Source organism: Gossypium hirsutum, chromosome A11 (genome assembly GCF_007990345.1).
Source record: "Gossypium hirsutum isolate 1008001.06 chromosome A11, Gossypium_hirsutum_v2.1, whole genome shotgun sequence".
Lineage (NCBI taxonomy): Eukaryota > Viridiplantae > Streptophyta > Magnoliopsida > Malvales > Malvaceae > Gossypium > Gossypium hirsutum.
Window position 1 is genome coordinate 4,229,926 of NC_053434.1, and position 72,089 is coordinate 4,302,014.

The window sequence follows — 72,089 nt, forward strand, 5'->3', positions numbered from 1 at the left end:
AGATAAATTAAAGGAATACTCAATGGTTTTATTATTAATATAGATTGAAATATAGTCACAAGGAATTTTCAACTCCGTCGAAAGAAGTTTGAGAGATATATTTTATAAGGAGTGAATAAAATTCTCAAAAGTATGATGTTCAACGCTATCACACTTCAAAAAGTAATGAATTTGTAGAGTAAATCAATAAGTTGAAAAAAGAAATTGACTTCAATATTTTAATTAAAATAAGTAAATATATTAGTTGAATAATATTATGTAAAATAATTAAATTAGATTAATTTACAATATAAATTTTAAATTTTAAATTTAAATATTGTAGATAAACTATAACCTAAAATAATTTATGTATAACATAATCATCTTTTGTTTGATTTAATAAAAAGTTTGAATTAAAAAAAATTTAAATTAAATAAAATATAATTGATACAATCAAATTATCTGTTGACAGGAGGTGAAACAAACTAGTTAAAATAATTAACAGCGGGTACTTAATCAATTAATCGGGGTTTATTTATCCATTTAAGGGGTAAAGATTGAAAAATATTCAGGAATATGGTTCCCATTTTCTCCGCTCAACCACCACTATATATATATATATATATTTCAAATAAAAATCTCATCAAACTTGTCAATACAGATAATGGAATCCCCTAAATAGAGAAGTAATAGTAATAAATGAGACGAAGTCAAACATTTTCTTTAATAATTAATTTCCCTGTCGACGTGATCCTTAGACTGATTCTGTACCTATTCATAGCCTAACAGTTCATCAAGTCAAATTTACTATTTTTTTTCATATATAGAAAGAGAGTAGTGTACATCAATAGATCATTAACAGATTTTTGGCCAGCTATATACAGTATATATTTTTCTTATAAATAAACTCCTTAATTAACATGGCTCAACAACTTGGAAAACGCAATAAAACATATTAAAATTAAATTTCAAGTATATTAATTATCGAAATCTGGATGTTATGCTGATAATGTAAGTTTTAATATGGGAAAAAGATGTATGAAATATAGATATTATCTCATTTTGTATCTTTTATCAATTATTTAACGTTATTTTATTATTATTTTATGTTATTGAGACATCATTTTAATGTTTTTTTAACTTAAACCTTGGATCTTAAACCCTAAACCTTGAACTCTAGACTATGAACCCTAAATCCTGATCTTGACACCTATGTCCACGGTTCATGACGTCTCTATTTCATACAATTATTTCTCTTTTGAGAGAAAAGATTATATTAAAAAAAAGAATATTATCTATTTCCAATAGTTTAATGCGATATCAATAATCTCATCTTGAATTTCAGGATTCTCATTTGAATTTGATTTTTTCAAAATAAAAATCGTGAAATTTCTAATGAAAATACTGATGTGACATTAAATTATTAGAAATATATATAAATGACATGGGGTTATTGTATCATATAATCTTTTCCCAATCATCTCATTGTTTTTGTTTTAAATATATTTTATGGGTGAAATATCGACCCTTTGTCTAATATTGGAGTAAGGGTAAGGGAGGCGTGGCTAATTAATATTTGGTGATACTTGAATGCCATGTCAGCAGAATTAGAGATAAATGATGAAGTTGGTGTTAGTTGGGAACTGGGGTTAGGTGAGTGAAGTATATGTTAATTAAGTTTTTTCTAACAAGACATATCTAGCTTTTCTATTTGTCTTCCTCCCCGAGGAAACACAACTGGGACTTTCTGTTTGTTTGTTTTTATCTGATCAGGCCCTGGTGCAAACGGGTTAGGTGAATTCTATTTTTTTCCAATATAATTAATACGTCTTTGTAAAAGAAAATTCTGACTTATGATATGTATTAGATGTCATATTTTGAAAAAGTATATTTATTTTTATGAATCAATGGAATCACGTTGAACTAATACATTATGACTGGGTTCATATAAGCCTTCCAAATATATATATTTTTTCCTTTGAAATTTGACTTTCCACAGAGCCAAAACAAGAAAAAGGGTGAGCTACGTGTAGGACGTTTGTTGTAAAAATGAAGATGAGGAAGTAAGAGAACTTTGTGACGTAGAGAACAAACAATCTTTGTTTGTCTCTAATACAAAGCAAATTAGATACAATTTGCATTGGGTTGCATGTTTATGTACCAAATAATAACACTTCTAAAAAAAGTGTGAATTAACTATAAATATGTGTTCTTTCTTCTTCTTTTTTTAATAATTTGTTTATTTATATCTTTTAAAAGTATTTTCATTTCGGTCAATTATGAAAAATATTATTATAATTTCGTCGCTACTTTTAGAAAATTTTATCATTTTAGTCACCTTTGATGATGAAGATGAGCACATGATGGTGATGATGTTGGCTAAAATGATAAACTTCTTTAATAGTAATGATGAAATTATAAGGATTTTTTTATGTAATTAAAATAAAAGTATCTTAAAAATTAGACGATTAACTAGATAGTTTATCCAAATCGAAAAGAATGCAAATTAATTTGCCAAATAAACTTTACGTGAAACCAATAAGTAATTCAAGATTTTCGTCTGTGACTTTTGATCAAGAATCATTAAATTGGGTTGAAACAATGGGATTGGACGACCAATTCTTTGGATAATAGCGCTAGTGGCACAGGAAGAATTATAGTGCCATTTGGAGGAAAAAAGAATCATAAATCATACAAACGGATAATGATTGTGATAAAAATAAAAATAAAAACAGCTTCAAGTGTAAAGCATCCCTCGTTGAGTTATTTAAAACCCTAATTTAGACATCAAAATTGCCAATTTTCAGGGACTGATGAGACCAATGACCAATCTATGGTTTCTCTGTAGCTTGCTTGATCTAATTAATTGGCTACATTTTCCCCGCAGGGATTCCACCAACTAAGTCCAACAAATAAAATATATATTAATTTTATAAGAAGAAAAAAAAAGTGAAAATTATTGAGAATGGTAAGCCATTAACATCAACAATTTCAAATACTATTAACTCATTTTAAGAATATTATCATGCTTGAAGGAGACATCATCGTTTGTGTTGATCTTGAAATGCTTACTATTCCTTGATAACGACAGGTTTTTGACGCTCAAAGTATTCATCTGTAGGCCTACATTACTTGGCAGGCAGATCACAACCAAATTGGTTGTAAGAAAATTCAATAAATAAAGACTTTCAATGGATACTCGAAAAAATATATAAATCCCATTTTAACTAAATTCTAGAGGGTTTTATTTGTATAAGGGTTCACATCTGTCTATACATATATGTAGTTTTATAGCTCTTACTTCATTCGTACGATATCTGACCTCACCCATAAATGGAATAGTATTGCCTAGCAGTAATTATAGGTATATATCCTGTATGTTTTGACTGCCTAATGCTCCCATCCCCACAAATATTGATTAACCCTTATAACGAGATCAACAGCCAAACATAGATATAAAGGGAAAAGCTTCTGATTCTTTATTTTTTTTTCCAATTTTTTTATATACTTTTTAGGTGTTTATTGTTAAGTTTTTTTTAATCGTTTTTATTTCTATTATTTGAGAAAGTTTAACATTATAACCACGTACATTTGTGAGGTCTCCATTGTTTAAATCTTTTATTTATACCTATAAAGACTATTTGAGATTTTTGAGGTATAAAACCTTAGGTGAATTATAGAAAGTTATAGTTCAATCTTGTAAAAACTAGAAGATTATATTTTAGAGTTTACACCCCTAAACTTAAATCATTGCTTGTCTCGAGCAATGCTAAAAACATGTCGTATAATATAGAATTAAATTCATCCAAGTTGTTATGTAAAAGCAAAAATTTTGGCCTCAAATCAATTTTGCAAGCATATAGTTCATGTACAGTTTATCATCCAATATTTCAAGTAACTAAATGCTAACAAAATCGTGATTTGAATAGTTAATTTTGTGAGTAGAGTTAATTCACTTCCACAAAAGATAATTTTAACTTCCCTAAATCAACTAGCATAATTCCTCAAGAGGAATGTTCTATCTCAACCTTGTGAAAAAAATAGGGATTGTAAAAATTATACCTTGCTCCTAAAATGTATCAATTTAAGTATAATCAATTGAGAAATTTTTGGTTGAGGTATATCAAGATAATGAAAGTAGACAATCGGGCCGAACTACTATAAATCGAATTGTCCAATTTTCTTTTTTCCCTATTATTTAGAAACATTTGTAGAATTTTTTTAAAAATACCAATTCACTCCTCTTAATATTTTCAAGTCTAATATCAATAATTGAAGTGGTTGAAAGACACGGAGATGGGAGGGCATGTATAAGAATTACGCAATCAGGTGGAATGTAACATATTTGAGAAGCTTTTGTTAGGGATTTCTCTATACAGTGCCCTTTCATTTGCTGGAGCTATAATGTATTTAAACTGGGTTGGTAGCCTACGTAATTACATTTCCTGTCGTATTCTTTAGCCATTAAAATTGTTTGAATGATGTTCATTTTGAAATAAGTGTCTGTAACTGACGGCTAGTGATTAAATGTTCAATATTAGCTCATGATTTGAACTAATTATTCCTTGAAACTATACTCTCCTTTCATTAGGTATTAAAAATAAATAAATAAATAGTAGGTTCAAACTTACTTTTAATAAAGGCGGATTTGAATAGGCATTTGGGTACGGTACGGTACAGTGCGTTTAGTTTATTTTTTGTCTCAAGTTATAGTATCGCTACAATATCTAATTTCACTGCCGTCGCTGTTTTTACACTAACTGTAAGTAAACGTACTGCCCATCCCAACTCACCCTAAATTTAATATTTGAATTCTAACATCCTAAGTTAGGTTTTAAAAGTTACAACTTGAAATGTTCACAACACTATACTCATATAAAATGAAGGGTTAATGTTGTTAATTTCTTCATGCTTTAAACTATAGTACTAATTATATGCTAAATTTTTATATGAATTAAATAAAAAAAAGAATATTTAATGGACCACATAAATTTTATATACCATTAATTAATAATAAGACAACACATCATCATTTGTGTAAAACAAAAAATAATGAAAGACTTAACAATAAATATTAATTATATTTTTAAACATAAATAAATACAAAAAAAAATCAAATCCCAACTCAAATATGTAATTCGAAACTCAACTAAAACCAAAACAAAAAAAAATAATTATTATATTTAATAAAATTAATAGTATTTCAAATTATTTAATTTTTTATTTTGCACAAATAATAATATGTTTTTTTATTATTAACTGCTGACACATAAAATTTATAATACAGACCGTACACTAAATATTAATCCATAAAAAAAAGTTAAAAATATCCTAAAATCAAAATAAATAAACAAACAAATAAAAAAAATCCCATCATTTCCAAATAAAAAAATAATGTCGCCTTCACTTCGTTATTGTATTTTTTTTCTGATTGGAATATTAATTTGTTAGCAACCGAAACGTGATTATGATCAAGAAGGATCTTCAAAAAATAAATATTTTTTGTATAAGGGTTTTAAAAAATAAAAAATATTCAATTTGATATCTTTAATAATAATAATAATAATAATAATAATAAAGATAATATACTGAAACTGTATAGCTTAAAGTCTAATTTTTATTGATAGTTATATGTTAAATTTTGAAGCACGTCGTAAGGGGTCATGACAAAATAAAGGTTTTCGAATATACAAATATCCAAAAAGGGTTTATGTTTAGCAAAGGTAAGTACAAAAAAAAAAAAAACCAACCATTTTTAGGAAATTATTTCTACTCGATTAATATCCATATATTAGTTGCCGTCACAAAAACAATGAGATCTAATAATTTCATTCACCTCTCTTAATTATTAAAAATAAAATATCCGATCAAATTTAAATTTAAAAACACATTTATCTAACTTTATTTATCAATATATATTTTGAGACATTTATATTTATATCTCCACGTTCATAAATCAAAAACCTGTTTGTATGTATAAACATTCATTAACAGAAATAACTGTTTTGGATGCAGATTCATGAATACAAATTATTGATCCCATCCCTTAAATTTCGTTTATTTAGTATTTTTTAATTTTTATACAATTTTTACTATTTCATGTAATCTTAATCTAATACTTTTTTTCTAGACCAATACATATGTATGTGTAGCGACCTAAAAATTGGGCACGGGCGCTAGTCGAAGTAATTATTGAAAATTTGAAAACTGAATCTCGATTTTATTTGAAAAAGGAGTCGCCACCGATATTTTTTCTAGGTGTGATCGGACACCTACAAAATTCTCTTTTTAGAAGAAAAATTTATTTTTAAACTTTTCTAAAAAAGAGGTAATTTTAGGTCCACGTAAAAATCCAGAGAAAATTAGGGTCCGGGAGTCGGTTACGCGCGAGGAAGGTATTAGCACCCTCGCAACGCCCAAAATTGGTATCTCGTTAAACGCGTGTTATCTTAATTTTCAAAAATACGAGTTCCATTTAATATTTAGTCGTGATCCGATTGAAATATGAAAACTTTTTTTAAGACACGAGAATTTTGAAGCACGAAAATTTTTTTTTTAAAATGAAAGTTTTTTTTAAAACACGAGAATTTTTAAACACGGAAATTTCAGAAACACGAAAATTTTTAAAACACGACATTTTTTGAAACACGAGAATTTTTAAAACAAGACATTTTTTTGAAACACAATTTTTTTCTTAAAAAAAATTAAAATACGAGAATTTTTAAAAACACGAAAATTTTTAAAACACGAAAATTTTTGAAACACGGAAATTTTTTAGAAAACGATTTTTTTTAAAATCACCGGAGTTTTTGAAAACACGAAAATCTTTGAAACACCGAAATTTTTGAAAACACGGAAATTTTTGAAACACGGTCATTTTTTTTGAAAACACGAAAATTTTTGAAAGACATGATTTTTTTGAAAATACGGAAATTTATAAAACACGAAAATTTTTTCTGAAAACAAGAAAATTTTTGAAACACTAGAATTTTGAAAGCACGAAGATTTTTGAAACATGAGAATTTTTAAAAGCACGAGGATTATAGAAATTACAATTTTTTTGAATATTTTTTTATTTTTAAAAGGGCGTATCGAGTTTAATGCAAACCAGTGATATTCACCCAACATAGCGATGAAATCAACGATTTTATGTTAAATCGATTCGTTGCCTTATTTATTAAAATTATTTAAAATAAAATAAAATAAAAATCAAATTAAATTAAAAATATAAATATAAATATGCATAAAATGCTAATAATATTAAAACGAAATAACATAAAAATACGAGCATTAAAATAAAATAAACGAAATTACCGAAAAGCTACCGAAACACGAGCTTCGTCGAACAGGTTACACGAATTGAACCTTTTTTTTTTCTTTTTTTCCTTCTTTTTTCTTCTCTTTTCCTTCTTTTTCTTTTCTTTTTTTTTCTCTGCTGGGCCAACCCGTTGGACCTGCTTCTGCTGGGCTGGTGCGTGCGGGCCTGGCCTGCTGGTGCTGGCCTGCTAGGCTGCGCTGGGCCTGGGCTTGGGCTGCTGCTGGTCTGCTAAGAAATGGCCTGCTCTTCTTTTTTTTTTGGGGCTTGTTTCTTTTTTTTTTGTTTTTGTTTTTGTTGTTTTTTCTTGGGCTACTGGGTCGGATCGGGTCGTAGGTGGGTCGGGTAGGGTTGACCCGACTGTTATAATATTTTTTATTATTTCTTTTCTTTTTCTTTTTCTTTTTTCTTCTTCCTCTTTTCTTATTCCTTCTTCTTCTTCAAAGTCTAGCCTCCACCGTTGCTTGCTCCGCCGTCGACTGCTGCCGCCAACGCCACGGTGCCGCCGCCGCCGACTCCTCCTCTTCTCTTCTTCCTTTCTTCCTCTCATTTCTCTTTTCTCCTTTTCGAAGCTTTTGCTCTCTCTTTTTGCAAGTTTTTTTTATTTTTTTCGTGGGTGTCCCAAATCACGTAACCTGTCTGAAGGACCAAATCACAAATGCAGCAAAACTTCTGGGGCTAAATGTAATTTTTAGAAAATTTAGGATTAAAATGAAATTTAATGAAAGTTTAGGGGTCTAAGTGAAATTTAAAGAAAGTTTAAGGGTCAAAATGAAATTTAGGAAAAGTTTAGGGGTCAAAATGCAATTTTTTTTTATTTTTTTTTTTTTGAAAATTTGAAAATTAAACACAAATTCTAGTCGGACAAAAATTTAGTGCTTACAACTGCCCCTCTTTGCTCATCATTGTGAAACAAGGATAGTGCAAAGACTTAAAAGCACTAAATTTTGTTCAATTGTCCAATCTTTATTCTTTACTCGGCATGTGATCCTGAGCTCAACTCATTTCTCGCAATATGAATTGACTCTTTAAAACTAGACATTAAAAATAGAAATTGAAAATAGCTCAGCACGTGAGCCAAGGCTCAACTCACTTCTCGCAATATGAGTTGATTTTTGAAAACAGAATTTGCAAAAGGCTCAACTCACCTCTCGCAATATGAGTTGATTTTTTGAAAAATAGAAAAAGGCTCAACTCACCTCTCGCAATATGAGTTGGTTTTTGAAAAATAGAAATTAAAAGGCTCAACTCACCTCTTGCAATATGAGTTGATTTTTGAAAAACAGAAATTGAAAAGTAGAAATTGAAAATACCTCAGCGTGCCCTGAGGCTCAACTCACCTCTTGCAATATGAGTTGATTTTTTTTGAAACACAGAAATTAAAAAAACAGAAATTAAAAACAGAATTTGAAAAGACCTCAGCGTGTGGCCTGAGACTCAACTCACCTCTTGCAACATGAGTTGATTTGAAAAGTAGAATTAGTAAAGCAGAAATTGAAAATACCTCAGCGTGCCTTGAGGCTCAACTCACCTCTCGCAATATAAGTTGATTTTTGAAAAGCATAGATTGAAAAAAACATAAATTGAAAATACCTCAGCATGTGAGCCGAGGCTCAACTCACCTCTTGCAATATGAGTTGATTTTTGAAAAACAAAAATTAAAAGGCTTAACTCACCTCTCGCAATATGAGTCAATTTAAAACATAAACTAAAAATACCTCGGCGTGCCCCGAGGCTCAACTCATTTCTCGCAATATGAGTTGATTTTTGAAAAACAAAAATTAAAAGGCTTAACTCACCTCTCGCAATATGAGTCAATTTAAAACATAAACTAAAAATACCTCGGCGTGCCCCGAGGCTCAACTCACTTCTCGCAATATGAGTTGATTTTTTTTAAAAAATTTAAAAATACCTCAACGTGTCTTGAGGCTCAACTCATTTCTCGCAATATGAGTTGATTTTGAAAAACAAAAATTAAAAGGCTTAACTCACCTCTCGCAATATGAGCCAATTTAAAACATAAACTAAAAATACCTCGGCGTGCCCCGAGGCTCAACTCACTTCTCGCAATATGAGTTGATTTTTAAAAAAATTTAAAAATACCTCAACGTGTCTTGAGGCTCAACTCATTTCTCGCAATATGAGTTGATTTTGAAAAACAAAATTAAAAGGCTTAACTTACCTCTCGCAATATGAGTCAATTTAAAACATAAACTAAAAATACCTCGGCGTGCCCCGAGGCTCAACTCACTTCTCGCAATATGAGTTGATTTTTTTAAAAAATTTAAAAATACCTCAACGTGTCTTGAGGCTCAACTCATTTCTCGCAATATGAGTTGATTTTGAAAAACAAAAATTAAAAGGCTTAACTCACCTCTCGCAATATGAGTCAATTTAAAATATAAACTAAAAATACCTCGGCGTGCCCCGAGGCTCAAATCACTTCTCGCAATATGAGTTGATTTTTTTAAAAAATTTAAAAATACCTCAACGTGTCTTGAGGCTCAACTCATTTCTCGCAATATGAGTTGATTTTGAAAAACAAAAATTAAAAGGCTTAACTCACTGTTGACACCATTTTTTGAATGAAAACAGGGTCGACTTGGATTTTAAAAAAATGAAAACGGGAGTCGCCACCAATCCTTTTTTGACGAGGTGTGATCGGGTCACCTCAAAAAGTGGTTGTTTTTAATAAATGATTTAATTTTATAAAAACAACGATTTTGGTCTACGAAATTCAGAAAAATGAGTTCGGGAGCCGGTTACGCACGAGGAAGGATTAGCACCCTCGATACGCCCAAAATTGGTACCTAGTTGATTAATTAGTGTTTTAGTGTCGAAAATTGAAAATTTGTAGAGTTTTAAAAAATGCGATCCTTAAAAGAAAATCTGATATCGTGAATTGAAACATAAGATTCTCTTGTCCCGAGGGAATATCACATCCAGCACGTTAGGACACGATACTCTAAACCATCGAAACCAAGATCACCTTATAGTTTAATGAAACCATACTTTGAAGCTTTAAGAGGATATTTGGCTATTTAGTCAAACGAGAAATTGAAACCCAGCACGTTAGGGCACGTTTTCTCGAATTCCCAAACGCGAAATATTGCCTTATTTAGAAAAATTTTCCTTTTAGTGTTTAGTGTCAATGCTTGACAAAACAATAACGAATGCGACAAGGTGAGCAAAGTAAAATGAGTAACAACAATGCAATAGGCAAAATGAAATGACGAGGCGATTACATAAACAAAGCATACAAATAAATAAATAGAACTAACATTTTAGAAAAAGCACAAGTGTTCATGGATAAATAAGCAAACACCAAATAACAATGATGACAATAAATACAATTATGTAAAATGTATATATATGCATGTATAATTTAAAACCATAAAATAAGAAATATATATAAATTACAGAATATGAAAACATAGATAAGTATGTACACATATATGAAATCGGTAAATATTATAAAAAATGTAAATGTGTATTTATATATTTACAAATCGTGATAATATAAAATATATGTATGTGAATTATAAAATATGTGAAATATACAAAAAGCATTTTTAAGAGTATAAAATATATAAGTATGTATATGATGTAAAATATACATAAATATATGTAAGTGTATAAAAATTATGAAGTGTGAAAAAATATGTTTAAGTAGGTATAAGTACGTATATCTACATATATATGTAAAAAAAATATAATATTAAAAAAAGGGGTATATATATATGCGTAATATATATAAATACATATATAATATAATGTTAAAATATTCACATAATATACATAATAATAATGTTGAAAACATCTATTAATAATAAATATATACTTATATGTATTAAAGATATATTCATAAATATAAAAACATATACTAATAATCACAATAGTAAAGATAAAAAATGTATACGTAACATAATGCGAAAATATATAAATGTTGTGATATCTAAACATATACATAAAAATGAAAGAAATGTATGACGAATAATGCAAAGATATTTGTATGAGATAATGGGAAATATACGAATAGCACGATATTTACAAGTGTATGCTTAATATAATTATTTAAAAAAATGATATAAATAGATGAATACATGAAAATAATACCATATACACAAAAATACCTATATATATATGTAATGAAATATGTGAACAAATATTAATATTAATGAATATATAATATATGTATATAATAATAGAAACGAAACAAAATATATATATATAGTTAAATATAATACAATAATAATAAAACAACAATGATAATAATATTATATATATAACAATTAATATTTAAAATTGAATTAAACAGCAAAAATATTATGAAATTTAAGGTAAAAAAAATAGATGAAAAAGGGATGAGATTGGATTAAAAACCAAATCTCTGGGGCGAATTTTGAAAGGAATTAAAGGAGAATGGACTTATCAGAACGCGCGTTAAACTATGGGAGATCAAATAAGTAATTTATCCAAACACTTGAAACGACACCGTTGGAAGGGGGACTAAATCGCAAAGTGTAATGGATTTCGGGGTCAATTTATAAACAACGAATAACTTAATTGCGAAATATAAAAATGCGGAAGGGCCAATTGCGCAAATAGCCCTTCCGCTCAAAAACACGCGGATCCTGCCCTGGTGCGGGTCGGGTCGGCCCGCCCCACGTCCGAAACGACGTCGTTTTATCATTAAACAGGGGGGACCAAAACGGTGCGTTTTGGTCCCCTATAAAAGCTAAGTTTTTTTGAAAAATTCATTTGAGACCAGGTGAGGGAAAAAAAAGAAAGAAAGAGGGAGAGGGAGGGCACGGAGCGATTTCCGGCCAAGGGGGGGTCACCGGACGGCCACCGGAGGCTCGCCGGCGCCGGCGCCGGCCACCGCACGCGGTGGCCGGAAAGGTAAAATTTTTTATTTTTTTTTGCTAACTCCTTTTTTATAAACTTATGCTATGTAAAAATATATAATAGATGAGTTTTTGAACAATAAAAAAAACCTTAGATCTGACTGCCTTTTCTGTTTTTGGTCTTTCTTGCTTGAATCTGCTTTTATTCTTGTATTCTTAAGTAGTATTACAATTGAAAAATGAAAGGAAAAAATCCCCCCGTTCCCATGACAGATTTCGGCTTTTAAAGCCAATATATTTGTTTTGTTCCTTTTGTTTATTATTTTCCCCATCATTCGCATGCTTTCTTTGCTGTTGTTTCTGTCTCTGTTGCAGGTGGTGGGCACGGTGGAGCAAGTGGGAGTGTCAGACGCGTGGGGCGTGGTGGACGAGGAGGTGGAGCGGCACACATGCGGCGCTCATGGGCAGTTGGGGCTAGGGTTTGCTGTTGCTGAAAGTTTGTTATGGGCTATTAGGTTTGGGCTTGATTTTGGGTTTGGGCATTTTGGGGTTAATTTTTGTTGTAATGGACTAGAAGTGTTTTACTAGTCTAGTTTGTTTGGGTTGGTTTGCTGGTATGGGCCCGGGCAAAATGGGCTCGTACACTCACCTCTCGCAATATGAGTCAATTTAAAACATAAACTAAAAATACCTCGGCGTGCCCCGAGGCTCAACTCATTTCTCGCAATATGAGTTGATTTTCCTTGGAAAGCATGAATATTAAACATCAAAATACCAAAACCAGTCCTTTGGTAGAACTCGGGTATCTTTTCCTTTGATTCAGTGCGACTCTTATTCAAGATTTCTTGCTTTACTGGATTACCTGTATATGCCATGCATGATGTCATCATGATATGCACATGTTTGTCTTAAATGCCTTTATGCCTACATGATTATGCAGTGCTCCTTAAGCATATTGGTCGTATGTCATTTTCGCCATGATTGTTGAGGATCTGCGTTCATTGCTTTGATTCTCGACCTTCTCTTCAGGCCTCATACCTGTCTTCGAGCTTTACGAGTAATCGACGTTTCTCAGATATCACCCTTTTTGCCCTTGGTTAAACTTTGTTCTTGCTTTGAAGATCTTGCACTTATCAAATTCTTATCCGGGTAATGCTTGACATTTCTTTTGTTTAGAGTATGTCATTTCACTATTTATCATTAAATAAACACATAATGAGATGCATGAAAATGGTCAGGTAGGGACACAAAGGATATCTCATATTCCTTTATTTCAAGTGTGGCAAACAAAGAAAGTTAACCAATGAGAGTAAAAATGTCAAAAAGAAAGAAAAAGTCGTATTCAACGGATACAAATGCTCTAGATATTCAACACATGAACTCTTCCACGTTCCTCAATCAATAATCTTTTCGAGCATGGCTTCTTGCGTAGAAAATTTCGAGCTTTCAGAAGTGCTTCAAATACTGTAGTCTCACTACTTGACCTATCGTTCGACCGCCAGGTTTGTTTCATTAGGACGCCCTCTCAGGTTTTCATCCTAATCTTTTTGTACTAATCAAGACGCCATTTTCGGGTTTTCGCCCTTTTTTTTTAGATGCCCTTTTCGGGTTTTCATCTTAAGCATAATATTTCTTCACCGCATCCGAATTCACCGGATTCGGTAACTCCTTCCCATCCATCTCGGTAAGGATTAAAGCTCCTCCTGAGAATGCCTTTTTTACAACGTATGGTCCTTCCCAATTTGGTGCCCATTTTCCTCGCAGGTCTTTTTGTATTGGGAGAATCTTTCTCAGAACGAGTTCTCCTTCATGGAACTCTCTTGGTCGTACCTTCTTGTCATGGGCTGCGATCATTCTCTTTTGGTACATTTGCCCATGACAAATTGCCCTTAGATATTTTTCTTCAATGAGGTTCAACTGATCATATCGAGCTCGAACCCATTCTGCTTCTTCTAACTTTGATTCCATCAATACTCGCAGAGAGGGGATCTCAACCTCGATAAGTAGCACAGCTTCCATTCCATAGACTAGAGAGAAAGGAGTTGCTCCCGTAGATGTTCGCACAGATGTGCGATATGCAAACAAAGCAAATGGAAGTTTCTCGTGCCAATCTTTATATGTCTCAGTCATTTTCCCAATGATCCTCTTAATGTTCTTGTTAGGTGCTTCAACAGCCCCGTTCATCTTTGGGCGATAGGGCGAGGAATTATGATGCTTTATTTGGAACTGCTCGTACACTTCTTTCATCATCTTATTGTTCAGATTCGTGGCATTATCTGAGATGATTCTTTCAGGCAAACCATATCGACAAATGATTTCCTTTTTCAAAAACTTGCACACTGCAGTCTTCGTCACATTGGCAAACGAAGCGGCTTCAATCCATTTTGTGAAGTAATCGATAACCACAAAAATGAATCGATGTCCATTTGAAGCTTTTGGAGAAATTGGCCCTATGACATCCATGCCCCACATAGAAAAAGGCCACGGAGAAGTCATGACATGAAGGGGTGAAGGGGCTACATGAATTTTATCGCCGTAGATTTGACATTTGTGGCATTTTCTGGCAAAATTGATGCAGTCACTTTCCATTGTCAGCCAATAATAACCGAGTCTCATGATCTTTCTGGCCATATTGAAACCATTGGCATGCGTTCCGCAAATTCCCTCATGGACCTCTTCAAGTATTTTTCTGGTTTCAACATCATCCACACATCTCAAAAGCATCTGATCCTTTCCTCTTTTATACAGAATATCCCCATCAAGAACAAATCCCGCTGCCATTCTTCTAATTCTTCTTTTATCGTTCTCATTCGCTTGTTCGGGATACCTTTGATTCTTGATATATTCTAAGATATCATGGAACCAAGGCCGTCCGTTTACTTCTTTCTCAATGCTACAACAGTGTGCAGGGACCTCGTATATGCTCATTTTGAGGGGCATTATTTCTGCTTCTCTACTTGCTTTGAACATTGAAGCCAAAGTGGCTAGGGCATCAGCCAGTTGGTTCTCTTCTCGTGGGAAGTAATGAAAAGTTATTTCTTTGAATTCCTTGATCAATCCAGCCACTAAATCGCTGTACTTAATCAATTTTGAGTCTCTCACTTCCCATTCTCCACGGATTTGGTAAATCACTAGGGCTGAGTCCCCGTACACCTCCAAGATCTCGATGTTTCGTTCGATAGCTGCACGAAGCCCCATGATACAGGCCTCATATTCTGCGATATTATTGGTACAGAAGAAGTTCAGTCTTGTAGTGAACGGATAATGATTCCCGTCTGGTGATACCAGGATTGCTCCAATTCCATGCCCTAAAGCATTTGACGCACCATCTAAGCACATCTTCTATTACTTCTCTTTTGATGACTCGGATTCTATTTCTGTGATGCACATTAAGTCTTCGTCTGGGAAATCGAATCTTAAAGGCTCATATTCCTCTGTCGTTCGAGTTGCTAAGAAGTCAGCTATTGTGCTCCCTTTTATTGACTTCTGACTTACATAGGCAATGTCATATTCCGAAAGGAGGAGCTGCCATCGTGCCATTCTTCCTGATAGTGCCGGCGATTCCATCATGTATTTTATTGGGTCCAGCTTTGAAATTAGCCATGTCGTGTGATACAACATATATTGTCTGAGTCTCCGAGCTACCCAAACTAGAGCGCAACAATATTTCTCAACGGACGAATATTTTGCCTCATATTCAGTGAACTTTTTGCTGAGGTAGTAGATCGCCTTTTCTTTCTTTCCTGACTCGTCATGTTGTCCCAGTACGCAACCCATTGAACTTTCGAACACTGTCAGATACAAAATTAATGGTCTTCCCGGAGTTGGCGGTACTAGCACTGGAGGACTGGACAAATATTATTTTATCTTATCAAAGGTCACTTGGCATTCCTCATTCCATTCTCCCGGGTTATGTTTTCGAAGAAGCCGAAAGATTGGGTCGCATTGGTTGGTAAGTTGAGCGATAAATCGGGCGATGTAATTTAATCTCCCTAAAAATCCTCTAACTTCCTTTTGCGTGCGCGGAGGTGGTAATTCTTGGATGGCTTTTATTTTATCTGGATCAATTTCGATACCTCTTTCACTGACAATGAAGCCTAGCAATTTTCCCGAGGTAGCCCCGAATGTACATTTGGCTGGATTAAGCTTTAGCTGAAATTTTCTCAGCCTTTCGAACAACTTCTTGAGGTTCATTACATGCTCTTCTTCTCCTCGAGATTTAGCAATCATATCATCGACGTAGACCTCTATTTCTTTATGCATCATGTCATGGAATAACGTCACCATAGCCCTCTGATATGTTGCCCCAGCATTCTTTAACCCGAATGGCATCACCTTGTAGCAGAACGTTCCCCACATTGTTATGAAGGTAGTTTTCTCCATATCCTCAGAAGCCATCTTGATCTGATTATACCCCGAGAATCCATCCATGAAAGAAAATGAATGTTTTGCTGTGTTGTCCACCAACGTGTCAATATGTGGCAAGGGAAAATTATCTTTTGGGTTGCTCGATTCAGGTCACGATAATCCACGTACATTCGTACTTTTCCATCTTTCTTTGGTACCGGGACTTTGTTAGCCACCCATTCTGGATATTTGGAGGCTTGTAGGAAGCCATCGTCAAATTGCTTCTTGACTTCCTCTTTTATTTTCAACAGCATTTCGGGCCTCATCCGTCTTAATTTTTGCTGGATGGGCTTGCATTCTGGCTTTAATGGGAGCTTATGGACCACTAAATCTTCATCTAGCCCTGGCATGTCCTGGTATGACCACGCGAAAACATCTTTGTATTCGCGGAGTAAAGTGATCAAACTACGCCTGGTACTTTCTAAAATAGAAGTCCCAATCTTCACTTCTTGTTTCCTCTCTTCAGTGCCCAAATTTATTGTTTCTACAAATTCTTCATGAGGCAGAACCTGTTTATCCTCTTGTTCCACCATTCTTAACAATTCAGGAGACGAGACATAATCTTCAGCATTTTCTTCGGCTTCAATTTCTCCTAAGCAAACAGCCTTCTCAACATCAATTTCAAGATTCGTAACGAGCTTATTCATGTCGTCAATATCTGAGCACCTGAAAGTTGAATGGAAAAGGAAGCTATCGGGGGACATCCAAGTATTGGAAACAACAAACAAAATGTTATGTCATGGCAATGAGGCAAATGTAAGGATAGGCTATGAAATGAGAAAATGATTATGAAATTAGTGATAATGCGAAAAATCATGACAAAATACATCTTCGTTGAAATTCATTTAAATGATAAAGAGCGAATGCAAACTCTTACAAAAGAACTCTATTATATCTAAGGACACAATAGAAGGTTGATGTTTGACATTACTCTGAAGGCTTATAAACTACAAGAAGCTCCTCAGCAATCCAATTGTTCAACATGAAACCAGGAGGGCAAGGGCGTATCCTCGAGACATCTTTACTTGCACCAGCTTCTTTGTCAATGACATTTATACTAGCATTCTGAAAATCCTTTTCAATTAATCCCAGCATGTTTCGTGGATCCTCTTGTCCAGGGTGTTGACACCATTTTTTTGGATGGAAATGGGGTCGACTTAGATTTTGAAAATAAAACGAAAAATGGGAGTCGCCACCAATCTTTTTTGATGAGGTGTGATCGGGTCACCTCGTAAAACGGTTGTTTTTAATAAACGATTTAGATTTTATTAAAACAACAATTTTGGTCTACGAAATTCAGAAAAATGAGTTCGGGAGTCGGTTACGCACGAGGAAGGATTAGCACCCTCGATACGCCCAAAATTGGTACCTAGTTGATTAATTAGTGTCTTAGTGTCGAAAATTGAAAACTCAAAAAGAATTTAAAATACAATCCCTCCTTATATTGTTATTTTAAAATTACTCAAATAAATCAAAATGGAAAATGCTTCCTTATCTCGAAGTAACAAGATGTCACGTCCAATAAGTTAGGATACAACACATCGTATTTTCGAGAGTAAGCTTGCCTTTAGTTTTTGTTTAAACCTCATTTATTTTAATTTTAAAAAGGATATTCGATTACTTAGAATCAACGAGAAAAATCGAAGCTCAATAAATTAGGGCACGATTTCTCGAATTTTCTAAATACGGAATATTGCCTTTTCTTTCGAAAAATCCTCATATCGAGAAAACCACGTGTCATATCCAATGCGTTAGGACACAACATATTGAAATCCCGATAATGAGTTTTTATTTATGTTTTTATTAAAGAGCATTCTCGAGTATTTAGATTCAACAGAAAATTAGAACCCAGCACGTTAGGGCCCAATTCTCTCGAAGATCCCAAGTATCGAGTATTGCTTTTATTTCCAAAATTTTCCTTTTTTACGAATTTGGGTAAAAATTGATGTGAGGGAAGAACAATTACGATAATGCGAGCAAAAATAATACGAGCAAAAATAACAAAAATAAATATATAAAAAAAATCAATTATATACAATAACAAGTAAATAAACAAATAAAAAAACGAAAACATTTTTTTTTAAAATAATAATGGACACATAAATAAATAAATAAACATAAAGTAAAACAATAATAATAATAAATAAATGAATAAAATTATAAACATTTTAAAAATGTATGTATGAATTTTAAAAAATTTAAAATACAAAAAAAAACTATATAGGTATATATATAATGAAAATATGTATGTCTATACGTATATATATGTGTATGTATAAGAATTATAAAATATAAAAACATAATTACATATATATAAAGAACAATGCGCATGTGTGTATATATATTACATAAAGACAAAAAAAGACATAAATATGTATATTATAAAAAAAAATAACGTAAGTGTGTACATACATTTTTAAGTATATGAATTAAAATATGTAAATATATAAGTATATATATATGCATGTAGAAAATACGAAAAGAAAAATATATATTTAAAATAAATAAAGAATATGTACATGTATATAAATTATAAAAAGAATATGTATGTGCATATATAATGACTTAAATCAAATAATACAAATAAAAAGAAAGATATTAGGTAAATAATAAATATATATATAACTTAAAATAAATAATAGAGGAACTCCCCTTTTCTAAAAAAAATAATTAAATGAACTAAAGGATGAAATTAAAATCAAATCAAAATCCAGGGTCCAAACTGTAAATATATGAAATATGTGGTAAAGGGACTGAAATAAAAGGCGCCAAGGACATGGGGGACCTTTAGGGAGATATTCCCCATCCCAAAACGCAGTGAGAGTCTGCGCATGGTCCAAGGACCAGATTGAAACAGACGCCATATTTGCAGCCCAAGTCTAAAAGAAATAAAGAGTTATATTGCACCTCCACGCAAGATGGAGGGACTAAATGCATAAATTACCCATTTAGAGAAATCATGCGCGCATGAACCAGGTCAAAAAAGCTGTCTGTTCCTTCCCCCAATGCCATTTCCTTTTATTACATATATTAGAATTCAAAACAGTTTATATGTATAAAAAATGGATAATATATTAGTGATTATTTTAAAAGATATATTGAAACGAATAATATGTAACATAATTTCAAATGAAATAAATTGACTAAACGAATGATATATTTATATGAAAATAATAAATGAAAATAACGCATATACAAAGACCAAAGTAATTAACATAAATAAAATATGTAATAAAATCCTCAAAAGAAAACCAAGCTATATACGAATAATTTTAAAGAAAATATATACAATAAATTTAGAAAATATTTACATAAAATAATATGAAAGCAACAATGTACATAGAATAGAGTTAATCATAAATTATATGCCTAATAACATAGATATGAGAACATTTCAATGTAATAACATACAAGAAAAAATGGCTTAATTAGACAGTAGTGCAAGGGAGGGGGACTAAACGCGCAAATTATCCATTTAGAGAAATCATGCGCGCATGAACCAAGTCAAAAAAGCTGTCTGTTCCTTCCCCAATGCCATTTCCTTTTATTAACCATTAAAACCCCTTTTTTTTTAAAAACGTTTTAACCTAAAAAAAAAAAGAAACCCAAAAATGTTTTATGAAATTCCTTATTCTCCCTTACTATCCCTTTTGTCTTCCAGCCGAAGAGGCCACCAATGGTTCACCCAACCGCCGCCGTGACTCCGGTGAGTCTCCCTCTCTCTCAAACGGCGCCGTTTAACTGCTAATGTAAACCAAAGTATTTTTTTACTTCACTTTTTCAGACTTTCTAAAAAACTGAGGGAGCCTCAATTTTTTTTTTACCCTCCCCTACATTTGGCCTAGGGCTTCTCTAAGCCACCGTCGCGCCGCCGCCGCCGTGGCCAACGGCCGACAGCGAAAAAATGGTTTTTTTAGCCTTCCCTTCGCAGGGTACTCGAAGGTTGGCCTCTCTCAACCCATGGGACCGAAAAAGGTCTTTAGTCCCCCAACTTTCGGCTCCGACGATGGCGAAGAGAGCACCGACGCCGGGCTTGCAAGGCGACGAGGTACGCTTCTTCTCTCCCTCTCTTTTTATCTCAATATTTAGTATAAAAACGAAGATAAAAGAAATAAAAATAAAATAAGTACCAGAACCGAAAAAGGTTTTTCCTTTTTGAAATTTTCTCTGTTTTTCTTGCTTTTCTATTTAGATGTTCGTAAAGAGAAGCCCCTTACAAGGAAGAGATTTTCGGCCTTTATAGCCGATCTACACAACTTTTAATTTCTATTTCTTTGTCTTTTTGCTATTTGTTTCTTCTGTTGTTGCGTGCCTTTTGTTGGTTTTGCAGGTACCCGTGGCCGACAGTGGTGGCAGAGGCGTGCGAGTGGAGGCGTGGGCTGGAGGCGTGGCAGACGAGGAGGCCACGTAAGGCATGCGGCAGGTAGCTAGGGTTTGCTGCTGAAAATTTTTTTAAGTTTTGTGGGTTAGGGTTTTCCTAATTTTGGGCCAGATTTTGGGCTTGGGATTTTATTTTGGATTTTATTATTTCAGTTATTTTGTTGGTGTGGGCCCGGGCAAAAATGGGCTTTTACAGCTGCCCCTCTTTGCTCATTTTCGTGTAACGAGAATAGAGCAAAGACATCAAAAGGGCTAATTTTGCCCGGTCTTGTCGAGTCTTGACTTCTTGGTACTCATCTTCTTCAAGTAGCCTTATTCCAGTCTGCTACGTCTTGTTGCTTCGATCCACTCTACTGCAACTTCAGATACGCCTTGTAGCTTCAATCTACTCTGCTACGACTCCATGGGGATGAGATTTGTGTTTTTAGTCTGCTCCACTACTACTTAGGGAGATAAGATCTGTAATCTTCACTCTATTCCACTATTGAATGCAGGGAGGTAAAATCTGCCATTTTCGATCTGCTTCGCTGCCAAATACGGGAAGGCAAGATCTACAATCTTCAATCTATTCCACTGCCAGATACAGGGAGATAGAGTTATCGGCTTCAATGTACTCCACTGTAGTCATGGAGGTAAAATCTGCCATCTTCGATCTGCTTCGCTGCCAAATACAGGAAGGCAAGATCTGCAATCTTCAATCTATTCCACTGCCAGATACAGGGAGATAGAGTTATCGGCTTCAATGTACTCCACTGTAGTCAGGGAGGTAAAATCTGCCATCTTCGATCTTCAATCTATTCCACTGCCAAATACAGGAAGATAGAGTCATCGGCTTCAATGTACTCCACTGTAGTCACATGAAGGTAAAATCTGCCATCTTTGATCTGCTTCGCTGCCAAATACAGGGAGATAGAGTTATCGGCTTCAATGTACTCCATTGTAGTCAGGGAGGTAAAATCTGCCATCTTCGATCTTCAATCTATTCCAATGCCAAATACAGGGAGATAGAGTTATCGGCTTCAATGTACTCCATTGTAGTCAGGGAGGTAAAATCTGCCATCTTCGATCTGCTTCGCTGCCAAATACAGGAAGGCAAGATCTGCAATCTTCAATCTACTTCGCCACCAGTATGGGAAGACAAGACCTGCATCGTCGATCCACTTCCTACCAACATAGGAAGACAGAATCTGCATCGTCGATGCACTTCCTACCAATATAGGAAGACAGGACCTGTTATCTTTGATCTACTTCACGCCAATACATGAAGACAAGATCTGCTTTCTTCGATCTACTTCCTACCAATATAGGAAGACAGAATCTGCATCTTCGATCTACTTCACGCCAATACATGAAGATAAGATCTGCTTTCTTCGATCTACTTCGCCACCAGTATGGGAAGACAAGATCTGCATCGTCGATCCACTTCCTACCAATATAGGAAGACCGAACCTGTTATCTTTGATCTACTTCACGCCAATACATGAAGACAAGATCTGCTTTCTTCGATCTACTTCCTACCAATATAGGAAGACAGAATCTGCATCTTCGATCTACTTCACGCCAATACATGAAGATAAGATCTGCTTTCTTCGATCTACTTCGCCACCAGTATGGGAAGACAAGATCTGCATCGTCGATCCACTTCCTACCAATATAGAAAGACCGGACCTGTTATCTTTGATCTACTTCACGCCAATACATGAAAACAAGATCTGCTTTCTGCGATCTACTTCGCCACCAATATGGGAAGACAAGATCTGTTATCTTTGATCCATTTCCTATCAATATAGGAAGATAGGACCTGCTATCTTCGATCTACTTCACGCCAATACATGAAGACAAGATCTGCTTTCTGCGATCTACTTCGCCACCAATATGGGAAGACAAGATCTGCATCTTCGATCCACTTCCTACCAATATAGGAAGATAGGATCTGCTACCTTCGATCTACTTCACGCCAATACATGAAGACAAGATCTGCTTTCTGCGATCTACTTCGCCACCAATATGGGAAGACAAGATCTGCATCTTCGATCCATTTCCTACCAATATAGGAAGATAGGATCAGCTATCTTCGATCTACTTCACGCCAATACATGAAGACAAGATCTGCTTTCTTCGATCTACTTCGCCACCAATATGGGAAGATAAGATCTGCATCTTCGATCTATTTCCTACCAATATAGGAAGATAGGATCAGCTATCTTCGATCTACTTCTTGCCCCGGGAGATAGAACTATCAGCTTCAATGTACTCCACTGTAATCAGGGAGGTAAAATCCGCCGTCTTCAACCTGCTTTGCTGCCAAATACAGGAAGGCAAGATCTGCAATCTTCAATCTATTCCACTGCCAAATACAGGGAGATAGAGTTATTGGCTTCAATGTACTCCACTGTGGTCAGGGAGGTAAAATCTGCCATATTTGATCTGCTTCGCTGCCAAATACAGGAAGGCAAGATCTGCAATCTTCAATCTATTCCACTGCCAAATACAGGGAGATAGAATTATCGGCTTCAGTGTACTCCACTGTGGTCAGGGAGGTAAAATCTGCCATCTTTTGATCTGCTTCGCTGCTAAATACAGGAAGGCAAGATCTGCAATCTTCGATCCACTTCCTACCAATATAGGAAGATAGGACCTATTTACGCCTAGTGTTTAGGATGACATGATCAGAATGAATCAAATGCTCCTAACTAGATGTGTATGTATTATATTTGTAGAATGTCATGAGAATGATCCATTTTTAATGCTTAGGTTGTCATTCCTCATTGTTCATCAAGGTTCTATCACTGATGCCTTCTTGTTCAGCCAGTTTGACAGAAAACCCAAAGAAATAGACGCTATTTAGACTATCATTTCTCAAATGTTTCCAACCCTTAGGTTTGGTTAGTTCTAAACAATAGTCCTGTTTCAGGTCCTCGTATTATTTAGAAACTTTTAGAGTAATATGCAGAACTCCTTCTGCGTGTGTATTGTCAGTCCATTAATCGTTATTTCAATGAAAAATGCTTGAAAAAGATTATCAAAATGGACAAAATGAAATTTTGTTGAGAGCAAAGCTCTAAACAAACAAATCAATCAAGATAGCAAATTTTGCTGAGATACGAGATGAATAAGATGGAAAATATTATCACAATGGATAAGATGAAAATTTGTTGAGAGCAAAACTCTAAATGAACACATTAATCAGGATAGCAAATTTTGCTAGAATACAAAATGAGAATAAATTAATCAAGATGATGTATTTTGTCAAAAATACAAAAAATGAATAAAATGGGAATAGGTGCCCCAGATATCGTAGCATGAGCTTCTCTGCCCCAAACTTCTTAAGGACCCTTTTGAACTTGATATGTGTTTAGAAGTCCTAGAAGGCTTTGTTGATGCCCCAAGATGTAGCATCTCTCCTTCTTATTAATTCAGAAAGGGTAAGACTACCGCATGCCCCACCTTTGAACAAAATTTGAACTACCCATTCATGGGTTTTCAATTCAAAACCCTTTGGTCTCAAGGCACCCTTTGCGGGTTTTCACCTTGGCCTCTCCTTTTTCTTTTTCTTTTTTCTTTTTTTTTTCATTTTTTCATTTTTCTTTTTGTTTTTTTTTTCAAGTGAAGTATTTATTTCTTGAATCAGAATTCTCGAGATTAGGCAGGTTCTTGCCATCCATCCTGTCAATATCAACGCTTTTTCAGATAAGGCCTTCCACATAAGGTCCTTTCCAGTTTGGCATCCATTTTCTTCTGAAGTCCTTTTGTATGGCAAGAATATTCTTCGACATCAGGTCCCCTTCTTGGAATTCTCTGGGGCGAACTTTTTTTGGTGAGCTCGCGTATTTTATTTTTGGTACTTTTGACCAAGACGGATAACTTTGAATCTTTCCTCTTCAATCAAATTTAACTGATCATATCGGGCTTGGACCTGCTTCATCCAGATTCAGCTCTGACAAGACTTGAAGGGTAGAAATATCAACTTTGATGGGTAAAACTACCTCTATTCCATATACTAGTGAGAACTGAGTTGCTCCAGTAGAGGTTTTTCTTTTATTTGGTTTTTTTTGTTTTTTTTTCTTTTTTTTTTTCTCATTTTTTTTACTTTTTTTTTTTGCCCCCACTGAACTGTTCATTTTGAGGCGATATAGTGTTAATCTTGAACAGACTGCAAACTTCTGATGTCGTGCGGTTGTTCAAATTCAATGCATTGTCTAATATGATCCTTTTTGGCATTCCTCATTCACATATGATTCTTCAAGAAATTTGTCGAGTGTCGACTTTATGATATTGGCATATGAAACAACCTCTACCCACTTGATAAAGTAATCGACGAACACAAAGATGAATCGATAACCGCCAAAAGCTTTTGGTGAGGTCGGCCCAATGACATCCATGCCCCTCATAGAGAAAGTCGATGGAAAAGTCATAACATGAAGAGATAAATGAAGCACATAAATCTTGTCTCTGTAAATTTGGCCCTTGTGGCATTTCTTGGTATAACTGATGCAATCCCCTTCCATTGTGGACCAGCAGTACCCATATTTCATGATTCACTTGGCCATTACAATATCAATGCATGTGTTCCTCAAACACATTTTTTTAGCCTCAACAGTGTCCGCACGTCTTAGTAGCTCAGGCATATCTTGGTATGGTCATGTGAAAACATCATTGAATGACATCTCGCTTTGTCTCCGCGGTGATACAGGCTCTGATAATCAACTTTTTCTCTTCTCTTAAGCTCACAATTTTCACTGATTCTTTGTAAAGCAAGATCTGTTTCTCGACTTGTTCTACCATCCTTAACAATCAGGAGATAAGCTACAGTCTCGATCGTCTTCAAAGTTTTGAGGTACCTCTGGACACATATCTTGCTCAAAAGGAGATTCTGAGTCAATAGCAGTGTCGCTCATATCATTGATATCTAGAGACCTGTTATAGGAACGAAAGAAGACTCAACGAACAAATGAATCCAAGGATAATTATCTGTGTAGTATGAGCATGAATGAAATGGAAGGAACAAAAGGATGTTTGCCAAAACAAGACACAAAGATGCATTTCGTTGAAATAAAGAATAATGGACATGTGCCTTTTTCACAAAAGGATTTTCTATTGCTCCCAGGCTTAGAGCAATAAGAGTGTTCTGAATATTACTCTGAAATGGTCCTAAAAATTACAAAAATCTCCTCCACAGTCCAGTTGTGTAGAACACCTCTAGGGATTTAGAAAATGATAGGTTTTTTCGTTTTTAGTTCTTCTTCAAAGGCACAAACACCTTTCCTTTCCATACCATCGATATCTTCAGAGAATTCCAAATCTTCATCATCTATCTGTCTCTGTACTAGAGTTCTGAACTCAATGCACTTTTGGATTTTAGGAAATTTATTGTATGCAATGAAATGTAATGTTAATGAATGAAAAAAATGCATGCAATAAAATGTAATGCAGATGCATGAATGCAAAAAGAGACGCTGATTCTTGATTCAATTCTATTAGAACAACTTTACTAGAAAACAAATCTCTTTACATAAAATGGATATATACAGTTTTGCCCTCGTAGGCGGAGTCATTCGATCCTCTTCTTCAATCGAGCGTTAAGGTAAGTCTCATGAATTCTTCAAAAGGGACGTCGCTTCTATCTCCATTTTACTTGATTCGGGCCGCGACTCGTTACTCACTCATCCTTGTGATGCTCGTTGGCTTCTCTTTAAAAAGTCTAGCGGTTCTCGAATAATCTTTGTCATCTTAAGTCTTCAGGCAACGAGGCAAAGTCGTATAGTCCTCTACTGAACTATCATCCTTCTTTTGTTCTATCTTCTCGGACCGTATTAGGACAACCGTATCGTCATCCACTTTATCAAGAAACCCATTTTCTTATGACAAGCTCTCTATTTAGCAATTGAACGTGAATCAACACCTCTTTTTATGATGAAAATGCAATGCAATCATGACAAAAAGAAAACATGTTAGTACAAAGCAAAAGCAAGCAAGAATAAATAGAACACCTATTTGGGTGAATACTAGGGATTCGAAGTGGTTCTACCTAGGGTGAGCTCCTAAGGTTCACTACATGAGGTTTGGTTCTAAAGTAAGGGTACCTGAACCAGCAGATTCCTCGATCCTCACCCATTGTAGGCTCATGCGGACCGAGTTCGGTTCAGGGGGATACATTTCTCTATGGCCATGCGGAGATGAAAATCTCACGAAGACATAGGTACGGATGTATCCCGGAAGCGATTCACTATCCCATGCGGAGGTGAAAACCTCACGAAGGCGTAGTTTCTCACTCCCACTTAAAAGGGTATGACCAGCGGTCATGCAATGCAATGTGCAGAGGTATAAAATAAAATACAGAACACGATAAAAAAATAACTCAAAACAGAAGAGATGCAATGAGAGGATCGTAAATTTAAATCGAATTTTCCACTTTCAACAGAAAGACAAGAAATAATCAACACATGGCTTGACTCTCTTATTTTCCCCAGTGGAGTCGCCAAGCTGTTGACACCATTTTTTTGGATGGAAACGGGGTCGACTTAGATTTTGAAAATAAAACGAAAAATGGGAGTCGCCACCAATCTTTTTTGATGAGGTGTGATCGGGTCACCTCGTAAAACGGTTGTTTTTAATAAACGATTTAGATTTTATTAAAACAACAATTTTGGTCTACGAAATTCAGAAAAATGAGTTCGGGAGTCGGTTACGCACGAGGAAGGATTAGCACCCTCGATACGCCCAAAATTGGTACCTAGTTGATTAATTAGTGTCTTAGTGTCGAAAATTGAAAACTCAAAAAGAATTTAAAATACAATCCCTCCTTATATTGTTATTTTAAAATTACTCAAATAAATCAAAATGGAAAATGCTTCCTTATCTCGAAGTAACAAGATGTCACGTCCAATAAGTTAGGATACAACACATCGTATTTTCGAGAGTAAGCTTGCCTTTAGTTTTTGTTTAAACCTCATTTATTTTAATTTTAAAAAGGATATTCGATTACTTAGAATCAACGAGAAAAATCGAAGCTCAATAAATTAGGGCACGATTTCTCGAATTTTCTAAATACGGAATATTGCCTTTTCTTTCGAAAAATCCTCATATCGAGAAAACCACGTGTCATATCCAATGCGTTAGGACACAACATATTGAAATCCCGATAATGAGTTTTTATTTATGTTTTTATTAAAGAGCATTCTCGAGTATTTAGATTCAACAGAAAATTAGAACCCAGCACGTTAGGGCCCAATTCTCTCGAAGATCCCAAGTATCGAGTATTGCTTTTATTTCCAAAATTTTCCTTTTTTACGAATTTGGGTAAAAATTGATGTGAGGGAAGAACAATTACGATAATGCGAGCAAAAATAATACGAGCAAAAATAACAAAAATAAATATATAAAAAAATCAATTATATACAATAACAAGTAAATAAACAAATAAAAAAACGAAAACATTTTTTTTTAAAATAATAATGGACACATAAATAAATAAATAAACATAAAGTAAAACAATAATAATAATAAATAAATGAATAAAATTATAAACATTTTAAAAATGTATGTATGAATTTTAAAAAATTTAAAATACAAAAAAAAACTATATAGGTATATATATAATGAAAATATGTATGTCTATACGTATATATATGTGTATGTATAAGAATTATAAAATATAAAAACATAATTACATATATATAAAGAACAATGCGCATGTGTGTATATATATTACATAAAGACAAAAAAAAGACATAAATATGTATATTATAAAAAAAAAATAACGTAAGTGTGTACATACATTTTTAAGTATATGAATTAAAATATGTAAATATATAAGTATATATATATGCATGTAGAAAATACGAAAAGAAAAATATATATTTAAAATAAATAAAGAATATGTACATGTATATAAATTATAAAAAGAATATGTATGTGCATATATAATGACTTAAATCAAATAATACAAATAAAAAGAAAGATATTAGGTAAATAATAAATATATATATAACTTAAAATAAATAATAGAGGAACTCCCCTTTTCTAAAAAAAAATAATTAAATGAACTAAAGGATGAAATTAAAATCAAATCAAAATCCAGGGTCCAAACTGTAAATATATGAAATATGTGGTAAAGGGACTGAAATAAAAGGCGCCAAGGACATGGGGGACCTTTAGGGAGATATTCCCCATCCCAAAACGCAGTGAGAGTCTGCGCATGGTCCAAGGACCAGATTGAAACAGACGCCATATTTGCAGCCCAAGTCTAAAAGAAATAAAGAGTTATATTGCACCTCCACGCAAGATGGAGGGACTAAATGCATAAATTACCCATTTAGAGAAATCATGCGCGCATGAACCAGGTCAAAAAAGCTGTCTGTTCCTTCCCCCAATGCCATTTCCTTTTATTACATATATTAGAATTCAAAACAGTTTATATGTATAAAAAATGGATAATATATTAGTGATTATTTTAAAAGATATATTGAAACGAATAATATGTAACATAATTTCAAATGAAATAAATTGACTAAACGAATGATATATTTATATGAAAATAATAAATGAAAATAACGCATATACAAAGACCAAAGTAATTAACATAAATAAAATATGTAATAAAATCCTCAAAAGAAAACCAAGCTATATACGAATAATTTTAAAGAAAATATATACAATAAATTTAGAAAATATTTACATAAAATAATATGAAAGCAACAATGTACATAGAATAGAGTTAATCATAAATTATATGCCTAATAACATAGATATGAGAACATTTCAATGTAATAACATACAAGAAAAAATGGCTTAATTAGACAGTAGTGCAAGGGAGGGGGGACTAAACGCGCAAATTATCCATTTAGAGAAATCATGCGCGCATGAACCAAGTCAAAAAAGCTGTCTGTTCCTTCCCCAATGCCATTTCCTTTTATTAACCATTAAAACCCCTTTTTTTTTTAAAAACGTTTTAACCTAAAAAAAAAAAAGAAACCCAAAAATGTTTTATGAAATTCCTTATTCTCCCTTACTATCCCTTTTGTCTTCCAGCCGAAGAGGCCACCAATGGTTCACCCAACCGCCGCCGTGACTCCGGTGAGTCTCCCTCTCTCTCAAACGGCGCCGTTTAACTGCTAATGTAAACCAAAGTATTTTTTTACTTCACTTTTTCAGACTTTCTAAAAAACTGAGGGAGCCTCAATTTTTTTTTTTACCCTCCCCTACATTTGGCCTAGGGCTTCTCTAAGCCACCGTCGCGCCGCCGCCGCCGTGGCCAACGGCCGACAGCGAAAAAATGGTTTTTTTTAGCCTTCCCTTCGCAGGGTACTCGAAGGTTGGCCTCTCTCAACCCATGGGACCGAAAAAGGTCTTTAGTCCCCCAACTTTCGGCTCCGACGATGGCGAAGAGAGCACCGACGCCGGGCTTGCAAGGCGACGAGGTACGCTTCTTCTCTCCCTCTCTTTTTATCTCAATATTTAGTATAAAAACGAAGATAAAAGAAATAAAAATAAAATAAGTACCAGAACCGAAAAAGGTTTTTCCTTTTTGAAATTTTCTCTGTTTTTCTTGCTTTTCTATTTAGATGTTCGTAAAGAGAAGCCCCTTACAAGGAAGAGATTTTCGGCCTTTATAGCCGATCTACACAACTTTTAATTTCTATTTCTTTGTCTTTTTGCTATTTGTTTCTTCTGTTGTTGCGTGCCTTTTGTTGGTTTTGCAGGTACCCGTGGCCGACAGTGGTGGCAGAGGCGTGCGAGTGGAGGCGTGGGCTGGAGGCGTGGCAGACGAGGAGGCCACGTAAGGCATGCGGCAGGTAGCTAGGGTTTGCTGCTGAAAATTTTTTTAAGTTTTGTGGGTTAGGGTTTTCCTAATTTTGGGCCAGATTTTGGGCTTGGGATTTTATTTTGGATTTTATTATTTCAGTTATTTTGTTGGTGTGGGCCCGGGCAAAAATGGGCTTTTACACAGGGTACATCATTCCCGCAGATGTAAATGTTTTTGACAAAGGAGGGTACTCTATTGGTTCCCATTCTGGTTCTCGGCCCAAAGTTCTTGTAATTCTTCTCTCTTGATCCTTCTTTCACTGTCTTCTTCTTTGGCGTATGTCAGGCTGGAACCCCAAACCGTATCGGGCCTTGTGGTGCACTGGCTTTAAAGCCCTCACTATTCCTTGCAGATGTCTCCCTAAACCTCTTCTCGCACGAGCTCCCCTTCCTACGGTCAACTTGACACCCATTCTGGTATTTCTCGACAGTTTTGGCATCGAAATTCTATTTCCCTCAGCGACGAAAGTGGCATTGATGAATTCAAGGGATCAAAAGAAACATTCCACTGCATCCTTGCTTACTTCCATGTATGGCGCATCAGCAGAGATAGATGCGATGATGTCTTCTTCGCCCTCGACTGTGACCAAACAGCCATCCATGATGAATTTCACTTTTTGATGGAGGGATGATGGGACTGCTCCAGCAGAATGAATCCAAGGTCTTCCCAAAAGGTAGTTATAAGAGGGTGTAATGTCCATGACTTGGAATTCGACCTCATAGATGTAGAGGCCCACTTCCAAAAGGATTTCGATCTTTCCCATGACTTCACGCCTCGTCCCGTCGAATGCCCTTACCGTGGAATGACAGGGCTTTAAGTAGGACAAATCTATCGGTATTCTGGAAAGTGTAGCTAATGGCATAACATTTAATGCTGACCCATTATCGATGAGTACGTTCGGTATTATGTAGCCCTTACAGAGGGTCGTAATATGCAGCGCTTTCACCGAACATCTACCATTTAGCGGTATCTCATCATCACTAAAAGAGATGAAGTTGTCCGCATTCAGATTGTTTACCCACCTATCAAGCTTTTCGACAGATATGTTGTTGGCCACGTAAGCTTGATTTAACACCTTCAATAAAGCGTTCCGGTGTGGCTCTGAATTTAACAGTAGAGATAGAACTGAGATTCGTGCTGGCTGCTTGCTCAGTTGTTCCACCACACTATATTCACTGTGCTTAATAAATTTCAAGAATTCTTGAGCTTCTTCCTCATTCACAGACTTTTTAGTTTCTTGCACGGGTGGAATTTCTTGCTCGACTTCGACCTCGTGCATCACTGCTTTCCCTTTTTTGCTTCGAGTCGCTACTTTTCTTTACCGGTTCAACTTCTTTAGAATAGCATCGTCCACTTCGAGTAAAATGACCTATCTCCCCAACATCTTCAATTATGGCTTTGGACTTTTCAACTTCCGGTGTAACGATATTAACATCATATCTCCACGGTACTGTTTTGTTGTCCTTATATGGGAAAGGAGATGGTACTTCAATTACCATCTGTGGTTTCAATGGCTATCAGAGATGCATACTTCTCTTTCGTTGGCATCTTCACTCTTGTTAAGGACCTTGATCTCCTTATTATTCATCCGGTCTTGAAGTAACCTTTTAAAGTCCTCGCACGACTGAATGTCGTGCCCAACAATCCCATGAAAATTGCAAAAACTTTGACCTTCTTCTCCAAAAACTCTATCAAAGTGACAGAGCAATCCTTTCTTAACTAATACCTCCCAGATTTTCTGCAGAGGCATCTTTATTTCTGCCACACATCTTTTGACCTTCCATTCATCCTCTTTTCCCACTGTGCTCACATTCCCTTCGGTATGGTTAGGGAACGGGTTCCCCGTGGCATTACTAGCACTATCGAATCGTAGGATACCCGCGTCAATGAGTCCTTGAACTCTCCTTTTGAAAGCGAGACAGTTCTCAGTAGAGTGCCCTTGGTTCCCTGCGTGGTATGCACAACTAGCGTTTGGATCGTACCACTTTGGGTATGGAGGTTTAAGGGGTGCCATGTAATGGGGAGAAATTAGCTGTTTTTCTAAAAGTTTTGGGTACAATTCCCCATACGACACAGGGATGGGGGTAAATTGCGGTCTCTCAGGATTATGCCTTGATGGTCTTGGTTCGTTTCTGGGTTGGCTTTGGGCGGGTACCGTGTTTTGTGGGAAAGTGGTGACGGGTCTTTGGTTGTTCGTGGCGTATACGGGGCAGGACGGATGTGGTGCTTGGTAGTAAGGGGTTTGAGGGGGATAAAGGAAATTCGAGGGTGGATAATCTCAAGGTCGGGGTTGATTAGGATACGAATTGGGAATGTAACGACTCCCAGTTCCCACCATGAGGGCTTCTGGCTCTTTCTTCCTTAAGGGTGCTGCTTTTCTTGAGCCTTCTGATCCTTCCATTCTACCGCTCTTGACGGCATTCTCTATGAGTTCACTGGATATTACAATATCCGCGAAATCTTTCGTGGCACTTCCCACTAATTTGTCATAAAACGGTGCCTTTAAAGTATTGATAAAGAGAACGGTTATCTCTATTTTTGTTAGTGGGGGTTCCACTTGAGTTGAGACGTCTCTCCATCTCTGCGCATACTGTCTAAAGGTCTCTGATGGCTTTTTCTCCATCATTTGCAAGGTCATACGGTCTGGCACCATATCCGATACATGCTTGTACTGCTCGCAAAATGCTGACGCCAAGTCCTTCCAAGATCGAATCTTTTCTCTACTAAGTTGATTGTACCACCGAAGAGCTGACCCTGTTAGACTATCTTGAAAGCAATGTATGAGTAGTTTTTCCTCGTTCACATAACCGGTCATCTTTCGACAGAACATAATGAGATGTGCTTTTGGGCACCTTGTCCCATCATACTTCTCAAAGTCAGGCACTTTGAACTTCGGAGGCAAAATTAGATCAGGTACCAAACCGAGTTCCTTGGCACCTAGTGCGGAGAAGACTTCAGTGCCTTCTATTGCTTTGAGTCTTTCCTCTAGACTCCTATATTTTGCGTCATGGTTATCCAATTTTAACTTGGCTACCTCTGCTGGGTCATCCAGATCTGGAACTAGTGGATTAGCAGGACTAGCCCCTGGGTTCGACGCTAACATTCCTTGCCCCAAATTAGTGGGTGGAGCAGGTGGCATAGGTCGATGTTCCAAGCCAGTGGGTTCCTCTTGAGTATACCCTCTTTGTATTGTATATGCGGGCGGTGGAGTGAATCCCGGGGGATAGAATGGATCCTGATCATGGTGAATTCTTGACCGAGGTTCCATAACATCGGAGTTCTGCATGGGTCCCTTTCCTTTGACCAAAGTTGTCATCATCTCCATCATTTTAGCCATCTGATCTCTTTGCTCGAGCGATTCCTCTCGAGATCTCACCATTAGGTCTCTCGTCTCTTGTTGCGATTTGGCCAGTTGCTCTTGTAATTCCTTTTGAGCCCTTTCCATCCTTTCAATTCTCTCATTGAATTCATTCTCCATTACTCTAGCTTGTCGGCGCGTTTTATACGGATGACGTGGTTCCAGTCTTGAAGTCTGGCAACTGCGAATTGTGCGTTTTAATCTCAGCGAACGAGTATGGGATATGCAATGAATGAATTGATGCATGAATGAATGCATGAATGTCAAATGAATGTAAGTTATGAATGAAATGCAAGAAATTGGTGTTGATTTCAAGATAGCCACATATTTAGGCATTTCATTTATCAACATAGTCTATTACACAAAGTTCTCATTTTTCCAACAGTTACACAAATTTCCTAGCCACATTGCCTTGTTTCTTCACTTGCTCTAAAAACTCTGATATGCTCGATCTTTGGCTCGGAGGGAATTGGCAACTGAGAACTTCGGCTTCATCTGATAATTGAACAACTTGCATAGTCACTTTACGAATTTCATTGATCAAGAAGTCAAGTTGCATTTCTATTTCTTTGAGAGTTCCTTCATACGCGTGAATGTCCCTATCGTACTGCTCACTCTTTTCTTCTAGAGCCTTCAAGAGGTTATCTAATTGTTGTTGACGAGATTGCAGCATATTTTCTAGATCTCGTGTTTTCCTTTTTAATTCTTGATGTTCAGACTGACTATTCGCCAATTTTGCAGTCACTATTTCATACTTGGCGTTCTTCCTTCTTAACTCTATCACAGCGCGCGCAGCCTTTTCTTCCTCTTTCTTTGCTTTTCTCTTCTAAAACTCCATTCCTCCCTTGATATTGCTAATTTCTTCCTTCCATTCTGCTGTCGACTTGCCCAACCCGCTATTCTTTATAGTGTTTCTTAATTTCTTATTTTCCAAATGAAGGTCCCTTAAGTCGTTTCTCACAATCTCGGCTTCTCTTTGTACTTTTTCAGTCCTGGACCTTTCAACCTGAACTTCAATATTCAGTTGATAGTTTGGTGTAGTTTGTTGATGAGATTTGCTGACTATTTACCCGTTGTTTCCTCCATATGTCGTAATCTTGGGTAAGGGTATCAACATACAAAGCTAATTCCATGAAATGAATTTCCTTCCAATACTTTGCAGTGTCTCGGACTCTCTTCATATATCCTTCACCCGCGAAAGCGAACTCGAACTGTGCTAATCCTCCAGTTGCGGGGAGGAATTGTCGCGAAGAAAATTGCCTTTGGACTAATAGCGGAGCATATCCAACTCCTCCCCATAACCCGAGTAAAGGTACCCAATCTTGGCTTCCACATTTGTATAGCAGAACTGAAGGACGGATCCAGGGTGCTCTCCATGTTATATTCTCAGCGCGAAGATTCTGAAAAACTGATACCCAATGTTGCTCGGTGACTTCCTTCGGCCATTCTTTATTGAGGTAAGCTTCTAGCGGGGAGAATGTTTTAGAAAACATATGGAACAGAGTGCGCTCTACCTTCCAGAAGTGACTCAAAATCCAAACATTGAGCAACTGCGCGCATCCGATAAATCGTCCCTCCCCTTTTCTTCGACAACTACTCAGGGACCTGAAGGTCTCGGTTAGGATGGTCGGGACAGGGTTGATTCCTTGTTTTAACCTTTCGAAGAAATCAACTACTGCAACTTCGAGATTTTCGAGAACTTTTAAGAAAATGACCAAACCGTAAATGGCCAAAGCGAATAGATTTACCCTTTTCAGCATGTTGGGATGGTTCAGAGCCAAATCTCGTAGGGAGGACCATGGAATGCAAATGGTTTCATTCTTCTTCTTTATCTATTTTTCGGCCCATGCATCAGTCATGTCTGTCAGTCTCACTAACTTTTTCTTGAAGGTCATCGGCTTAGGCTCCTTCACATATATTTTGCCGAATTGTACATTGTCGATGCGGAATAAAGCAGCATACTCTTCTATGGTTGGAGTCATGTCTTCTTGATTGAAGGTGAAGCACTGATAAGCTGGGTCCCAGAACCGAACCATGGCTTGAATCAACTGTTCGTCTACACGGATGGTGATCAGGTGAGCTATATCTCCATACCTCTCAGTGAAAATGTCTCTAGTGTCTAAATCCCACTGATTCCAAATTCGAACCAAATCCTCAAAGTTATTTTGGCGAACATTTACAGTTATATGTTCAGGCAAATTAGCGACACACCTTTCCACTAGACTATCCCCCTTTTCTCTCTGAATTTTTAGAGACCAGTCCCGAACCACGGCATTCTTCTCGGTTATTTGTGTAATTGACTCCTCCATCAGAAACCCGTTTTTTTGGCAACCAACTTTTAATCAACACCTTCCTAATATGATGCCTATGATGCATGATGAAAATAAAAGTAAAAACAAACAAACTTGGTTAGTAAACACAACAAATATAATTTGAAAAACAAATTAAACTACCCAATCCAATTATTTTGCATAAACAGTGTAAATGAAAGGCAAAAGGCATTTTCCCCGTGTACTTATTTTGATGACTATAAGCGGACAGAGGTTCGGCATGGCTCTAATTGGATAGCTCGTATGGTTCACTATATGCGGTTTTGGTTCTAGGTGGGTACTCGAATCGTCTGCACTGTCAACTACTAAGATTAGTACAGAGCCTCGGTCATGGCCCATCATAGGCTTACGAGATCAATTCGAGGGATTACATTTACTTATGCCTATGCGGAGGGACAAGTTAACTCACGAAAGCATAAGTCATATGTAACCCGAAAGTATTCACTAGCCTGTGCGGAGGAACGAGTTAACTCACGAAGGCGTAGCGTTTACTTTCTCTTAACAGGGACGGAGCCCGGGTATAGAGCTCATGTTATGCAACATAAATGCACGTGCACGGTGTGTGGGGAGAAACTTGTAAACCTTTACGTTTTATTTAGAAAAACTAAACCAAAACTAAAACCGCAAAAATTTAAAGCTGAAAAACAACCTGATAAAACAAGTTAGAATATATACAACACGATGCAAATGCATGATTTTTTTTTAAAACAAAAAATTTAAGGATCACGACTAAATGTTAATTTGAACAAGAAATTTTGAAAATTTTGACAACACGCGTTTAACATTAGACTCGACTCTCGAAAAAAGGTCCCCAGTGGAGTCGCCAGCTGTAGCGACCTAAAAATTGGGCACGGGCGCTAGTCGAAGTAATTATTGAAAATTTGAAAACTGAATCTCGATTTTATTTGAAAAAGGAGTCGCCACCGATATTTTTTCTAGGTGTGATCGGACACCTACAAAATTCTCTTTTTAGAAGAAAAATATATTTTTAAACTTTTCTAAAAAAGAGGTAATTTTAGGTCCACGTAAAAATCTAGAGAAAATTAGGGTCCGGGAGTCGGTTACGCGCGAGGAAGGTATTAGCACCCTCGCAACACCCAAAATTGGTATCTCGTTAAACGCGTGTTATCTTAATTTTCTAAAATACGAGTTCCATTTAATATTTAATCGTGATCCGATTGAAATATGAAAATTTTTTTTAAAAAATGAAAGTTTTTTTTTTAAAACACGAGAATTTTTAAACACGGAAATTTTAGAAACACGAAAATTTTTAAAACACGACATTTTTTGAAACACGAGAATTTTTAAAACAAGATATTTTTTTGAAACACAATTTTTTTCTTAAAAAAAATTTAAAATACAAGAATTTTTAAAAACACGAGAATTTTTAAAACACGGAAATTTTTTAGAAAACGATTTTTTTTAAAATCACCGGAGTTTTTGAAAACACGAAAATCTTTGAAACACCGAAATTTTTGAAAACACGAAGATTTTTGAAACACGAAAATTTTTGAAAATACGAAGATTTTTTTTTAACACGGAAATTTTTGAAACACGGTCATTTTTTTTGAAAACACGAAAATTTTTGAAAGACATGATTTTTTTGAAAATACGGAAATTTATAAAACACGAAATTTTTTTCTGAAAACAAGAAAATTTTTGAAACACTAGAATTTTGAAAACACGAAGATTTTTGAAACATGAGAATTTTTAAAAGCACGAGGATTATAGAAATTACAATTTTTTTGAATATTTTTTTATTTTTAAAAGGGCGTATCGAGTTTAACGCAAACCGGTGATATTCACCCAACATAGCGATGAAATCAACGATTTTATATTAAATCGATTCGTTGCCTTATTTATTAAAATTATTTAAAATAAAATAAAATAAAAATCAAATTAAATTAAAAATATAAATATAAATATGCATAAAATGCTAATAATATTAAAACGAAATAACATAAAAATACGAGCATTAAAATAAAATAAACGAAATTACCGAAAAGCTACCGAAACACGAGCTTCGTCGAACGGGTTACACGAATTGAACCTTTTTTTTTCCTTCTTTTTTCCTTCTCTTTTTCTTCTTTTTCTTTTCTTTTTTTTTCTCTGCTGGGCCAACTCGTTGGACCTGCTTCTGCTGGGCTGGTGCGTGCGGGCCTGGCCTGCTGGTGCTGGCCTGCTAGGCTGCGCTGGGCCTGGGCTTGGGCTGCTGCTGGTCTGCTAAGAAATGGCCTGCTCTTCTTTTTTTTGGGCTTGTTTCTTTTTTTTTGTTTTTGTTTTTGTTGTTTTTTCTTGGGCTGCTGGGTCGGATCGGGTCGTAGGTGGGTCGGGTCGGGTTGATCCGACTGTTATAATATTTTTTATTATTTCTTTTCTTTTTCTTTTTTCTTTCTTTCTTCTTCCTCTTTTCTTCTTCCTTCTTCTTCTTCAAAGTCTAGCCTCCACCGTTGCTTGCTCCGCCGTCGACTGCTGCCGCCAACGCCACGGTGCCACCGCCGACTCCTCCTCTTCTCTTCTTCCTTCTTCCTCTCCTTTCTCTTTTCTTCTTTTCGAAGCTTTTTCTCTCTCTTTTTGCAAGTTTTTTTGATTTTTTTCATGGGTGTCCCAAATCACGTAACCTGTCTGAAGGACCAAATCACAAATGCAGCAAAACTTCTGGGGCTAAATATAATTTTTAGAAAATTTAGGATTAAAATGAAATTTAATGAAAGTTTAGGGGTCTAAGTGAAATTTAAAGAAAGTTTAAGGGTCAAAATGAAATTTAGGAAAAGTTTAGGGGTCAAAATGCAATTTTTATTTAAAAATTTTTTTTTTTGAAATTTTGAAAATTAAACACAAATTCTAGTCGGACAAAAATTTAGTGCTTACAGTATGTTTGTTATGTACTTATGATCACCAACTTGAAAACCAGATAAGATTCGGCTCGCCTACCTGCGACCCGGTTAGGACTCACCAAATGGATATATGTAAGCCTTACAATACGAAGCTCCTAACGGGAGCTCATGGACTCAGCTCGCACTTGTCAAGGGGTGCTTGCAAGGGGAGCTCGCGGTCTCAACAGGCATATGCTTAAAGAGTGTCTAACAAGCAACCCAGAGCAATATATGTGTCCAACATGCATAGAGTCTTCTAAAAATGTAAATTTTATAAAGAGTAGGTATGTACATAAATATTTTATTATCTATTCTAACAAGACACAACAAAAAATTACTCAATTGAGTGCTGCAGTTCATCAAATTGAAGTCAAAACGTATCCATTCATATTATAGAATCAAAGAGGCTTATGTGCACCTAGCTACAATCATGGAGTATTTCACTACTATTTTGTATATCCACATTCCAATAAAAATGATGAAAAGCTAAAAACTAATCTTGGATCCAACATCCACCTTGTTCGGGTATACAAGAAAAAGACAATCAAGGGTGTTTCAGATCTTCTTTTATTCTTTAATCCTCCACTAAAACTATACGCGTGCTTTGCACCAAAAAAGCTCACTCTCTTTTTTCTGCAACTTTATCCAAAAAAATAATACTCAGTTTCCTCAACCCTTTCTTTATCTGATCTTTTACATGAAAGTTTGGGCTTCCATTACCAAATCTAGTATTCCACTTCGGTCACCTTTTTGGTGTAAATCCAAAGTGTCATAAAGCTATATTGGACATGAAACTAATTTTTTTTTATTAATTTCATAACATGTGGAATATGTGTTCTCGAGAGTGGGACATTGGATCAATAGATGTAGAAATTAAAAGGTAATAATTTTGGTCAAGAAGTAAGAATGAAGATCATCCTTTTTTTGAGATGTCTGTCCCCTTTTATTTTATAGGATTGGACCTCGAGTCGATTTCATGTCGAGTTGTTTTTATTATAATTATATAATAATATTATATTGAAATGGTTAAAGTATATTTTAAGTTTTTATTTTTCATAAATTTAGAATTTAGTTTATATATATATTTTTTAAGAAATTATTTTTCACTTATAACATATTGTAAGAATCGAACCCATAATCAAATCGAAAACTTTACATTTGTAATTAAAAATCGTCATTTTTTTTCTATAGGCCGAAAACATGTACCTAAGTAAAGTTTACCTAATAACCCTTTTCTTTCTACCAAGTGGAAGAGAGTGATTTTGTTGATGGTTTATTTTGTATTTGTTCATCCCCTCTACCATCTCTTTTGCCTATTTTACGTGATGATTGTAAAAGTTTACGGTTAAACACCATGTAAACTTGATTAGATGATTCTATGTTTGAATGTTTTTATCATGTAAAAGTTTTTTTATTTTTGGTAAGGGGGCAAAACTAGAACCTTTTTATGTTTTACACCAAAGTGTTGGTGCCGCAAAACCAAGTATTTATTATATATTTATTTCTTAACAAAATCAAATATAGGGTAAAAATATCATGGAATTTTTTGTATTCAGAGTTAGATTACATTTTACTTTATTTATTCAATAAATAGATATATTAATCACTATATTTAGATCAAAGAGTAAACTGATTTTTTTGTTAAAAATTTATCAATTTTTATTGTTAAAAACTAGTTTCATTGATAAAAGAACTAGACATAGACTAATTTTTAACGGTAAAAATAAATAAACTTAAAAAAAACCAGTTTACTTTTTCGTATAGAAATTTTTGCTTTATTTTGAGTAGAAAAAACTTTGTTTTCCAACTTATACATGTTTTGTTTTGCTTCGTGTTAAAACTAAATAAATGTATCATTATGAGCACAATTGACGTTATACTTTAGATGCGGTGAAGTCAAATTATTATTTTTAACAAACCTTTGATGGATCCCATGGTGCTAAGAGTCTTAAAACAATTCATAGTATTGTTTATAATGAAATCAGGCCCACTTAGTTAGTGTCTAAACCAAATTAAATGGTCCTTAAAATGATTCAGAACTGGAATATTTGCTGGGCCCATCATGTCTAGTCTGCATCTCTACAATTGGTTCTAATTTGGGACTAAACTCCATTTCATTGGGTAGCCATGATCCTAATAATAGTGCAATTTACCACTACAGTTCACTATGTCAACGATCGACTAACCTCGGGATCCGCAGCTAACTTAACTCGTTCCTGTTCTTGTATGCTTAAAAATACTGAACCATATAGCATTTAAACAAGAGTATGACGGAGAGTAGAGCGTTAAATGTTGAAGGCAGCATTAGGCTGTGGAAATGGATGAGGGTGGGGACATATTTGATACTTTGTTTCTCTTTTTCTCACTCTTGCAGCCTTTCGAAAGATGTTTGATATTGAGAGCTCGAAGTTTGTAGGGACTGTTTGGTTTCAACTACGTATAGAAAAGGACAGGTTGTGGGCATTGGTGCATTTTCGAGATGAGACAAATGAAAACAGTGAGAGAAGTTGGATTGTGGTATTAGAGTTGGGGCGGGTTTGATCAGTCGTTGTTGGGTTGATGGAATAAATATGTAAAGGCACACATTCTTCTGAAGAAAATTTAGTCCAAACCAGTAGTAATATAGCAACAATGGTGGGAAAGGAGGACGAAACGGTGGTGATGATAATGCCGGAGGTGGAGGAAGTGGACGGGTGGAATCATTTCAGTGGTGAACCCCCCCCCCCCAAATTATTATTTTTTAATTTATAAAAATAAAATAACAATTTTTACTGATTAAAATTTAAAATTTTTTAATTTCTAATTTTATTTTTTAACATTAGTTCTATTATACTTACTTTTTTTTTTGACACAATGATAATAAAATTACTGATGGCTATAGTTTTTTTCTTTTATCTCTTATTATTATTTTTAATTATTTGTATGTAATTTAATTAAAGTTAAATTAAGTTAGAAAATACCATATATAGATGAACATATAGTACTATTTGTACGTCTTTAAAATTTGAAGATGTGACAATTTTATTGGTGCCCAAAAACTATATTTTTTAAGATGATCTTAATTTAAGTTATTCCCAAACTCTGAAGGGATAAATATCAAAACTATATATTAACTTTGATCGAATGTGTAATGTTATACATAAACTTTAATTTTGTGCTATTTTATACATGTGATTTTTTCTTAATTCAATTTTCATAAATTACTGATAACATTATCAAATTAGTATCATTTTACGTTTATTTATTGCACACAAAAACAATTATATTAATTCAATATAAAAATAAATGTATGTATTTATTTCTTTAAGTGTACATAATTAAATCAAAATAAAATTTTCACATATACATATGAACCACAATTCAAGTTTTTTAATGTATAATTACACGAAATCAAAACTCATATATTAAAATTACACATTAAAACAAAATTTATATATAAATTTGATATTTATCCAATTTTAAATTTAAATAATTGATATGGATGGAAATTTTGCTCCCATTTGTTAAAAAAAAAATTAATTTGCCAACAAGAAATCAATCACAACAATAGGATTTGATTTCCCCCCACTACTTGAATATTATAGTCCCACCCATGACCCCAGCCAAGTGAAGTATATGATTTCCCACCTTTATCTGCAACCAAAATATCCTACCTTATCCTTACCAAATCAAATAATAGTACAAAATTTATATCACCACTTAATCATACAGCGCACTCTCCACTTCCTCTCTCTTCTCTTACCATCCCGATGAAAAACTAGCAGTCGTTTCATTTTAATTCAATGATCTTTGTATCACATTATTATGATATACATTCTTATCAAAACCAGTAATTTTGCATATCGATAACTTAGGATGGGTTTGGGGCGGTGGTACGGTACGTTTAGCTTACTTTTTATTTCATGCTACAGTATTGTTATAATATCTAATCTCACCGCTACCGTTATTTTTATACTAACCACATGTAAATGCACTTCACCCTTAATATTAAAGTTATCCTTTTTTTCACCAGAGGATGATGACCGTGTTCCGTTATGGGAGCTTTCAAAAACATTAGCTTGACATGACATTGACTGCCATACTTTATAATTGCTGTCGTGCAGATTGGAAGTGGTGATGGCCAATGCCACACAATAATTATACATGGAAACCCAAGAACTGCGGCCCAAATGCTAAATAAGCTGTACAACTTGTGTAAATTGTATATGAGGTTGGGGGCTTATCAAACAATGTCAATGTTTAGCAGAGCCCGTTATAGTTTTATAGCTTTTTTGGGTATCAAACAGTGCAAAGCCATTTGGTTTAGTGTCTAAAATCATTTTTACCACACTCGATGATGATGGACACAAGTGCAGATAAATGGGTTAGATTGGAGTCTCCCAATCCCTGTCGGTCCCCACCCTTGTTTCACATTTTTAATTCATCCAACCAAATGAAACAGGGCCAGGGCAGAGCCCTTTTCAAGATTATCGATAACCTCAATTCGGATGGAACCATTTTTGTTTATGTTCAATTTGCAAAGGACAACTAAGAACTGTCCAAAACCAACAGCAAAGCCCATATTCCATCCAACGATTCAACATCAAACACGAAACCGCTTCGGGTACAACCACTCCAAATACCAAAAAATACACATCAACTATTCAAAACTCCTCAATGCAAAAAATAGCAAAGAAGTAGAAAATTAAAATGATTTGAGGGTAAAAGAATCGGAAAAATATATATATATAAAAATCAAACAAACACAATTAAAATCCTACCTAAATGAGTTACATTCCTAGAATTCTTCCTACCCAAACTAATAATGTTTACAAGTCCAACCGAAACTAACTCGGGTTTAATATTATCCAAAACTGGGAACAGAAGTAGGAACTGAACCGGGTTCCGCCTCACCCGAAGCTTCTTTCTGACGTCGCATCTCAAGCACTTTCCGATGATGGTTCGAGTGTAACTCGCTTGAAAATGTCGGGCTACAAGCTGGTCTGTACTCGGGTAAAAGCCGACCCGATTTGAACCTCACCCCGCAAGCGTTACACAAAGTCTTAACTCCCATTGGACCAGCTCTCCATTGTGGCGTCTTTGTAACTCCACAATGACTGCACCTACGCGTTGGCTGGGTCCCATTTCCAATGGTTGACTCGGTTGCCGGTCTCTTCTTATGCTTCTTCTCCATTGAAAGCGATTCGGATGGTTCTAAGGTTGAACCTGAACCGCTGTTTGAACAAAGGAACCAAGGGCTTGAAGCTGAAGGGCTAGAGGAAGATGACGATGAGGAGCTTGAAGATGATTCTGTAAAAGGAGGGGAAGCGCCAAGGCACCAAACTCGACCACCAGTTCGACTGCGCTTGCTTCTGGCTTTGCCTGGGACACGAGTTTTGAAACATGTCGCAACTGGTTTCTCGGGTTTAGGCAATTTGTTGTCTGGTAACTTGGGCTTTTCCGTTAACGTTCCGGCGGGATACGCTGCCGCAGAGTGTTCCGAGAAGGAATCCTCAACGAAATGAGACAACCATTCAAGGTTAGCGACGTCCTCCGCCTGTAAAAATGGCACCTTTCTCACCATTAACAACTATTCCCCGAACTCAAAATAGCAAAAGCAATTTTTTTTAAAAAAGAAAAAAGGTTCTTTTTAAAAGTACCGGAACGGCGAGCTCGTCGGTGGATAAGGAACTGTAATCAAAATTGATGGTATCGTTAGAAAAATGGTGCTCTTGGCTTAGCTTTTGTCTCTTATGCGAAGAAGAAACTGGTACTTGTTCTTCTTCTTCTTCATCTTCATTTTGTTGTTCAAGGAAACCCTCTTCGTGAGTGAAGTCAAACAGGTCGTCTACAGAAAAATCATCACAAGAGACTCCATTTTGTCCATTATTTACAACCCAAATATCCTCAAGAAACGCTTGGGGACTTGATTTCAAAGCCATCTCCTTCCTAAAACTGGTCTTCAAAGCTGCTTCAACGCATTCCATTTCCTAAAACAAACACGTAAAAAAGATAAAAACTGAAAATCTAAAAACAACGCACCACAAAAAACCACAAGCTAATATCTTTACAAAACTGAATACCTGAAGAGAAGAGGATAATAGCAAAGGGGTGGTAGAAGCTAGAGGAGGAAATTTGAAGAAGAAAGGATGGTGGTGAGTTTGGTAAAGCATTGAATGATGATAGAAAGCATCCATGGTTCCTTTGATTCCTTGTTTTATCTCTCTATCTCTTTGATTTTTTTTTTCTTTTTTACTTTTCTCACTTTTCTAGGGGATAAAAAAAAGATTAATTTATGGACACTGTATTAAATTTCTCACCTTTATTATACGTTGGAAATTTATGTATTTAAAACAGTAGTACTCTAATAAATTGCGAAAAAGAAAAAAGCTGACTGAATTTACGAAGACTACCCTTTAGGGACTTTTTAGTGTCTGGGTTTTGGCAGAATTAAGATCAGGTCAGGTCGGACCAAATCATCAGATGCTCGAATTCTTTGCTTCCTTTTTTTCCTTTTTTTACAAACAAAAAACCCAAGGTCGAGAAGACCTAGGAAACCCCAACCTTTTTCTATGTTGTTTTTTTTTTTTTCGTTTTCTTCAGCGGTAAGAATTAGGCCCGTCGTCTATTTTGACTAATTAATTTCACGTTTTATTTCGCCACCGCGTTAATTGCCTGCCGCTCCTCTTGGTTGTTCACAGCTACTCCTTTCTTTTATTTATTTCCCGCCCATTATAAGATAAATTATTTTTTTATACAAACCTTATTACCATTCAATTGTATTATACATTTTTTGAATATATCAATAAATCAATTCAAGAGTTCAGTTACATGTTCGAAACTTGAAAACAGAATCTCTGCTCAAACTATAAAAAATTATGAGGTATTTTAGATGATTTTTTTATTCTACTCAGTAAAAATATCATAAGGTCATAATTTAGATAAATAATTTGGAGGTGATAAGAGTTTTATAAGATAATGCGATAGTGAACTTAAGAATCACAGTATTTAGGAGAGTTCAATGTATTATGAGAGTTGAAGGTCAGTGAAGGATAAGATATGTTACCAGATAATGTAATCTAATTACTAACTCTTTAGCTAAGTTAAATTTAGCATGGAAGCCAAGCCTACAATTTATTGATGTTGCACCTAATGAAGTTTTTGGATTCCTTCAACAAAACAAAGGTAGCGGTGCTTTCGTTAAATTTAATTTTATGTAATTTTTTCTTTTGTTTATCACCAAAAGATATATATATAATTTTAAACAATAATAAAATTTTTTTAAAAATAATTGGTTAAAAAAGATAAATCAAGCTTAGGTTTTAACATTTAAAGTTTGAATTTATTAATTTATATAAATAAAATATATAAGATTATAATATAAACATTAAAAATATGTTAGTAGTATCTGTTTACAATTTTAATAAAAGAAAAAAATTGTAAAATTTTAAAAAAAATAAACGAGCTTAAAATAGGTTTAAATGTGTTATTTACAAATATTAATGTGCTTAAATAAATTTGAATATTCATATTCGAATTAAACTGAATTTAAATAAACATAAAATATATTAATATTATAGAAAAAATTATATATTAATATTGTATGAATTTTTTTTCATTTTTATTGGTGTTCGTATATAGGTTATTATACTTGTATTACTAAACCAGTAGTATTTATTATTGGAGTTAAAATATATTATCAGTTATCCTCATTTCATTAAAAAATAAAATCTCTTCAAAAAATAAAATCTAAATCAAATAAATTAAATATTTAATTGTAGTCAGTTAATTTTTAACTCAACTGGTATGTATATTTTTTTGTCAATATAAGAAGACGTAAGTTCGAATGCATTAAAACGTATTATCTTCTTATTTATGAGTTAAAGAAAAAATTATGAATAATTTTAAATATTATATAAAAACGAGATTGTTTAAAAATATATATTTATTTTGTAAAAGATAACATTTAGAATTTTGATTAGTGTTAAAAGTCTACTACAATTAAACCTAGCAGTAATTAAAAAGCTATAAAAACAAATAGTAGAAAAGTAACCCATTGATAATTATGGTAAAAAGTTTGGGACAGAACATGCTTTATAAGCAAAGACAAATTAAAAAGAAAGGTTGGGCCAGCTTTTGTCCCAAATGTATTCATTACTTAGGTGTTGTGTATTTATTGGATGCAACACCGAAGGGTGACGCGAGTCCGCCAATCATATCTGCGTTTTTGAGGGTTCCTCTTTTCTTTGTTTTTCCGTTATATATTTGTTTCAAAGCTAAGTTTTCTACTACTATTTTCCATTTCGACCTCTATATTTAGAAACGCGACGGGATATTTATTGTACTACTACATCAATTTTAAACGCATTAAAAAGCTATCCAACTTTTTTTTACAAAATCAATGATTCTGCACGGAACTACACCCTGGAACTAAACAATTTATATCCAACTAACCAGTCTAATATTTTGGGGATAATATAATTTTTAGTCCTTGATATATAAGTTTATTTTAGTATTTAAATTTAACAGTTAGATTTATTTTACTTTCTAAACTTCAAAAATATAAAAGTTTGGTGATTAGTCACCACTTGAAAATTTAAAAAAATTACATAGATTTTCTAGTGATGACGAAGTACAATATTAGAATGTCTCATTTAGTGTTTTAATAATCAGATCAATGCTTAAACCAATTAGATTGATTCGATTGGTTTCCACCAGTAGACTAATATTAATTAATTAATTAATTAATTAAAATTCATAAAAATCTAAAAAATTATTTAAAAAATTTATTAAATCAATTCAACTATCGATTTTTGTCTCAATTCTTTTGACCAATTTCAAGTAATTTTCGATTCAACCTATTTGTTTAGACCGTTATACTAATCGATTTTGGTTCTATCGGTCCAACTGATCGATCCAGTTCTATTCCAATAACACCGGTCACATTATCAAATCTTGATAGAATTCAAATTTAGAGACCAAAATGTATCTAGTTGCTAAGTTTAGGTACCAAAGTGGACAAAAAAAATATAGGTACCAAAATGAACCTAATTACCTAATTTAAGAGGCAAAAATTATATTATCCCATTTTATTACGAGTTTCATGTAAAAAATATATACTACAAAAGGTACAGAAGTAAATAAAATTTTTGAAATATCATACAAATTTTAAAAATTTATAAGAAAAATGCTATATAGAAAATATAGTTTTAAGAAAAAATAATTTAAATTCGAAAATTGAAAATTAATATTATTAAAAAATAATCATGAATTTTGAATTTTAATAAGCCGACTACCTTAATAAAAAAAAACAACAAATAAAAAGGAGGTTTCATGTTGTCTATGTTTTGGATCTTAAATTATTGCAACATTGTTTGGTGTGATAGTTGTATTAGTTTTGTTAGTTGGTATCAGGGGCGTGGCCAAAGTCCAGGGGCTTTTGCCACTTCTCAAGGGAAAATTATATTATAGCCCTTTTTTAAAATTAAAAAATTTAATTTAATTTTTTCTTTAACTTTTGATTAAATGAAACAAAATATATATTTTTAGTTTTTCTAAGAAATTAATAATTTAATTTAAACATTTTTAATACAAACTTTTTTACATTTAACCTTAAAATTTTATAATTTTATCTCAACACTTTTAAATAAAAATATCTATTTAAATGAAGGAAACCTAAAAACAAACAACAAAGTTTGTGAGGACTTAACTTGAATTTTGATTTGCATGCTAACTAGTACGAAGTTGAGTACATTCTGGATTCAATTGAAAAACAGGAGAATTTGAACAATATGTTACTTAAACGCAAGTAATATTAAACACCCGCCTCCCTTTCCTGTCCAGAATAAAACCCTAATCAAGAGTGACGAACCAAAAACATCCCGCCTCCGACATGTCTTCCTCATCCGTCACAGTCCCCATCAACCCAAAAGACACATTGTATTTTATAGTCTTGCATTACGGTTCACAAAAATCTCATGAAATATAAAAATGCAGCCTCTCAGCGGTCAAGACGATGAGTGTTAGTGTTCTGTTCAGCAATCAGCACCGCAGTATTATCAAACAGATGAAATGGGTTGTAACATTAACTAATTTTCCTGTCAGCGAGTTGCAAAATCCTGTAACATATTTAATCGGTGGGGAATGTAAGATAAATTCCCGATGTTTGTTGAGAAATGGCCTATCCCTTCTTCACTTTCGAGAATGCTATTGATAAGGATATTCAGATTATATATCATTATAATCACACAAAAAACACCCTGATTATGGATTGTCTCCCAACATTATGACAAGATTAATTAATGGTACATATGCTCTAGATCCATCATGATTTTGATCAACCAAAAAGAAAGGTCCAAATAAGCATGCTAAGCACTCCGAAAGGCAGTCATCTTTGCCCCTTAATTAAATGAGATATTGTTAGTTCTAGTCCCTTTCATTTGTTAAGCATTTAATTTAAACTATTTTCCAATATAATTTTTAACCCAAAATTTTATAGTTTTATTTTGATTCCTCTGTACCAAATTCCTGACTTCACCTTTGAAAACACTTAGAATTTTGCATAGAAAAGCTCTAACAAGTAACTATTTATCTCTGCATGTTAAACGATAGTCTTCAAACTTGAATAAATGTTAGATATGAGCATACGTTTAATATGCATACTTTTTAAATTTTTTATGTACTCAAAAAGTAATCTGAACATACACCAAGATACAAATACCAACATAAAACTAAAACAAGTTGAGTAGTGGTTTGCTCTACCTGGTAATTCTTGTATTGGGTGGGAAAGGTCAGGAATTGGAATTTTCAATCCAGCAGATGGAATAATATTTCCTAACTGAAGAACATATAAAAGTACATACCATTATTCTTACTTTTCCAAAGTGTGCAGGCATGATGAATTAGAAAAAAAAGAGCTATTCAGGCAGGCATATAAAAAGACTAAATATTTAGGTTTGATTTTGATGAGATTATCTGAATAATTAGTTCATGTGTTGAGGAACTTTATCTTCCTTGGCTAATATTTGAAATACAGATTATTCCAGGAACACCCATTATTATTCCAGGAAAATAAACGTAAAAAAGGATCAGGGAAAATTTTAGCAAAGCTGTTGCAGCTGTGGCCCTGTTTCTGGCAGTACCATCTCAGTTTCATTCTACCAAAATAATTAAAGGCTAATGTTAATAATGAATGGATTTGCAAAATTATTTTCTTTTGTTTGGATATCAAATAAAAAAATAAATTTAGATTTGGTAAATTCATTAAATCTAGAATTAATTTTGTTTTAATTTAAATTGAAGTTAAATTTAGGCTTACTTTATTATTGTAATAGCACTCGTATCTATTGAATTCAGGCTCTATGATAAACTTCACTCCTCTTTGTTGTTATTTTATTTATTATACTTTTAAGTTTTATACTTTTCGCATTGATTTTTTCTGGTTATAATTATTATATGAATTGTTATTAGGTGGTGTTGGAAAATTCAGTTTAGAGACCGCACAACTTAAATCAAGCTAGTTCGGGAAATTTTTATTGAATAATTAAGAATATAATTATTTAGTAATTAATTAAATACATTACTTAGTATAGTACATGGATTAAGCTATAAGTGACCTAAACAAGTAAAATTAAAATTAAATTGGGAATTTAATAAGCCTTTAGCATGGAATTAAACCAAGGATCAAAAGTGCAATTTGCTCATATTTAAATATGGTTGATGGTTTAATAAATCAAAATCATTTTCCACTATCTTAAGAATCATAAGATAATGACCATTGATTATTTTTATTATTATATTAAATTAGACATAATTATATGTGATAGTGGGAGAGATGATATATAACATTTCTATCTTCCTCCCATAACCGACTGTAGAAAATAAAATAAGGGCAAAAATTTATCTTCCATTGCCGATCAAAATTCAAAGGTGGTTAAAATTTTCATAGAGTAACAAATCCATTTGTTAATTTTTGTAATCTTGAAGGTTAGTGTGAATTATCATTATTGAATAAAAAGCAATTGGAAGCTAGAACCATAAATGAGTAGCTGCTAAGTTTAGTTCATATGAGATTCAAGTAGATGATGAAGAGGTTGACTTGGGTAGATTGAATTGAATTAGAATTTATAACAATTATTGAATTCTTAGGGACTAAATTGTAAGAACAGTAAACATTAAGATTTTGCAGAAAAAAATGATAATTTGAAGTCTCTAAAAAAATTATGAAATAATTAAATTTCAATTCGATCAAGAAAATTGAAAAATACGTATAGGAATTTAGATCAATAGGGTTTAAAGGGTTATAAGGAGATCTTGCATTTCATGACATTATCATCCGTTTGAATGGTCATTTAAGTGTATGTATTGAAAGATGTTGGACCAAACAAAAGGAAGGATAAAGTCGTTAATTAAATCTTGAAAGAATCTTACTCATTTTATGTTTTGAAAAGTTCTCATGAAATTTTATTACCCATCCTTGTTAGCTACGTATGCTTGTATGTATCGTTGTGTTTAAAATGTCATTAACCATGAAATATGTTTAATGTTCAATGAATTAACATATGTGGCAAGGAAACATTAACATATGAAGCTTAGGTTTGTGACTAAGTGGAATGAATATTATTTGATCAGTGAAATGAAAATCATGCCTATATGCAAACTGACATGATTACTGAAATGGGGTCAAAAGAATAGTTAATGATTTTCTTATGTATTACGCGGGAGCTATGTATTTGGTATTAAGCTATGTCTTGTAAACTATGTACAATGGAATGAGACACTTAAATGTCAAAACCATTATATGTTCGAAACGGTAAATGTTAATATAAATTTGGGAGAAAGATTAAGATATAGTTGGCATGTCAATAGGGTTGTATACACATTTCTGCATGGATTTTGACAATGATATGAAGACTATGTTATGTCAAAGGATGATTTAACATTTATTGTAGATTATCGGATATATATTATCTCCAAAGGAGACCTTAGTGTGGTGGAGGGATGTGTTTGGATATATATATGTATTTGTTGCTTGCAAGCTTTACACTTAAATGCCTTGTTGTGTAGTTCATGCTCCTTTGAACTATCCTTGTGTGGTGTAATTCACTCGCGTGTCCAAGTTTGAGTCTGTTTAAGGTTATATTGGGCAAAACATTAATATTGAACATAAAATCGAGTAATGAAAAATGGATTTGATATGCTATGTTATAAACTTTTGTAAATATAGTTATTATGGTATAGATGAGTAGTTCATTTAAAGGAATTGAAAGATATATGATCATACAAGAAACAATATGGTTCCATGATGCTTTTGTTTGTGGTTATGATATTTGACATATAAGTATACATGCTTACCTATACTTGCTTTGCCTTGTAATGTAATGTGCTTTGTTTTAGCTAGATTGGCGCTTAGTTCACCTGACATTTAATATGCTCACCTATGAATAAAGTAAGTGTAGTGAATTCCATTTGAACTTATTAAACATTGTATGCTTACCCATTGTTGTTTTCTTGCACATAGATCCTCAACTATTGGACTCTCAAAGCCTATTTGGAATGAACGTCACACTATCAATAAAACGATAAAAGTGTGCTTATTTTGTACTAGATGTTGTGGCATGTACGGGGTGTCTTTTGCATCTAATGGCCAAGCTCATGTATATAAGTGTTAAGCTTAAGCTTAATTTTGTTATGATGGAACTAGAAAATGTTTAGCTTTTTATTATGTGCTGTTGATTAAATTCCTCTGCTATTATAACTATAAGCTTTGTTATTCTCTTATGCTTAGGGTTTATATGATGTGGTATGAATTAAAAATGTGGTACTTAGTTAATTGAATGATTAGTTTAACTAGTTTGGTGGGAAAGGTAAGTACTTATCGAGCATGTCAGTGATTAGGCTGAATGTATGTGTTGAAATAGGTATATATATATTGTTTTAATAATTTTTACGTTTTGGTTTTCATTTGTTATCGATGGTTAACGAAAGCTTTCGTAAGTTTAGTTAGAATCCGAATATAGTTCATCAAGTGCTTTTAGATGTTCTTTTAAACTCATTGTTGTAGGCCAATTTTGGCCTGTTACAATCAAACCCGAATAGCCCAATAGACCCTAAATTACCCATTACCCAGTTACAAGCCTAGCATACTAAAGAAGCCCTAAGCCCAAAAATGTTTAACACTTTCAAAGGAACCCTAGGGTTTCCTCCCCTTCAGCCACCCCACTTTCCTCTGACACTAGCACCATCTCTTGTAACAGCCAAATTTTTCAGTGGTGTCGGAAACGGTGATTCGAGATCACTAAATCCGACGAGTAAGTTTAGAAATTTTAACAAATAATAATTATAGGCCAAGCGCGAACTTAAAAGAATTATTTTTAATTAGTGAATTTTGCGATTTTAAAAGAATTAATCAAGTAAATTTGGTTGAAAACGAGGTATCGAGACCTCGGATTTATAAACTGAGCTATAAATATTTTTATAAATAGTTATGGAGTGTTATTAAGTTAGTATTAAAGTTTCGTTAGAAAATTTTAACGTTTGGTTAGTCAATTAATTAAAAAGGACTAAATAGAAAATAGTGCGAAATTTATTAAATTGTGATTAAATAGTTTAAGTGATTACAAAGGAGGGATTTAAAAGGAATTGGACCCAAATTGTATGGGCTGGACGGTTGGGCAAGAAAATCAGCTAAAAAGACAAGGAGAAACAAGGGCAAAATGGGAAATTTTACAAATTAAACATATAAAACAAGACAAATTTGAAAAATCTAGAGATATCATCATTTTTCTTCAGCAAAAACGCCATGGGAGGTCTGAAAGCTGCTGGTTTTTCATACTTTGACATATGTGAGTTCAATTCTTACCCTTTTCTTTGAGATTTTTATGTTTTTGTGACTTTTACAATTAGGTCCAAGTGTTTAATTCATTAGTTTTTGATTTTATGAACAAAATTAAAAGCTATCATTGATAAGTGTTAGCTTTTTATGATGAAATAAAATGAATTTGAAGCTTTGATTTTGTTGTTTGATGATTTTATCAAGTAATTTCAATAGATATTGATTTTAGGACCTAATTGTGAAAAAGTTGTGAATTAAGGTTTAGTGTTAAAATTCTGATTTTCAAAGTTTGTGTAGTAGTTTAGAATGATGGAATTAAATGTTAATTGAGAAAAGTTAGCTTAATAGATGGGCTAATTGAGCAAGGACTGAATTGTATGACCTTTGAAATTTAGAGGAAAAATGGTAATAAACATCTTGAACTAAAACAATATTGGACAGCAGAAGTAGACTAACTTTGAAAAATCACCATAAATTGTATAAATCGAATTAGAAGATGAATAAAATATGAAATTAAATCTTATTGAGTCTAGTTTTTCATAGAAGAAACGGTATAAGCAATGGATTTGTAAATTATGAGATATAATGAATTTTGTGAGACAATGTTAGAATGAATTCGGGTTCCCCTATTTTGACTTTGGAAAATCACCAAAAATTGGAGAAAATTAATTAGAGTCTCAACTATATATGCTTAGAATCCTTAATGAGTCTATTTTCAATAGAAATCAATGGGAACATTATCCGAGTTTTGTACTGTGATATAATTAATTTTTAGTGAAGAGAGGTCAGAACTGTTGGATAGTGAAACAGGGGAAACTTAAATGAATAAACTGTACTAATTGGATAAACCAAAAATTCTTAAAATTTTATGGTGGAATGATATGTGAGTCTAGTTTTAGGTAAAATTTACAGATCTTAATTTTGATCTCTGTAGCTCGAATTATAAATAATTGAGTGACTATGACTCGTGTGAACAGATTGATGTGAGCATTAATAAGTAAATTGTGAAATCGTACTTACAAGAATGTTATATACATTAAGGATGTGGAATGGAGAGGAGGAGGAGAAAAATATATATGAATATTCAGTTAGCATGGCTAATTTGCATGTTTTAAGCTCATGGACTAAATTGAATAAAAGTAAAACTTTAGGGGGTAGTTTTGTAAAAATGTAAAAAATGACTAAATTGAAGGGAATAAATTGTTTTATTATCTAAATTAATAAATTGAATGAAATTATCAATTTAAGATTGGGTGAAATTTGGGAAAATGGTAAATTACCAATATGCCCCTAAATCTTGGTATTTTTGCAATTTAGTCAGGTAGGTTCGGATACCCTAAATGAGTATGTAAATATGACAATTTAAGTATTATATCTTATTTTATATGATATTTTGAATTGAATATATGAAAAGGATGTTACATGAAACATGAAAATGAATACTAAATAATATAAATTAATTGAAATTATTCTGAAAATTTCGGTAATGCCTCGTATCCTATCCCGGTCTCAGGTACGGGTATGGGGTATTACATTTAATGGTATCAGAGCTAAGGTTTAGCCGGTTCTCGGACCGAACGTAGCATATGTGAAGTCTAGAAATACATGTCATTATATAACTTGTGATAAGATAATGTAATATCTTCCAATTCTGATGAGATTTATTTTACTTAAAGATAGAGATACTTTCCCAACCGAGCTAATTACGATAATGATAAAAGCGATACTCAAATATATGAGCAAAAGTAGATTATGATGAGTCGAAACTCATAAAGGTATGAATAAATGTTATATTTAAATTTATGTGTATAGTAAGTAAAATTTTAAGATAAGTATTAATATTGAATTGAATTTGTATGGATATATGTGATTGATGTGGAAATAGAATTTTGGATAGATGTTATATTTGAAAATTTTATTGATTGGGAATGTGATGAAATTGATATGAATATGTGATTAATTGAAATGTGTATTAATTGGAAACTGGAAAGTGAATTGAATACCCTATTAACTGTACCGGACTGAGTCGGATATAGTTGGCATGCCATAGGATTTTGAGAAGGGATTTGGAGATGAGATTTGGATATGCTGATGTTTATATCCTTCGGATTTATCCGAAGAGGCACTTTGTGCTATTCTGGTGTGTTTTGGATGGATTATATTATTCTGGTGTGTTTGGGAGGATTGTATGATACTGGTGTGTTTTGGAGGATTATACTGGTGTGTTTTGGTTGGACATTTTGGTGTGTTTGGATGGAATCCGTGTATCCGCCAAAGTCCGAGTCTTGTTAATAGGGGTAAATATGAATATTAAGTGAAATTGAAATGAGAATTGAATTCCCTATTAACTTGTCGGACTAGTCGGATATAATTGGCATGCCATAGGAACTGGAAGTGTACGGGATTTGTCGGCTATACTGATCAGGCACTTTATGTGTCGTATTTCAGGCACCTCTTGTGTCGTATCAGGCACCTTGTGTGTCGTTTTAGGCACTTTATGTGTCGTATACTGATCAGGTACTATGTACCGTTTTAAGCACAATGTGCCTTACTGGTGTGTTTGGTTGGATCCGTGTATCCGTCTGAGTCCGAGTTATGTTAATAGGGTTGAGTAAATGAAATGAGAAAATCGAATGAATTTGATCGAATAAACTATTGAAAGTGTGAAAAAGTGGAATTATGAAAAGAAATGTGAATTGTGAATTGAAATAGAGATATGAGATTGAAAGCTTGAACCAAAGGTTCATGAATTGATTAAAGATAATATAGATGATATATGATGCTATTTGATGAAAGACTATTGCCGAGATATGAAATTAAAGCATAATTAACACATATGACTTATATTGTTACATGTTTGATGTCTATTATTTATTATAGTATTTATAATTTGAATTATGGTAATACCTGTAACACCCCTTACCCGAGACCATTTCCGGAGTCGAGCACGAGGCATTACTTAGCTTATCTTACCAATTCGGAGCATAAAAACTAGGTTTGAAAATTTATTTCATTATTCGCAGCAAATCTGTCCAATCGCGCAGCAGTTACTAAATTAATTATAACTTGAGCTACAGAACTCGAAATTTAATTCCGTAAATTTTTCCTGAAACTAGGCTCATATATCTACTCACCATAAAATTTTTAGAATTTTTGGTTCAGCAAATTAGTACAGTTTATTAGTTAAAGTCTCCCCTGTTTCACCACCTGGCTGCCCTGACCTCTAGTCACTAAAAATAAGTTTTCTCACTGTAAGATTTTCATATGAAGTTCTTACTTGTTTCTACAGAAAATAGACTCATTAAGAAATCTAAGAATGTAAATTTCAACTCATAACCATTTTTTTACAATTTGTAATTATTTTCTAAACTCAGAACAGGGGACTCCAAAAATAGTTCTGACCCTATCTTACTAAAATTCACATATCTTAAAATATAAATTTCCTTTTTCTACACCATTATTTTTTCATGAAAATAGACTCAACAAGCTTTAATTCCATATATCTTTCACCCTCTAATTCATTTTATACTATCTTGGGTGATTTTTCAAATTCACGTCACTGTGCTGCCTGAATTCTGTTTCTTTGCAAAATTTTATCCTTTCATGATTTCCATGCATAATTTATCACCTAATCTTTCATAACAACAAACACCTTCATCCTTAATCATTTTAATAACCATACATCATCAAATACTTACACATCACTCATTAGCAAAATCATCATTACAAACATACAAAATAACTAAATCCCTATACATGCCATAACTCAAACGTGTTTCGATATAAAATACCGAGCAGTTGTAGTTGATAGTGTGGACGATCTCCGACTTCTTTAGGATCCTTGAAGTAGCTTTGCAATACTATAAGAGAAAGAGAAATAAAAGAAGTAAGCATAAAGCTTAGTAAGTTTACTAGCAAATAAATAACAATATTTAACTTAAATAATTAAACTCAATGTCTATATCTCTAGTTTACTCTTTAGTTAATCTCATACTAGTTCTCTTACTTGTTTACTTAGAATACTTGTGTGCATAACTTACTCAATCCTTGCTGCATCGTTGAACATCAATTGATAGTATAATAAGTTCTTAAGTCTTACAACTTACCTGAGCTTGCCATTTATGCTTTAAACTGAACTTTCATGAACATGATTCGTTTACAAGCCCGTTGAGCTACATTGGAATAATAAGGATACTCGGGTCTCTTCTGATAATAACATGCCAAAGCCATGTCCCAGACATGGTCTTACATGGGATGTTCTCGTGATGGTGCCCATGCCATGTCCCAGACATGGCCTTATAGGGGACCTCTCATCTCGGTGCCAACACCATGTCCCAAACATGGTCTTACATGGGACCTCTCGTCTCGGTGCCCATGCCATGTCCCAGACATGGTCTTACAGAGGACCTCTCATGATCTTAAGGATGCCAATGCCATGTCCCAGACATGGTCTTACATGGGATCTCTTTACCCAAATGTCATGACATTCGTATCCAGTACCATCCTTATGTATCAACGGGACTTTTAATTTTTAATTCTCTATCATTTCATGCTTGGATCATCATCAAATAAATTCATAAAATAAATTCATAATTGCTGGAAATTAACAGCATTAATAATAAATATTGAAATATTGCATTTATTTACCGTAAACTTACCTCGGTACCAATTATAGCCAAATTCACCAACTTAGTCTTCAACTTTATTCTTCCCTTTGTCTAACCTCGAGTTTCGTACTTCTTGATCTAAAATAGTAAATTTAACTTATTTAATAATCACATTCATCAAAACAGCCCTCGACTCTAACTTTTCAAAATTACAATTTTGCCCCTAAACTTTTACATAATTACATTTTTGCCCCAAGGCTCGGAAATTAAACTTCATCTCTTATTCTTATGTTTTATAACATTCTGAACATTTTTCCCTTCTATGGCAACATCAAATTCCCACTCTAACATGTACTTATGAACATTAGGTATTTTTACCGATTATGTCGTTTTACTCGTTTTCACTTAAAATCGCTTAGCAAAAGTTGTTTAACATAATTTCTAGCTTCATATTCTATCATAAAACATCAAAATAAACACTTTTCACCTATGGGTATTTTTCCAAATATAAACCCTAGGTTAAATTATTGCTAGAATAAGCTAAATTAAGCTACCGGGATCTCAAAAACGTAAAGAACATTAAAAACGGGGCTTGGGATCACTTACTATGGAGCTTGGAAGCTTGAAAACCCTAACTATGGATTCCCCCTTGCTGATTTCGTTCATATGAAGAAGATGATGATTTTTGCCATCTTTTTCCCTTTTAATTCATTTTAATTACTAGATTACCAAATTGCCCCTAACTTAAAAATTTTCTATTTCACTTATCTCATGTCCATTTTTGTCTACCAAGTTACCAATGGTATAATTACCATATAAGGACCTACAATTTAAAGTTTCATAACAATTGGACACCTCTAACATGTAGAACTCAACTTTTGCACTTTTTACAATTTAGTCCTTTTGACTAAATTGAGTGCCCAAACGTCGAAATTTTCGAACGAAATTTTCAAAAAATCATTTTGTGAAATTGTAGACCATAAAAATATAAGAAAAATAAAATTTTTCTCATCGGATTTGTGGTTCCGAAACTACTGTTCCGATAACCTCAAATTTGGGCCATTACAATACCACTGAGTACAAACATGCTCAACATACGATTATATTATTATAATTCAAATTATTTATTATTATTAAGTGTTAAATCCCTATCACTCCATATGGGATTCAATTCTATTATGTTTGGAAAAAGAAGTCAATGGTGAAACTTACATGAGACTATTCTTCTGTCTCTTCCGGTTTTCTCTGAGAAATCATTTGGATATTTATTATTATTTTTGTATGAGTTATGTTCTCGGATTTCTGGTATGGTATCGTATTTTGGAGTTCTTTATCTCGGCTTTCCTATCACTCTTATTTCATAAATTATCGATCATGATTTATCTTTAAAGTATGTTCTTTGGTTTATGATGACTATGTCTATTATGATAAGACTATCCGTGTCTGTTTGGCATGTCTACGATGTTATGTGCCCAACATGTTTGATTAAGTAAATTTTATTCAAAACTGAATAAGTGTGTGTTTATGTACACTTGGTTGAATAAGTATGATTAATAAGTTTATATGGCTAAATTTAATGTTGTGATATGAAAATTTCATGAATGATATAGTATATTATTGCATATGAATGTCATTAAACTGTGATAGTTGTAAAATGATATTTGAATAAAAGTACAAATTAAGTGGAACAACGGATTTGAGTACTTTCGTTCAGTGGCTAAGACGAATTGACGGAAAAGACCATGGTTGGACCATGGCATCAATGTGATATGTGATCTGTGTAAGACCATAGCTGGGCTATGGTATCAGAGATATGTGATTACGTGCTTCCGTATAAGACCATATCTGGGATATGACATCAGTGTGATATGTGATTCATGTAAGACCATGGCTGGGCTATGGCTACGGTGTGTGATATGTGACTATGTGCAAGACCATAGTTTTACTATGGCATGATGAAAACGAAGTACTCAATTCCGAAATGGTTCCCTAAATTGATTAAGAAAGGTAAGTGATAAATGGACTTAAAAGATTGAAATTGATTAATTGTTGATATTGAGCTAAACTAAGTGAATTCATTGTTTGAAATTGTAGATGGCAGAAAATATTGATAGACTATATAAGTGTATAAATTTTCTTGAAGTGAATTATGTGAAAACGATGATGTTATGTATGAATGTCAAGTCATATGTGCGTAGTTATGAGAGTTAAGTTAGAGGCTTTACGACCTCATCCCCTTACCAGAGTTGTAATTATGAGGGAATAAGTGAGATTTTGATGATATGCTCAGACACTGTATGCTACAGTCTAAAGGTTATTGGGAAGAGATGTTTGAGATTAATTCGGTTGTGATTCTGAGAAATTTTGTGGAAGTTTTTCATTAGAGTTGAATGCAACTTTTTCTGGTAAGATTTTCGGGGACGAAAATCCCTAAAGAGGGGAACAGTTGTAACAGCAAAGTTTTTCAGTGGTGTCAGAAACAGTGATTCGAGATCACTAAATCCGACGAGTAAGTTTAGAAATTTTAACAAATAATAATTATAGGCCAAGCGCGAACTTAAAAGAATTATTTTTAATTAGTGAATTTTGCGATTTTAAAAGAATTAATCAGGTAAATTTGGTTGAAAACGAGGTATCAAGACCTCGGATTTATAAATCGAGCCATAAATATTTTTATAAATATTTATGGAGTGTTATTAAGTTAGTATTAAAGTTTCGTTAGAAAATTTTAACGTTTGGTTAGTCAATTAATTAAAAAGGACTAAATAGAAAATAGTGCGAAATTTATTAAATTGTGATTAAATAGTTTAAGTGATTACAAAGGAGGGATTTAAAAGGAATTGGACCCAAATTGTATGGGCTGGACGGTTGGGCAAGAAAATCAGCAAAAAAGACAAGGAGAAACAAGGGCAAAATGGGAAATTTTACAAATTAAACATATAAAACAAGACAAATTTGAAAAATCTAGAGATATCATCATTTTTCTTCAGCAAAAACGCCATGGGAGGTCTGAAAGCTGCTGGTTTTTCATACTTTGACATATGTGAGTTCAATTCTTACCCTTTTCTTTGAGATTTTTATGTTTTTGTGACTTTTACAATTAGGTCCAAGTGTTTAATTCATTAGTTTTTGATTTTATGAACAAAATTAAAAGCTATCATTGATAAGTGTTAGCTGTTTATGATGAAATAAATGAATTTGAAGCTTTGATTTTGTTGTTTGATGATTTTATCAAGTAATTTCAATAGATATTGATTTTAGGACCTAATTGTGAAAAAGTTGTGAATTAAGGTTTAGTGTTAAAATTCTGATTTTCAAAGTTTGTGTAATAGTTTAGAATGATGGAATTAAATGTTAATTGAGAAAAGTTAGCTTAATAGATGGGCTAATTGAGCAAGGACTGAATTGTATGACCTTTGAAATTTAGAGGAAAAATGGTAATAAACATCTTGAACTAAAACAATATTGGACAGCAGAAGTAGACTAACTTTGAAAAATCACCATAAATTGTATAAATCGAATTAGAAGATGAATAAAATATAAAATTAAATCTTATTGAGTCTAGTTTTTCATAGAAGAAACAGTGTAAGCAATGGACTTGTAAATTACGAGATATAATGAATTTTGTGAGACAATGTTAGAATGAATTCGGGTTCCCCTGTTTTGAATTTGGAAAATCACCAAAAATTGGAGAAAATTAATTAGAGTCTCAAATGTATATGCTTAGAATCCTTAATGAGTCTATTTTCAATAGAAATCAATGGGAACATTATCCGAGTTTTGTACTGTGATATAATTAATTTTTAGTGAAGAGAGGTTAGAACTGTTAGATAGTGAAACAGGGGAAACTTAAATGAATAAACTGTACTAATTGGATAAACCAAAAATTCTTAAAATTTTATGGTGGAATGATATGTGAGTCTAGTTTTAGGAAAAATTTACGGATCTTAATTTTGATCTCTGTAGCTCGAATTATAAATAATTGAGTGACTATGACTCGTGTGAACAGATTGATGTGAGCATTAATAAGTAAATTGTGAAATCGGACTTACAAGAATGTTATATACATTAAGGATGTGGAATGGAGAGGAGAAGAAGGAAAAATATATATGAATATTCAGTTAGCATGGCTAATTTGCATGTTTTAAGCTCATGGACTAAATTGAATAAAAGTAAAACTTTAGGGGTAGTTTTGTAAAAATGTAAAAAATGACTAAATTGAAGGGAATAAATTGTTTTATTATCTAAATTAATAAATTGAATGAAATTATCAATTTAAGATTGGGTGAAATTTGGGAAAATGGTAAATTACCAATATGCCCCTAAACCTTGGTATTTTTGTAATTTAGTCAGGTAGGTTTGGATACCCTGAATGAGCATGTAAATATGACAATTTAAGTATTATATCGTATTTTATATGATATTTTGAATTGAATATATGAAAAGGATGTTACATGAAACATGAAAATGAATACTAAATAATATAAATTAATTGAAATTATTCTGAAAATTTCGGTAATGCCTCGTATCCTATCCCAGTCTCAGGTACGGGTATGGGGTATTACATCTCTGGTCACCACCATGTCGGCTACTACGCCCCACGCATGCTGAGCAATCCTCCACTTCCCTGGCACCTCCATACCCTGTAAAGACAGAAGCAGACCAAACAGAATAGGACAAAAATAAATAATATTTTCCTAGTTTTGTAATCGGCTATAAAGTCGAGAAATAAACATTTGTAATGGGGGGATCTTTCTTTTCGATACAAAAAAAAAAGCAGTGATATTTCCAGAATAGCAATTCTAGTGATACCAAATCTCAAGCGAAATACCAAATCAGAAGGCCCAAGATACCAAAATTGAAAGATTAAAAAAAAAACCTAAGGTGATTTCTTTTTTATTTTTTTTAGTTTATTTTGTCACCTGTACGTATCAAAACATATAAAAAAAGATATAAAAAAAGGGCAAATTTTTAGGTGGCCAGCGCTGGCGACGGACGGCGGTTGACGGACTGGTGACCGACACCCCGCCGGAATCCCTCCCCTCTCCCTCCTCTCTCTTTTTCTCTCTTTCTCTCTTTCTTTTTTTTTCTTTTCCCCTCACAAATGATTTTTTTCTGAAATTAGGCCTATTTATAGCCCTCCAAAACGACGTCGTTTTGGGGGCTATACTTAAGGCCCAAGACGATGTCGTTTTGGCCTAACCCGTCTGCCGACCCAACCAGTTCCAAGGATCCGCGTGTTTTTTCATTTGAAGGGCTAATTGCACTTTTAGCCCCTCCGCTTTTTCATGCCTTTACAATCAGGTTCTTTTTTTGTTTTAATTCGGCCCTAGACATTGTCGTGCTTTTCAATTTAGTCCTTCCGTGCTGCGCTGCGTTTTGACCCAGGGGTTTATTGCGTTTTTAGCCCCTCTAGGTTAGGCGCGTGTTGTAATTTCGTCCTTTTCTTTTATTTTTTATTTCAAATCAGCCCTAAAACTTTGGTTTTCATTCAATTTTAGTCCCTTTTTGTTTATTTTCGTTTCTTTGCTATTAATTAATTAATTCTGATTTTTTATATATTATTATTATTTTATTATTATTAGTTTACGTTTTATTATATATATCTATTATATGTATATGTATTGAATATATTCCTGTATTTTATACATGGCATATATATTTATAACATTGTATTATTATATTTTAAAATTATATTATGTATATATTTTCATATTATATTATGTACATATATTTTCTAATATTTTTTATATATTTTTATATTATTAGTTATATTTTTATATACCATCTCGTGTATGCACTTCAGTATCATTGTTACATATTTTTATACGACCTTATGTACATATATTTCATTATTCTTGTATACACATTATATATATAGTATTATTCTCATATATTATTATATTATTTATTATACTTATTATTTTCATTATTATCACTTATTATTTTATTTTAATATTATTGTGTATATATATTTCGTATATGTTATGTACATAGTATTATTCTCATATATTATTATATTATTTATTATACTTATTATTTTCATTATTATCACTTATTATTTTATTTTAATATTATTGTGTATATATATTTCGTATATGTTATGTACATACATTTTTCAATATTTATTTTATATATATATGTATATATCATCTATGTGTTATATATTATGTATATATATACTTTCAATATTATATTTTTATACTCTTAATACCATCTTATGTACATATTCCTAACACCACTTTTATATATATATATACGTATTTATGTAGCATGTGTACAGTTTTTATATATATACTATTATTATTCTAGTACAGGTACATATTGTATATATTTTATTATGCACTTATTTTTTATGTTCTCATGTATATATATTTCTTAAACTATTCCATCTACGTATTTTGATCATATTATGTATAAACATTCTTCATATTATATTATATATCTATCCTTTTAATACCATTATGTATATAGTTTTTTTATATTTGTTACTATTAAGTATATTGTAACACCCCAAACCCGGCCCAGACGTTATGACCGGATCCAACATGCCACATCGAAGCGTTCAAAACATTTTATATTGTTGATCCAGAAAAACTTACTTAGTGTTTTAAAAGATAATTTCATTATAGGTTAAAGTGAATGGAAGCTGTGCACCAGGTAGGAAACCGGAAAAAAGGAGGTGAGTCCATCGGACTGCTTAAGTACCAAACTCCCTTCGGATCCAATTCTAGACATTCAAACCGCCATTGCCATACCTTAACGTCATGTATATTTCTAGGAAACCGATTTGATTAAGTCATTTTTAGGAAAAGTGATTAATTTTGGAAAATATCTTCATTGCGGAAGCTTTACTTGTTGTCGTGTTATTTTGAAATCAATTGTTGTTTTTTTTTTTGAAAACGCGCCCTAAAGCTATCCAATTTCAACAGTTAAAATTAGTAATACCTATCTTATTAATACATATTAAAACCATCAAAAATAATTAAGCGACCTTATTACATTTAAAAACCCAAACCTCAACGTAAATAATAGGATGTCCAGTTCACCAGAAGAAAACCAAACTTTCAGAACGGGTGGCCACTCCGAATTCCCTCACAGCTCCAAGCCCACTATGGTTGGGGATTTCCTGCGTGGATGAAAATAAAAGGGGTGAGTTTGGGGAAACTCAGTGTGTAAGGAAAACCTGTAACAGCCTAATTTTCAGTGGTGTCGGAACAGTGATTCGAGATCACTAAATTCGACAAATGAGTAGGAAATATTATTGATTTAGTTAGTATAAGTTAAATGTGAAGTTAGGAAAAATTTTGAAATAGTGAAATGTACTAAAAAATATATATTAAAATAATTAAAATTGAAAACGAGGTATCGAGACCTTGGGAATTTTAAATCGAGCCATAAATATTTTTATAAATATTTATGGAGTGTTAATAAGTTAGTATTAAAGTTTCGTCAAGAAATTTTAAAGTACTGATAACTAATTGAACAAAAAAGACTAAATTGTATCAAATGCAAAATTGTGGGAAATGATTAAATAGCTTAAATGATAAAAGAAAGAGAGTTTAAAAGGTAAATAGACCCAAGGTCTATTTGGGCTGGACGGCAAGAGCATGAAATCACCAAGAAAATAAGGGAAAAATTGGAAAATTGCAAAATTTACTTAATAAAGCTAGGACTAAAGTGGAATTATCTAGATTTCTCTTTATTTCTCTGCATTCTCATCAGCAAGAACACCATGGAAGAGTTCCCTTAATCTGGTTTTTCATATTTTTACTGCAAGTAAGTTCAATTCTTGATTATTTCTCAAAATTTTTGTGTTTTTGTGACTTTTACAACTAGGTCCATTTGTTGAATTCATTAGTTCTTGATTCTATGAAAGAAATTGAAAGTTTCTATGAATATGTGCTGGAAGTATATGATGATTTGACATAGAATTAGAGCTTTAAATTGTTTATATGCTGATTTTATTGAAAGAATTGAATAGAAAGTGAATGTTTGGGACCTATATTGTAAAAGAGTTTGAAGTTAGAGTTTTATGTGGAAATTCTGAATTTCAACAGTTATGAAATAACTTATAATGTCTAGGAAAAATATTAATTGAGAAAATTAGTTTAATTGAGGGGTTAATTAAGTAAGGACTGAATTGTATGAACTGTGAAATTTGGGGCAAAATGAAAATCAACATTTTGCACTAAAACAGTTTTGGACAGCAGCAATAGTCTAACTTTGAAAAATCCCCAAAAAATTGTAGAAATCTCATTAGAGGATGAATAAAATATGAAATTAAAGCTTATTGAGTCTAGTTTCTTATAGAATAAATGGTGTAAGCAATGGAATTGTAAATCATGAGATATAATAAGTTTTGTGAGACAATGTCAGAATGATTTCGGGTTCCCCTGTTCTGAATTTGGAAAATCATCAAAAATTGGAGAAAAATAATTAAGTGATTAAATTTATATGTTTAAAATCCTTAAAGAGTCTATTTTCAATAGAAATAATCGGGAACATCATCTGTTTCTCGTATGATGAGATAATTAATTCTTAGTGAAGAAGGGTCGGAACTGTCAGACAGCAGAACAGGGGAAACTTTAAAGAATAAACTGTACTTATTGGCTAAACCAAAAATTCTGAAAATGTTATGGTGATTAGATAAGTAAGTCTAGTTTCAGGAAAAATTAGCGGATCTTAATTTCGAGTTCTGTAGCTTAAGATATAAATAATTTAGTGACTATGATGCAAATGGACAGTTTTGAATATACATAAGTAAATAGTGAAATTATTGATAATGTTACTTGTTGCATGTTATATAAATTAAGGATGTTGAATGGAGAGGAGGAGGAGGAAAATACGTATGACTATTCAGCTAGCATGGCTAATTTGTATGTTTTAGGCTCATGGACTAAATTGAATAAAAGTAAAATTTTATGGGCAATTTTGTAAAACAAAGTTAGAAATGACCAATTTGCATGAAATGGATTATTTTATTATTTAAATTACAAAATTGAATGAAATTATTAATTTAGCTCAAGATCAGGGAAAAACATGTTTTAAGGATTAAATTGAAAAGTGTTAAAATTATGAAAAATTCTGACATTTTATAGAATTCATAGGTTGTTATCAATTTGTGTGAGAATAACGGCTGGAAATAAGGATTAAATTGCAATAATTTTATTTTATTTTAACCTAAGGATGAAATCGTCATTAATTAAAATTTTAGGGGTAAAATGATAATTTTGTTTAGAGTATTTGTTGAATGTATTATAACATGAAATAAATGAAAACGACGATCAAATTTCTTTATAAAGATCCGGATGACTTGAATACGAGACTTGAACGTGGAAAAGAAAAGATATCGGATTAATAAAATATCTGATAAATGAATCGGTAACTCCGGTAATGCTCCGTAACTCTATTTCGGTGACGGATTCGGGTTAGGGGCGTTACAAAACCCATTCAAAGCCCAAGTCAGCTCAAGCCTATTGGGCCTAAGCCCATTCAGGTCGTGATACAACTTGTTCCCTCCATGGTGTATGGCACAAAGTCCTCCATGAGCTTCCCTCAATATTGTCTGCCTCAAATCAAAGTCCTTCGGAACACAAATTTTTCCTCGGAAACACAGAACTCCTTCGCCATTTAACCCAAACTCAGAAGTTTCCCCTTCCTTAACTTATTGGAAACGAGCGACCAAAGACTCATCGTTTAACTACTTTTCCTTAATCTGATCCACCCAGGTTGGCCTCACTTGCAACTCAGCCAACAGACTTCTATCATCATACAGACTCAGACGAGCAAACATTGCTCTCAGATCAGATACAGTTCTATGACTTAGAGCATCGGCTACCACATTAGTCTTGCCTGGTGATACTCGATCAAATAGTCATAATCCTTAAGCAACTCAATCCATCTCCTTTGCCTAAGGTTCAGCTCCTTCTGAGTCATCAAATACTTAAGACCCTTGTGGTCTGTGTATATAATACACCTCTCCCCGTACAAGTAATGTCTCCAAATCTTAAGTGCAAATATCACTGCCGCCAACTCCAAATCATGAGTAAGATAGTTCCCTTCGTGAGGTTTAAGCTGTCGTGATGCATATGCAACCACCTTACACTGCTGCATTAACACGCAGCCCAAGCCTACATGTGATGCGTCACTGTACACAGTAAAATCCTTCCCAGACTCCGGCTGAATTAACACAGGTGCTTCATTCAGAACTTTCTTCAACTTCTCAAAAGCTTCATGCTGCTTCTCAGTCCATACAAACGGTACTCCTTTCCTTATGAGTTTTGTCAAATGTGCTGCCATCACAGAAAAACCTTCCACAAACCTTCTGTAGTATCCTGCCAGTCCTAGGAAACTCCGTATTTCCGACACCACTTTTCCGAATCCACTTTTCGGCTCTTAAAGCCGACACCACATTGGACAAATAATCCCTTCGCTCACCTATCACCATAACCTCCTCATCCTTTGTGGTCCTTAACACCATTCGTTTAGCAGCACAATCCAGGGTCGCCTTATGCTTAACAAGCCAGTCCATTCCTAAAATGAGATCAAACTCTCCAAACGGTAACTCTATCAGATTTCCAGGGAAAATCCTACCTTAAGTTTCTAAGGGTACATCCCTATACAGTTTGTCTACCCTAACCGAGTGACCCAAAGGACTTAGTACAAATACCCCACTCACAATCTCCTCAGAGCAGTCCAAGTCGTCCATAATCCGTTCTGTGGCCTCCAACCAATATTCTGCCACATTCGGGGCTATACTAGACACGCCCCTAAAGATCTCCGTTTCGTTAGCCCGAAGTCGTTCAGAAATAGATCCCTGAACTCCATTGCCCGCACTTGCCCCGGCAACCCTTTCCAGAACATGAAGCATTGCCTGTGACAGGGCATCATCCTTGGACCGCGGTCATGAGACTCTACCTCTGTTGCCGGTGGTACCGGTGCATCCACCGCCGGCATATGTCTCGAAGACGAAGATCTCGCTCGAGCACTTCCTCGGCTCCGTCCACGGCCTCTTGTACTCATATCGTATTATCTTGATTACGAATTTTTATGCATCAATTAATATTCTAGTGTTTATTACAGATGTTTTATGAATCAGACAGTAGTTCAGAGTTTGTTTTCGCAGAATCAAAGTCTAGCTACAGTTTCAGTCTCTTATCAGATTTTCCTATGGTTTCAGTATTATCCTATCTAGAGTATCCTAATAGGGTTTCAGTACAGACAGATAATTCAGGAAAATATTCAGAAAAGTTTAGAGTAATACTTACAGACTTGAGCTGGAGATTCGGAATGCCACCTTCTAAAGATCTAAATTTTGAAAATCGAGTTTTTCGTATTCTTTATAAAATTTTCGTTTTCGAAAATCTTTGTTTTTGTAAACCCATTCCACAGCCGAGTTGTTGCAACCTAGGCTCTGATACCACTAAATATAACACCCTAAACCCGGCCCAGACGTTATGACCGGATCTGACATGCCACATCGAAGCGTTCAAAACATTTTATATTGTTGATCCAGAAAAACTTACTTAGTGCTTTAAAAGATAATTTCATTATAGGTTAAAATGAATGGAAGCTGTACACCAAGTAGGAAACCAAAAAAGAGGATGTGAGTCCATCGGACTGTTTAAGTACCAAACTCCCTTCGGATCCAATCCTAGACATGCAAACCGCCATTACCATACCTTAACGTCATGTATATTTCTAGGAAACCGATTTGATTAAGTCAATTTTAGGAAAAGTGATTAATTTGGGAAAATATCTTCATTGCGGAAGCTTTGCTTGTTGTCGTGTTATTTTGAAATCAATTGTTGTTTTTTTTTTGAAAACGCGCCCTAAAGCTATCTAATTTCAACAGTTAAAATAAGTAATACATGTCTTAGTAATGCATATTAAAACCATCAAAAATAATTAAGCGACCTTATTACATTTAAAAACCCAAACCTCAACGTAAATAATAGGATGTCTAGTTCACCAGAAGAAAACCAAACTTTCAGAACGGGTGGCCACTCCGAATTCCCTCACAGCTCCAAGCGCACTATGGTTGGGGATTTCCTCCGTGGATGAAAATAAAAGGGGTGAGTTTGGGGAAACTCAGTGAGTAAGGAAAACCCATTTAAAGCCCAAGTCAGCTCAAGCCTATTGGGCCTAAGCCCATTCAGGTAACAGTGGTACTAGACCATAGCCCTTTTCAGATTATAATAAACTTAGCCTTAGCCCCTTATTCAGATAACAGTATGGCACATAGGCCCATTTCAAATACATGCAACATCAATAACATATGCAAGCCCATTTGGGGAGACTACTCAACCCACTAACCACTACACTCCACCCGTACCAGCCCTACACTCCATGTGGGGAATAGCTCAACCCACCCAGCCCAACACTCCACAGTTGCAGCCTTGCTGCTCTGTTAACAGTAAATTGAGGTAAAGCCTCCAGTACGTGGACAAACCACTTTCAGTACTTCCTCCGTCAATATCCCAATCACATGCATCAGATAATAACAACATGGCATGTAGTAAATATCAATAGTCAAACATGCATTTAGGTCAATTTAACCCTAGGGGCATTTCGGTAATTTATCTACTAGGGGTAAAACTGTAAAATTTTCACTTTTAAAGGTATTTTAGTAATTTATCTATTTTAGGGTTTTTCATGCATATTCTTACTTTTCACGTACTAACAGAATCACGTACCGAGGGTTCTTATCGAATTGGGCCCGTTGGCCCATCATTCCAATTTTGGTCCATTAAGCCCAAAAATATCGAGGGCATAGAAATCATGTACTTTGCAGTCCAAGTTTTGCAGCTTACCAAAACATTAATCGATTTACCTCACGAGCATTCGCACACTTGTAAATCAACAAAATACCAGTTTTCGGCATTTCGACTTTTCGACTTTTTCCGATCCAGACTAAGAAAAAGGATGTTAGTTACACACATGTTTGCGACGATATGCTGACGAGATCCACACACGAACTGCCTACAATTGGATTACTAACACATTAATCTAACTATTCAAATACGAACTATGTATTAACCCCTTACAATATTCGGCCAACCAGACCTACAGATCATAGTAAGCTTATAAGAAAACAATAAGCAACTTATTAACAAATTTTTGTCAATGTTTACCACATAATCATAATTTCACTGCAAGCTGTCTTCCTGAGCAACAGTCACTAAATCATTTATAACTGGAGCTACGAAACTCCAAATCAAGTGCCATTAATTTTCCCTGAAAATAGACTCATATATATTTTATCCATAAAATTTTCAGAATTTTTGGTATGGCCAATCGATACCAGATTTTTCTTAAAGTTTCCCATGTTTCACTGTTTGACTAATCTGACCACTCTTCATTACGAATCA

General features: G+C 33.7%; 2 protein-coding genes across 3 annotated transcripts; one reads left to right on the forward strand and one right to left on the reverse strand.

Moving 5' to 3' along the window:
• The first annotated feature begins 29,890 nt into the window (after positions 1-29,890).
• LOC121209651 (uncharacterized) lies at positions 29,891-30,850 on the forward strand. 2 transcript variants are annotated; one of them, XM_041080661.1, is made up of 3 exons: positions 29,891-30,003; positions 30,144-30,347; positions 30,492-30,850. In XM_041080661.1, the coding sequence occupies exons 1-3, from the start codon at positions 29,974-29,976 to the stop codon at positions 30,540-30,542; spliced, it is 285 nt and encodes a 94-aa protein (XP_040936595.1). In that variant the 5' UTR covers positions 29,891-29,973; the 3' UTR covers positions 30,543-30,850. The 2 variants fall into 2 exon arrangements, with proteins under 2 accessions (XP_040936595.1, XP_040936594.1); XM_041080660.1 differs by having other exon boundaries at positions 30,630-30,850.
• Positions 30,851-43,998: 13,148 nt separating this feature from the next.
• LOC107922738 (GATA transcription factor 5) lies at positions 43,999-45,885 on the reverse strand. The gene is made up of 3 exons (XM_041080662.1): positions 45,360-45,885; positions 44,937-45,266; positions 43,999-44,833 (listed from the first exon to the last, which is right to left on the reverse strand). The coding sequence occupies exons 1-3, from the start codon at positions 45,471-45,473 to the stop codon at positions 44,141-44,143; spliced, it is 1,137 nt and encodes a 378-aa protein (XP_040936596.1). The 5' UTR covers positions 45,474-45,885; the 3' UTR covers positions 43,999-44,140.
• Positions 45,886-72,089: the final 26,204 nt, after the last annotated feature.

Excerpts from the sequence above, each read along its gene's own strand:
- LOC121209651 (XM_041080660.1), top strand. The coding sequence starts at position 29,974 with ATGGTTCACCCAACCGCCGCCGTGACTCCG. Across the intron at positions 30,004-30,143 it reads CAACCGCCGCCGTGACTCCG|GGCTTCTCTAAGCCACCGTC; the intron begins GTGAGTCTCCCT and ends CATTTGGCCTAG. Across the intron at positions 30,348-30,629 it reads CGGGCTTGCAAGGCGACGAG|GTACCCGTGGCCGACAGTGG; the intron begins GTACGCTTCTTC and ends TTGGTTTTGCAG.
- LOC107922738 (XM_041080662.1), bottom strand. The coding sequence starts at position 45,473 with ATGGATGCTTTCTATCATCATTCAATGCTTTACCAAACTCACCACCAT. Across the intron at positions 45,267-45,359 it reads TATTATCCTCTTCTCTTCAG|GAAATGGAATGCGTTGAAGC; the intron begins GTATTCAGTTTT and ends TGTTTGTTTTAG. Across the intron at positions 44,834-44,936 it reads CCGACGAGCTCGCCGTTCCG|GCGGAGGACGTCGCTAACCT; the intron begins GTACTTTTAAAA and ends CCATTTTTACAG.